This window comes from Saccoglossus kowalevskii, chromosome 22, assembly GCF_978046115.1.
Source record: "Saccoglossus kowalevskii chromosome 22, keSacKowa6.1, whole genome shotgun sequence".
NCBI classification, from domain to species: Eukaryota; Metazoa; Hemichordata; class Enteropneusta; family Harrimaniidae; genus Saccoglossus; species Saccoglossus kowalevskii.
The window spans coordinates 709,022-781,110 of NC_140662.1; the positions used below are offsets into that span (position 1 = coordinate 709,022).

Genomic DNA, 72,089 nt, shown 5'->3' on the forward strand with positions numbered 1-72,089 from the left:
TATTATAGCTACTAATTACAATGTATTCAGATGTGGATTCTGTGAACTGTGTGATCCAGTATTATAGCTACTAATTACAATGTATTCAGATGTGGATACTGTGAACTGTGTGATCCAGAATTATATCTACTAATTACAATGTATTCAGATGTGGATCCTGTGAACTGTGTGATCCAGTATTATAGCTACTAATTACAATGTATTCAGATGTGGATACTGTGAACTGTGTGATCCAGTATTATAGCTACTAATTACAATGTATTCAGATGTGGATACTGTGAACTGTGTGATCCAGTGTTATAGCTACTAATTACAATGTATTCAGATGTGGATACTGTGAACTGTGTGATCCAGTGTTATAGCTACTAATTACAATGTATTCAGATGTGGATACTGTGAACTGTGTGATCCAGTGTTATAGCTACTAATTACAATGTATTCAGATGTGGATACTGTGAACTGTGTGATCCAGAATCATAGCTACTAATTACAATGTATTCAGATGTGGATTCTGTGAACTGTGTGATCCAGTATTATAGCTACTAATTACAATGTATTCAGATGTGGATCCTGTGAACTGTGTGATCCAGTATTATAGCTACTAATTACAATGTATTCAGATGTGGATACTGTGAACTGTGTGATCCAGTATTATAGCTACTAATTACAATGTATTCAGATGTGGATACTGTGAACTGTGTGATCCAGTATTATAGCTACTAATTACAATGTATTCAGATGTGGATACTGTGAACTGTGTGATCCAGTGTTATAGCTACCAATTACAATGTATTCAGATGTGGATACTGTGAACTGTGTGATCCAGAATTATAGCTACTAATTACAATGTATTCAGATGTGGATACTGTGAACTGTGTGATCCAGTATTATAGCTACTAATTACAATGTATTCAGATGTGGATACTGTGAACTGTGTGATCCAGTATTATAGCTACTAATTACAATGTATTCAGATGCGGATACTGTGAACTGTGTGATCTAGTATTATAGCTACTAATTACAATGTATTCAGATGTGGATATTGTGAATTGTGTGATCCAGTATTATAGCTACTAATTACAATGTATTCAGATGTGGATACTGTGAGCTGTGTGATCCAGAATTATAGCTACTAATTACAATGTATTCAGATGTGGATACTGTGAACTGTGTGATCCAGTGTTATAGCTACTAATTACAATGTATTCAGATGTGGATACTGTGAACTGTGTGATCCAGTGTTATAGCTACTAATTACAATGTATTCAGATGTGGATACTGTGAACTGTGTGATCCAGTGTTATAGCTACTAATTACAATGTATTCAGATGTGGATACTGTGAACTGTGTGATCCAGAATCATAGCTACTAATTACAATGTATTCAGATGTGGATACTGTGAACTGTGTGATCCAGTATTATAGCTACTAATTACAATGAATTCAGATGTGGATACTGTGAACTCTGTGATCCAGTATTATAGCTACTAATTACAATGTATTCAGATGTGGATACTATGAACTGTGTGATCCAGTGTTATAGCTACTAATTACAATGTATTCAGATGTGGATACTGTGAACTGTGTGATCCAGAATTATAGCTACTAATTACAATGGATTCAGATGTGGATTCTGTGAACTGTGTGATCCAGTATTATAGCTACTAATTACAATGTATTCAGATGTGGATACTGTGAACTGTGTGATCCAGAATTATATCTACTAATTACAATATATTCAGCTGTGGATACTGTGAACTGTGTGATCCAGTATTATAGCTACTAATTACAATGTATTCAGATGTGGATACTGTGAACTGTGTGATCCAGTATTATAGCTACTAATTACAATGTATTCAGATGTGGATACTGTGAACTGTGTGATCCAGTATTATAGCTACTAATTACAATGTATTCAGATGTGGATACTGCGAACTGTGTGATCCAGTATTATAGCTACTAATTACAATGTATTCAGATGTGGATACTGTGAACTGTGTGATCCAGTATTATAGCTACTAATTACAATATATTCAGATGTGGATACTGTGAACTGTGTGATCCAGTATTATAGCTACTAATTACAATGTATTCAGATGTGGATTCTGTGAACTGTGTGATCCAGTATTATAGCTACTAATTACAATGTATTCAGATGTGGATACTGTGAACTGTGTGATCCAGAATTATATCTACTAATTACAATGTATTCAGATGTGGATCCTGTGAACTGTGTGATCCAGTATTATAGCTACTAATTACAATGTATTCAGATGTGGATACTGTGAACTGTGTGATCCAGTATTATAGCTACTAATTACAATGTATTCAGATGTGGATACTGTGAACTGTGTGATCCAGAATTATATCTACTAATTACAATGTATTCAGATGTGGATCCTGTGAACTGTGTGATCCAGTATTATAGCTACTAATTACAATGTATTCAGATGTGGATACTGTGAACTGTGTGATCCAGTATTATAGCTACTAATTACAATGTATTCAGATGTGGATACTGTGAACTGTGTGATCCAGTGTTATAGCTACTAATTACAATGTATTCAGATGTGGATACTGTGAACTGTGTGATCCAGTGTTATAGCTACTAATTACAATGTATTCAGATGTGGATACTGTGAACTGTGTGATCCAGTGTTATAGCTACTAATTACAATGTATTCAGATGTGGATACTGTGAACTGTGTGATCCAGAATCATAGCTACTAATTACAATGTATTCAGATGTGGATTCTGTGAACTGTGTGATCCAGTATTATAGCTACTAATTACAATGTATTCAGATGTGGATCCTGTGAACTGTGTGATCCAGTATTATAGCTACTAATTACAATGTATTCAGATGTGGATACTGTGAACTGTGTGATCCAGTATTATAGCTACTAATTACAATGTATTCAGATGTGGATACTGTGAACTGTGTGATCCAGTATTATAGCTACTAATTACAATGTATTCAGATGTGGATACTGTGAACTGTGTGATCCAGTGTTATAGCTACCAATTACAATGTATTCAGATGTGGATACTGTGAACTGTGTGATCCAGAATTATAGCTACTAATTACAATGTATTCAGATGTGGATACTGTGAACTGTGTGATCCAGTATTATAGCTACTAATTACAATGTATTCAGATGTGGATACTGTGAACTGTGTGATCCAGTATTATAGCTACTAATTACAATGTATTCAGATGCGGATACTGTGAACTGTGTGATCTAGTATTATAGCTACTAATTACAATGTATTCAGATGTGGATATTGTGAATTGTGTGATCCAGTATTATAGCTACTAATTACAATGTATTCAGATGTGGATACTGTGAGCTGTGTGATCCAGAATTATAGCTACTAATTACAATGTATTCAGATGTGGATACTGTGAACTGTGTGATCCAGTGTTATAGCTACTAATTACAATGTATTCAGATGTGGATACTGTGAACTGTGTGATCCAGTGTTATAGCTACTAATTACAATGTATTCAGATGTGGATACTGTGAACTGTGTGATCCAGTGTTATAGCTACTAATTACAATGTATTCAGATGTGGATACTGTGAACTGTGTGATCCAGAATCATAGCTACTAATTACAATGTATTCAGATGTGGATACTGTGAACTGTGTGATCCAGTATTATAGCTACTAATTACAATGAATTCAGATGTGGATACTGTGAACTCTGTGATCCAGTATTATAGCTACTAATTACAATGTATTCAGATGTGGATACTATGAACTGTGTGATCCAGTGTTATAGCTACTAATTACAATGTATTCAGATGTGGATACTGTGAACTGTGTGATCCAGAATTATAGCTACTAATTACAATGGATTCAGATGTGGATTCTGTGAACTGTGTGATCCAGTATTATAGCTACTAATTACAATGTATTCAGATGTGGATACTGTGAACTGTGTGATCCAGAATTATATCTACTAATTACAATATATTCAGCTGTGGATACTGTGAACTGTGTGATCCAGTATTATAGCTACTAATTACAATGTATTCAGATGTGGATACTGTGAACTGTGTGATCCAGTATTATAGCTACTAATTACAATGTATTCAGATGTGGATACTGTGAACTGTGTGATCCAGTATTATAGCTACTAATTACAATGTATTCAGATGTGGATACTGCGAACTGTGTGATCCAGTATTATAGCTACTAATTACAATGTATTCAGATGTGGATACTGTGAACTGTGTGATCCAGTATTATAGCTACTAATTACAATATATTCAGATGTGGATACTGTGAACTGTGTGATCCAGTATTATAGCTACTAATTACAATGTATTCAGATGTGGATTCTGTGAACTGTGTGATCCAGTATTATAGCTACTAATTACAATGTATTCAGATGTGGATACTGTGAACTGTGTGATCCAGAATTATATCTACTAATTACAATGTATTCAGATGTGGATCCTGTGAACTGTGTGATCCAGTATTATAGCTACTAATTACAATGTATTCAGATGTGGATACTGTGAACTGTGTGATCCAGTATTATAGCTACTAATTACAATGTATTCAGATGTGGATACTGTGATCTGTGTGATCCAGTATTATAGCTACTAATTACAATGTATTCATATGTGGATACTGTGAACTGTGTGATCCAGTGTTATAGCTACTAATTACAATGTATTCAGATGTGGATACTGTGAACTGTGTGATCCAGAATTATAGCTACTAATTACAATGTATTCAGATGTGGATACTGTGAACTGTGTGATCCAGTATTATAGCTACTAATTACAATGTATTCAGATGTGGATACTGTGAACTGTGTGATCCAGTATTATAGCTACTAATTACAATGTATTCAGATGCGGATACTGTGAACTGTGTGATCTAGTATTATAGCTACTAATTACAATGTATTCAGATGTGGATATTGTGAATTGTGTGATCCAGTATTATAGCTACTAATTACAATGTATTCAGATGTGGATACTGTGAGCTGTGTGATCCAGAATTATAGCTACTAATTACAATGTATTCAGATGTGGATACTGTGAACTGTGTGATCCAGTGTTATAGCTACTAATTACAATGTATTCAGATGTGGATACTGTGAACTGTGTGATCCAGTGTTATAGCTACTAATTACAATGTATTCAGATGTGGATACTGTGAACTGTGTGATCCAGTGTTATAGCTACTAATTACAATGTATTCAGATGTGGATACTGTGAACTGTGTGATCCAGAATTATAGCTACTAATTACAATGTATTCAGATGTGGATTCTGTGAACTGTGTGATCCAGTATTATAGCTACTAATTACAATGTATTCAGATGTGGATACTGTGAACTGTGTGATCCAGAATTATATCTACTAATTACAATGTATTCAGATGTGGATTCTGTGAACTGTGTGATCCAGTATTATAGCTACGAATTACAATGTATTCAGATGTGGATACTGTGAACTGTGTGATCCTGTATTATAGCTACTAATTACAATGTATTCAGATGTGGATACTGTGAACTGTGTGATCCAGTATTATAGCTACTAATTACAATGTATTCAGATGTGGATACTGTGAACTGTGTGATCCAGTATTATAGCTACTAATTACAATGTATTCAGATGTGGATACTGTGAACTGTGTGATCCAGTATTATAGCTACTAATTACAATGTATTCAGATGTGGATACTGCGAACTGTGTGATCCAGTATTATAGCTACTAATTACAATGTATTCAGGTGTGGATACTGTGAACTGTGTGATCCAGTATTATAGCTACTAATTACAATGTATTCAGATGTGGATACTGTGAACTGTGTGATCCAGTATTATAGCTACTAATTACAATGTATTCAGATGTGGATACTGTGAACTGTGTGATCCAGTATTATAGCTACTAATTACAATGTATTCAGATGTGGATACTGTGAACTGTGTGATCCAGTATTATAGCTACTAATTACAATATATTCAGATGTGGATACTGTGAACTGTGTGATCCAGTATTATAGCTACTAATTACTATGTATTCAGATGTGGATTCTGTGAACTGTGTGATCCAGTATTATAGCTACTAATTACAATGTATTCAGATGTGGATACTGTGAACTGTGTGATCCAGAATTATATCTACTAATTACAATGTATTCAGATGTGGATCCTGTGAACTGTGTGATCCAGTATTATAGCTACTAATTACAATGTATTCAGATGTGGATACTGTGAACTGTGTGATCCAGTATTATAGCTACTAATTACAATGTATTCAGATGTGGATACTGTGAACTGTGTGATCCAGTATTATAGCTACTAATTACAATGTATTCAGATGTGGATACTGTGAACTGTGTGATCCAGTGTTATAGCTACTAATTACAATGTATTCAGATGTGGATACTGTGAACTGTGTGATCCAGAATTATAGCTACTAATTACAATGTATTCAGATGTGGATACTGTGAACTGTGTGATCCAGTATTATAGCTACTAATTACAATGAATTCAGATGTGGATACTGTGAACTCTGTGATCCAGTATTATAGCTACTAATTACAATGTATTCAGATGTGGATACTATGAACTGTGTGATCCAGTGTTATAGCTACTAATTACAATGTATTCAGATGTGGATACTGTGAACTGTGTGATCCAGAATTATAGCTACTAATTACAATGGATTCAGATGTGGATTCTGTGAACTGTGTGATCCAGTATTATAGCTACTAATTACAATGTATTCAGATGTGGATACTGTGAACTGTGCGATCCAGAATTATATCTACTAATTACAATGTATTCAGATGTGGATACTGTGAACTGTGTGATCCAGTATTATAGCTACTAATTACAATATATTCAGATGCGGATACTGTGAACTGTGTGATCCGGTATTATAGCTACTTATTACAATGTATTCAGATGTGGATACTGTGAACTGTGTGATCCAGTATTATAGCTACTAATTACAATATATTCAGATGTGGATACTGTGAACTGTGTGATCCAGTATCATAGCTACTAATTACAATGTATTCAGATGTGGATACTGTGAGCTTTGTGATCTAGTATTATAGCTACTAATTACAATGTATTCAGATGTGGATACTGTGATCTGTGTGATCCAGTATTATAGCTACTAATTCAAATGTATTCAGATGCGAATACTGTGAACTGTGTGATCCAGTATTATAGCTACCAATTACAATGTATTTAGATGTGGATACTGTGAACTGTGTGTTCCAGTATTATAGCTACTAATTACAATGTATTCAGATGTGGATACTGTGAACTGTGTGATCCAGTATTATAGCTACTAATTACAATGTATTCAGATGTGGATACTGTGAACTCTGTGATCCAGTATTATAGCTACTAATTACAATGTATTCAGATGTGGATACTATGAACTGTGTGATCCAGTATTATAGCTACTAATTACAATGTATTCAGATGTGGATACTGTGAACTGTGTGATCCAGTATTATAGCTACTAATTACAATGGATTCAGATGTGGATTCTGTGAACTGTGTGATCCAGTATTATAGCTACTAATTACAATGTATTCAGATGTGGATACTGTGAACTGTGTGATCCAGAATTATATCTACTAATTACAATGTATTCAGATGTGGATACTGTGAACTGTGTGATCCAGTATTATAGCTACTAATTACAATGTATTCAGATGTGGATACTGTGAACTGTGTGATCCAGTATTATAGCTACTAATTACAATGTATTCAGATGTGGATACTGTGAACTGTGTGATCCAGTATTATAGCTACTAATTACAATGTATTCAGATGTGGATACTGCGAACTGTGTGATCCAGTATTATAGCTACTAATTACAATGTATTCAGATGTGGATAGTGTGAACTGTGTGATCCTGTATTATAGCTACTAATTACAATGTATTCAGATGTGGATACTGTGAACTGTGTGATCCAGTATTATAGCTACTAATTACAATATATTCAGATGTGGATACTGTGAACTGTGTGATCCAGTATTATAGCTACTAATTACAATGTATTCAGATGTGGATTCTGTGAACTGTGTGATCCAGTATTATAGCTACTAATTACAATGTATTCAGATGTGGATACTGTGAACTGTGTGATCCAGAATTATATCTACTAATTACAATGTATTCAGATGTGGATCCTGTGAACTGTGTGATCCAGTATTATAGCTACTAATTACAATGTATTCAGATGTGGATACTGTGAACTGTGTGATCCAGTATTATAGCTACTAATTACAATGTATTCAGATGTGGATACTGTGAACTGTGTGATCCAGTATTATAGCTACTAATTACAATGTATTCAGATGTGGATACTGTGAACTGTGTGATCCAGTGTTATAGCTACTAATTACAATGTATTCAGATGTGGATACTGTGAACTGTGTGATCCAGAATTATAGCTACTAATTACAATGTATTCAGATGTGGATACTGTGAACTGTGTGATCCAGTATTATAGCTACTAATTACAATGTATTCAGATGTGGATACTGTGAACTGTGTGATCCAGTATTATAGCTACTAATTACAATGTATTCAGATGCGGATACTGTGAACTGTGTGATCTAGTATTATAGCTACTAATTACAATGTATTCAGATGTGGATATTGTGCATTGTGTGATCCAGTATTATAGCTACTAATTACAATGTATTCAGATGTGGATACTGTGAGCTGTGTGATCCAGAATTATAGCTACTAATTACAATGTATTCAGATGTGGATACTGTGAACTGTGTGATCCAGTGTTATAGCTACTAATTACAATGTATTCAGATGTGGATACTGTGAACTGTGTGATCCAGTGTTATAGCTACTAATTACAATGTATTCAGATGTGGATACTGTGAACTGTGTGATCCAGTGTTATAGCTACTAATTACAATGTATTCAGATGTGGATACTGTGAACTGTGTGATCCAGAATTATAGCTACTAATTACAATGTATTCAGATGTGGATTCTGTGAACTGTGTGATCCAGTATTATAGCTACTAATTACAATGTATTCAGATGTGGATACTGTGAACTGTGTGATCCAGAATTATATCTACTAATTACAATGTATTCAGATGTGGATTCTGTGAACTGTGTGATCCAGTATTATAGCTACTAATTACAATGTATTCAGATGTGGATACTGTGAACTGTGTGATCCTGTATTATAGCTACTAATTACAATGTATTCAGATGTGGATACTGTGAACTGTGTGATCCAGTATTATAGCTACTAATTACAATGTATTCAGATGTGGATACTGTGAACTGTGTGATCCAGTATTATAGCTACTAATTACAATGTATTCAGATGTGGATACTGTGAACTGTGTGATCCATTATTATAGCTACTAATTACAATGTATTCAGATGTGGATACTGCGAACTGTGTGATCCAGTATTATAGCTACTAATTACAATGTATTCAGGTGTGGATACTGTGAACTGTGTGATCCAGTATTATAGCTACTAATTACAATGTATTCAGATGTGGATACTGTGAACTGTGTGATCCAGTATTATAGCTACTAATTACAATGTATTCAGATGTGGATACAGTGAACTGTGTGATCCAGTATTATAGCTACTAATTACAATGTATTCAGATGTGGATACTGTGAACTGTGTGATCCAGTATTATAGCTACTAATTACAATATATTCAGATGTGGATACTGTGAACTGTGTGATCCAGTATTATAGCTACTAATTACAATGTATTCAGATGTGGATTCTGTGAACTGTGTGATCCAGTATTATAGCTACTAATTACAATGTATTCAGATGTGGATACTGTGAACTGTGTGATCCAGAATTATATCTACTAATTACAATGTATTCAGATGTGGATCCTGTGAACTGTGTGATCCAGTATTATAGCTACTAATTACAATGTATTCAGATGTGGATACTGTGAACTGTGTGATCCAGTGTTATAGCTACTAATTACAATGTATTCAGATGTGGATACTGTGAACTGTGTGATCCAGTATTATAGCTACTAATTACAATGTATTCAGATGTGGATACTGTGAACTGTGTGATCCAGTGTTATAGCTACTAATTACAATGTATTCAGATGTGGATACTGTGAACTGTGTGATCCAGAATTATAGCTACTAATTACAATGTATTCAGATGTGGATACTGTGAACTGTGTGATCCAGTATTATAGCTACTAATTACAATGAATTCAGATGTGGATACTGTGAACTCTGTGATCCAGTATTATAGCTACTAATTACAATGTATTCAGATGTGGATACTGTGAACTGTGTGATCCAGTGTTATAGCTACTAATTACAATGTATTCAGATGTGGATACTGTGAACTGTGTGATCCAGAATTATAGCTACTAATTACAATGGATTCAGATGTGGATTCTGTGAACTGTGTGATCCAGTATTATAGCTACTAATTACAATGTATTCAGATGTGGATACTGTGAACTGTGCGATCCAGAATTATATCTACTAATTACAATGTATTCAGATGTGGATACTGTGAACTGTGTGATCCAGTATTATAGCTACTAATTACAATGTATTCAGATGTGGATACTGTGAACTGTGTGATCCAGTATTATAGCTACTAATTACTATGTATTCAGATGTGGATACTGTGAACTGTGTGATCCAGTATTATAGCTACTAATTACAATGTATTCAGATGTGGATACTGTGAACTGTGTGATCCAGTATTATAGCTACTAATTACAATGTATTCAGATGTGGATACTGCGAACTGTGTGATCCAGTATTATAGCTACTAATTACAATGTATTCAGATGTGGATAGTGTGAACTGTGTGATCCAGTATTATAGCTACTAATTACAATGTATTCAGATGTGGATACTGTGAACTGTGTGATCCACTATTATAGCTACTAATTACAATATATTCAGATGTGGATACTGTGAACTGTGTGATCCAGTATTATAGCTACTAATTACAATGTATTCAGATGTGGATTCTGTGAACTGTGTGATCCAGTATTATAGCTACTAATTACAATGTATTCAGATGTGGATACTGTGAACTGTGTGATCCAGAATTATATCTACTAATCACAATGTATTCAGATGTGGATCCTGTGAACTGTGTGATCCAGTATTATAGCTACTAATTACAATGTATTCAGATGTGGATACTGTGAACTGTGTGATCCAGTATTATAGCTACTAATTACAATGTATTCAGATGTGGATACTGTGAACTGTGTGATCCAGTATTATAGCTACTAATTACAATGTATTCAGATGTGGATACTGTGAACTGTGTGATCCAGTGTTATAGCTACTAATTACAATGTATTCAGATGTGGATACTGTGAACTGTGTGATCCAGAATTATAGCTACTAATTACAATGTATTCAGATGTGGATACTGTGAACTGTGTGATCCAGTATTATAGCTACTAATTACAATGTATTCAGATGTGGATACTGTGAACTCTGTGATCCAGTATTATAGCTACTAATTACAATGTATTCAGATGTGGATACTATGAACTGTGTGATCCAGTGTTATAGCTACTAATTTCAATGTATTCAGATGTGGATACTGTGAACTGTGTGATCCAGAATTATAGCTACTAATTACAATGGATTCAGATGTGGATTCTGTGAACTGTGTGATCCAGTATTATAGTTACTAATTACAATGTATTCAGATGTGGATACTGTGAACTGTGTGATCCAGAATTATATCTACTAATTACAATGTATTCAGATGTGGATACTGTGAACTGTGTGATCCAGTATTATAGCTACTAATTACAATGCATTCAGATGTGGATACTGTGAACTGTGTGATCCAGTATTATAGCTACTAATTACAATGTATTCAGATGTGGATACTGTGAACTGTGTGATCCAGTATTATAGCTACTAATTACAATGTATTCAGATGTGGATAGTGTGAACTGTGTGATCCAGTATTATAGCTACTAATTACAATGTACTCAGATGTGGATACTGTGAACTGTGTGATCCAGTATTATAGCTACTAATTACAATGTATTCAGGTGTGGATACTGTGAACTGTGTGATCCAGTATTATAGCTACTAATTACAATGTATTCAGATGTGGATACTGTGAACTGTGTGATCCAGTATTATAGCTACTAATTACAATGTATTGAGATGTGGATACTGTGAACTGCGTGATCCAGTATTATAGCTACTAATTACAATGTATTCAGATGTGGATACTGTGAACTGTGTGATCCAGTATTATAGCTACTAATTACAATGTATTCAGATGTGGATACTGTGAACTGTGTGATCCAGTATTATAGCTACTAATTACAATATATTCAGATGTGGATACTGTGAACTGTGTGATCCAGTATTATAGCTACTAATTACAATGTATTCAGATGTGGATTCTGTGAACTGTGTGATCCAGTATTATAGCTACTAATTACAATGTATTCAGATGTGGATACTCTGAACTGTGTGATCCAGAATTATATCTACTAATTACAATGTATTCAGATGTGGATCCTGTGAACTGTGTGATCCAGTATTATAGCTACTAATTACAATGTATTCAGATGTGGATACTGTGAACTGTGTGATCCAGTATTATAGCTACTAATTACAATGTATTCAGATGTGGATACTGTGAACTGTGTGATCCAGTATTATAGCTACTAATTACAATGTATTCAGATGTGGATACTGTGAACTGTGTGATCCAGTGTTATAGCTACTAATTACAATGTATTCAGATGTGGATACTGTGAACTGTGTGATCCAGAATTATAGCTACTAATTACAATGTATTCAGATGTGGATACTGTGAACTGTGTGATCCAGTATTATAGCTACTAATTACAATGTATTCAGATGTGGATACGGTGAACTCTGTGATCCAGTATTATAGCTACTAATTACAATGTATTCAGATGTGGATACTATGAACTGTGTGATCCAGTGTTATAGCTACTAATTACAATGTATTCAGATGTGGATACTGTGAACTGTGTGATCCAGAATTATAGCTACTAATTACAATGGATTCAGATGTGGATTCTGTGAACTGTGTGATCCAGTATTATAGCTACTAATTACAATGTATTCAGATGTGGATACTGTGAACTGTGTGATCCAGAATTATATCTACTAATTACAATGTATTCAGATGTGGATACTGTGAACTGTGTGATCCAGTATTATAGCTACTAATTACAATGTATTCAGATGTGGATACTGTGAACTGTGTGATCCAGTATTATAGCTACTAATTACAATGTATTCAGATGTGGATACTGTGAACTGTGTGATCCAGTATTATAGCTACTAATTACAATGTATTCAGATGTGGATACTGTGAACTGTGTGATCCAGTATTATAGCTACTAATTACAATGTATTCAGATGTGGATACTGCGAACTGTGTGATCCAGTATTATAGCTACTAATTACAATGTATTCAGATGTGGATAGTGTGAACTGTGTGATCCAGTATTATAGCTACTAATTACAATGTACTCAGATGTTGATACTGTGAACTGTGTGATCCAGTATTATAGCTACTAATTACAATGTATTCAGGTGTGGATACTGTGAACTGTGTGATCCAGTATTATAGCTACTAATAACAATGTATTCAGATGTGGATACTGTGAACTGTGTGATCCAGTATTATAGCTACTAATTACAATGTATTCAGATGTGGATACTGTGAACTGTGTGATCCAGTATTATAGCTACTAATTACAATGTATTCAGATGTGGATACTGTGAACTGTGTGATCCAGTATTATAGCTACTAATTACAATATATTCAGATGTGGATACTGTGAACTGTGTGATCCAGTATTATAGCTACTAATTACAATGTATTCAGATGTGGATTCTGTGAACTGTGTGATCCAGTATTATAGCTACTAATTACAATGTATTCAGATGTGGATACTGTGAACTGTGTGATCCAGAATTATATCTACTAATTACAATGTATTCAGATGTGGATCCTGTGAACTGTGTGATCCAGTATTATAGCTACTAATTACAATGTATTCAGATGTGGATACTGTGAACTGTGTGATCCAGTATTATAGCTATTAATTACAATGTATTCAGATGTGGATTCTGTGAACTGTGTGATCCAGTATTATAGCTACTAATTACAATGTATTCAGATGTGGATACTGTGAACTGTGTGATCCAGAATTATATCTACTAATTACAATGTATTCAGATGTGGATCCTGTGAACTGTGTGATCCAGTATTATAGCTACTAATTACAATGTATTCAGATGTGGATACTGTGAACTGTGTGATCCAGTGTTATAGCTACTAATTACAATGTATTCAGATGTGGATACTGTGAACTGTGTGATCCAGTATTATAGCTACTAATTACAATGTATTCAGATGTGGATACTGTGAACTGTGTGATCCAGTGTTATAGCTACTAATTACAATGTATTCAGATGTGGATACTGTGAACTGTGTGATCCAGAATTATAGCTACTAATTACAATGTATTCAGATGTGGATACTGTGAACTGTGTGATCCAGTATTATAGCTACTAATTACAATGAATTCAGATGTGGATACTGTGAACTCTGTGATCCAGTATTATAGCTACTAATTACAATGTATTCAGATGTGCATACTATGAACTGTGTGATCCAGTGTTATAGCTACTAATTACAATGTATTCAGATGTGGATACTGTGAACTGTGTGATCCAGAATTATAGCTACTAATTACAATGGATTCAGATGTGGATTCTGTGAACTGTGTGATCCAGTATTATAGCTACTAATTACAATGTATTCAGATGTGGATACTGTGAACTGTGCGATCCAGAATTATATCTACTAATTACAATGTATTCAGATGTGGATACTGTGAACTGTGTGATCCAGTATTATAGCTACTAATTACAATGTATTCAGATGTGGATACTGTGAACTGTGTGATCCAGTATTATAGCTACTAATTACAATGTATTCAGATGTGGATACTGTGAACTGTGTGATCCAGTATTATAGCTACTAATTACAATGTATTCAGATGTGGATACTGTGAACTGTGTGATCCAGTATTATAGCTACTAATTACAATGTATTCAGATGTGGATACTGCGAACTGTGTGATCCAGTATTATAGCTACTAATTACAATGTATTCAGATGTGGATAGTGTGAACTGTGTGATCCAGTATTATAGCTACTAATTACAATGTATTCAGATGTGGATACTGTGAACTGTGTGATCCACTATTATAGCTACTAATTACAATATATTCAGATGTGGATACTGTGAACTGTGTGATCCAGTATTATAGCTACTAATTACAATGTATTCAGATGTGGATTCTGTGAACTGTGTGATCCAGTATTATAGCTACTAATTACAATGTATTCAGATGTGGATACTGTGAACTGTGTGATCCAGAATTATATCTACTAATCACAATGTATTCAGATGTGGATCCTGTGAACTGTGTGATCCAGTATTATAGCTACTAATTACAATGTATTCAGATGTGGATACTGTGAACTGTGTGATCCAGTATTATAGCTACTAATTACAATGTATTCAGATGTGGATACTGTGAACTGTGTGATCCAGTATTATAGCTACTAATTACAATGTATTCAGATGTGGATACTGTGAACTGTGTGATCCAGTGTTATAGCTACTAATTACAATGTATTCAGATGTGGATACTGTGAACTGTGTGATCCAGAATTATAGCTACTAATTACAATGTATTCAGATGTGGATACTGTGAACTGTGTGATCCAGTATTATAGCTACTAATTACAATGTATTCAGATGTGGATACTGTGAACTCTGTGATCCAGTATTATAGCTACTAATTACAATGTATTCAGATGTGGATACTATGAACTGTGTGATCCAGTGTTATAGCTACTAATTACAATGTATTCAGATGTGGATACTGTGAACTGTGTGATCCAGAATTATAGCTACTAATTACAATGGATTCAGATGTGGATTCTGTGAACTGTGTGATCCAGTATTATAGTTACTAATTACAATGTATTCAGATGTGGATACTGTGAACTGTGTGATCCAGAATTATATCTACTAATTACAATGTATTCAGATGTGGATACTGTGAACTGTGTGATCCAGTATTATAGCTACTAATTACAATGCATTCAGATGTGGATACTGTGAACTGTGTGATCCAGTATTATAGCTACTAATTACAATGTATTCAGATGTGGATACTGTGAACTGTGTGATCCAGTATTATAGCTACTAATTACAATGTATTCAGATGTGGATAGTGTGAACTGTGTGATCCAGTATTATAGCTACTAATTACAATGTACTCAGATGTGGATACTGTGAACTGTGTGATCCAGTATTATAGCTACTAATTACAATGTATTCAGGTGTGGATACTGTGAACTGTGTGATCCAGTATTATAGCTACTAATTACAATGTATTCAGATGTGGATACTGTGAACTGTGTGATCCAGTATTATAGCTACTAATTACAATGTATTGAGATGTGGATACTGTGAACTGCGTGATCCAGTATTATAGCTACTAATTACAATGTATTCAGATGTGGATACTGTGAACTGTGTGATCCAGTATTATAGCTACTAATTACAATGTATTCAGATGTGGATACTGTGAACTCTGTGATCCAGTATTATAGCTACTAATTACAATATATTCAGATGTGGATACTGTGAACTGTGTGATCCAGTATTATAGCTACTAATTACAATGTATTCAGATGTGGATTCTGTGAACTGTGTGATCCAGTATTATAGCTACTAATTACAATGTATTCAGATGTGGATACTGTGAACTGTGTGATCCAGAATTATATCTACTAATTACAATGTATTCAGATGTGGATCCTGTGAACTGTGTGATCCAGTATTATAGCTACTAATTACAATGTATTCAGATGTGGATACTGTGAACTGTGTGATCCAGTATTATAGCTACTAATTACAATGTATTCAGATGTGGATACTGTGAACTGTGTGATCCAGTATTATAGCTACTAATTACAATGTATTCAGATGTGGATACTGTGAACTGTGTGATCCAGTGTTATAGCTACTAATTACAATGTATTCAGATGTGGATACTGTGAACTGTGTGATCCAGAATTATAGCTACTAATTACAATGTATTCAGATGTGGATACTGTGAACTGTGTGATCCAGTATTATAGCTACTAATTACAATGTATTCAGATGTGGATACGGTGAACTCTGTGATCCAGTATTATAGCTACTAATTACAATGTATTCAGATGTGGATACTATGAACTGTGTGATCCAGTGTTATAGCTACTAATTACAATGTATTCAGATGTGGATACTGTGAACTGTGTGATCCAGAATTATAGCTACTAATTACAATGGATTCAGATGTGGATTCTGTGAACTGTGTGATCCAGTATTATAGCTACTAATTACAATGTATTCAGATGTGGATACTGTGAACTGTGTGATCCAGAATTATATCTACTAATTACAATGTATTCAGATGTGGATACTGTGAACTGTGTGATCCAGTATTATAGCTACTAATTACAATGTATTCAGATGTGGATACTGTGAACTGTGTGATCCAGTATTATAGCTACTAATTACAATGTATTCAGATGTGGATACTGTGAACTGTGTGATCCAGTATTATAGCTACTAATTACAATGTATTCAGATGTGGATACTGTGAACTGTGTGATCCAGTATTATAGCTACTAATTACAATGTATTCAGATGTGGATACTGCGAACTGTGTGATCCAGTATTATAGCTACTAATTACAATGTATTCAGATGTGGATAGTGTGAACTGTGTGATCCAGTATTATAGCTACTAATTACAATGTACTCAGATGTGGATACTGTGAACTGTGTGATCCAGTATTATAGCTACTAATTACAATGTATTCAGGTGTGGATACTGTGAACTGTGTGATCCAGTATTATAGCTACTAATAACAATGTATTCAGATGTGGATACTGTGAACTGTGTGATCCAGTATTATAGCTACTAATTACAATGTATTGAGATGTGGATACTGTGAACTGCGTGATCCAGTATTATAGCTACTAATTACAATGTATTCAGATGTGGATACTGTGAACTGTGTGATCCAGTATTATAGCTACTAATTACAATGTATTCAGATGTGGATACTGTGAACTGTGTGATCCAGTATTATAGCTACTAATTACAATGTATTCAGATGTGGATACTGTGAACTGTGTGATCCAGTATTATAGCTACTAATTACAATGTATTCAGATGCGGATACTGTGAACTGTGTGATCTAGTATTATAGCTACTAATTACAATGTATTCAGATGTGGATATTGTGAACTGTGTGATCCAGTATTATAGCTACTAATTACAATATATTCAGATGCGGATACTGTGAACTGTGTGATCCGGTATTATAGCTACTAATTACAATGTATTCAGATGTGGATACTGTGAACTGTGTGATCCAGTATTATAGCTACTAATTACAATATATTCAGATGTGGATACTGTGAACTGTGTGATCCAGTATCATAGCTACTAATTACAATGTATTCAGATGTGGATACTGTGAGCTTTGTGATCTAGTATTATAGCTACTAATTACAATGTATTCAGATGTGGATACTGTGAGCTGTGTGATCCAGTATTATAGCTACTAATTCAAATGTATTCAGAAGCGAATACTGTGAACTGTGTGATCCAGTATTATAGCTACTAATTACAATGTATTAAGATGTGGATACTGTGAACTGTGTGATCCAGTATTATAGCTACTAATTACAATGTATTCAGATGTGGATACTGTGAACTATGTGATCCAGTATTATAGCTACTAATTACAATATATTCAGATGTGGATACTGTGAACTGTGTGATCCAGTATCATAGCTACTAATTACAATGTATTCAGATGTGGATACTGTGAGCTTTGTGATCTAGTATTATAGCTACTAATTACAATGTATTCAGATGTGGATACTGTGAACTGTGTGATCCAGTATTATAGCTACCAATTACAATGTATTTAGATGTGGATACTGTGAACTGTGTGTTCCAGTATTATAGCTACTAATTACAATGTATTAAGATGTGGATACTGTGAACTGTGTGATCCAGTATTATAGCTACTAATTACAATGTATTCAGATGTGGATACTGTGAACTATGTGATCCAGTATTATAGCTACTAATTACAATGTATTCAGATGTGGATACTGTAAACTGTGTGATCCAGTATTATAGCTACTAATCACAATGTATTCAGATGTGGATACTGTGAACTGTGTGATCCAGTATTATAGCTACTAATTACAATGTATTCAGATGTGGATACTGTGAACTGTGTGATCCAGTATTATAGCTACTAATTACAATGTATTCAGATGTGGATACTGTGAACTGTGTGATCCAGTGTTATAGCTACTAATTACAATGTATTCAGATGTGGATACTGTGAACTGTGTGATCCAGAATTATAGCTACTAATTACAATGTATTCAGATGTGGATACTGTGAACTGTGTGATCCAGTATTATAGCTACTAATTACAATGTATTCAGATGTGGATACTGTGAACTCTGTGATCCAGTATTATAGCTACTAATTACAATGTATTCAGATGTGGATACTATGAACTGTGTGATCCAGTGTTATAGCTACTAATTACAATGTATTCCGATGTGGATACTGTGAACTGTGTGATCCAGTATTATAGCTACTAATTACAATGTATTCCGATGTGGATACTGTGAACTGTGTGATCCAGTATTATAGCTACTAATTACAATGTATTCAGATGTGGATACTGTGAACTGTGTGATCCAGTATTATAGCTACTAATTACAATGTATTCAGATGTGGATACTGTGAACTGTGTGATCCAGTATTATAGCTTCTAATTACAATGTATTCAGATGTGGATACTGTGAACTGTGTGATCCAGTATTATAGCTACTAATTACAGTGTATTCAGTTGTGGATACTGTGAACTGTGTGATGCAGTATTATAGCTACTAATTACAATGTATTCAGATGTGGATACTGTGATCTGTGTGATCCAGAATTGTAGCTACTAATTACAATGTATTCAGATGTGGATACTGTGAACTGTGTGATCCAGTATTATAGCTACTAATTACAATGTATTCAGATGTGGATACTGTGAACTGTGTGATCCAGAATTATAGCTACTAATTACAATGTATTCCGATGTGGATACTGTGAACTGTGTGATCCAGTATTATAGCTACTAATTACAATGTATTCCGATGTGGATACTGTGAACTGTGTGATCCAGTATTATAGCTACTAATTACAATGTATTCAGATGTGGATACTGTGAACTGTGTGATCCAGTATTATAGCTACTAATTACAATGTATTCAGATGTGGATACTGTGAACTGTGTGATCCAGTATTATAGCTTCTAATTACAATGTATTCAGATGTGGATACTGTGAACTGTGTGATCCAGTATTATAGCTACTAATTACAATGTATTCAGATGTGGATACTGTGAACTGTGTGATGCAGTATTATAGCTACTAATTACAATGTATTCAGATGTGGATACTGTGATCTGTGTGATCCAGAATTATAGCTACTAATTACAATGTATTCAGATGTGGATATTGTGAACTGTGTGATCTAGTATTATAGCTACTAATTACAATGTATTCAGATGTGGATACTGTGAACTGTGTGATCCAGTATTATAGCTACTAATTACAATGTATTCAGATGTGGATACTGTGAACTGTGTGATCTAGTATTATAACTACTAATTACAATGTATTCAGATGTGGATACTGTGAGCTGTGTGATCCAGTATTATAGCTACTAATTACAATGTATTCAGATGTGGATATTGTGAACTGTGTGATCTAGTATTATAGCTACTAATTACAATGTATTCAGATGTGGATACTGTGAACTGTGTGATCCAGTATTATAGCTACTAATTACAATGTATTCAGATGTGGATACTGTGAACTGTGTGATCTAGTATTATAACTACTAATTACAATGTATTCAGATGTGGATACTGTGAACTGTGTGATCCAGTGTTATAGCTACTAATTACAATGTATTCAGATGTGTATACTGTGAACTGTGTGATCCAGTATTATAGCTACTAATTACAATGTATTCAGATGTGGATACTGTGAACTGTGTGATCTAGTATTATAGCTACTAATTACAATGTATTCAGATGCGGATACTGTGAACTGTGTGATCCAGTATTATAGCTACTAATTACAATGTATTCAGATGTGGATACTGTGAACTGTGTGATCCAGTATTATAGCTACTAATTACAATGTATTCCGATGTGGATACAGTGATCTGTGTGATCCAGAATTATAGCTACTAATTACAATGTATTCAGATGTGGATACTGTGAACTGTGTGATCCAGTATTATAGCTACTAATTACAATGTATTCAGATGCGAATACTGTGAACTGTGTGATCCAGTATTATAGCTACCAATTATAATGTATTCAGATGTGGATACTGTGAACTGTGTGTTCCAGTATTATAGCTACTAATTACAATGTATTCAGATATGGATACTGTGAACTGTGTGATCCAGTATTATAGCTACTAATTACAATGTATTCAGATGTGGATACTGTGAACTGTGTGATCCAGTATTATAGCTACTAATTACAATGTATTCAGATGTGGATACTGTAAACTGTGTGATCCAGTATTATAGCTACTAATCACAATGTGTTCAGATGTGGATACTGTGAACTGTGTGATCCAGTATTATAGCTACTAATTACAATGTATTCAGATGTGGATACTGTGAACTGTGTGATCCAGTATTATAGCTACTAATTACAATGTATTCCGATGTGGATACTGTGAACTGTGTGATCCAGTATTATAGCTACTAATTACAATGTATTCCGATGTGGATACTGTGAACTGTGTGATCCAGTATTATAGCTACTAGTTACAATGTATTCAGATGTGGATACTGTGAACTGTGTGATCCAGTATTATAGCTACTAATTACAATGTATTCAGATGTGGATACTGTGAACTGTGTGATCCAGTATTATAGCTTCTAATTACAATGTATTCAGATGTGGATACTGTGAACTGTGTGATCCAGTATTATAGCTACTAATTACAATGTATTCAGATGTGGATACTGTGAACTGTGTGATGCAGTATTATAGCTACTAATTACAATGTATTCAGATGTGGATACTGTGAACTGTGTGATCCAGAATTATAGCTACTAATTACAATGTATTCAGATGTGGATACTGTGATCTGTGTGATCCAGAATTATAGCTACTAATTACAATGTATTCAGATGTGGATACTGTGAACTGTGTGATCCAGTATTATAGCTACTAATTACAATGTATTCAGATGTGGATACTGTGAACTGTGTGATCCAGAATTATAGCTACCAATTACAATGTATTCCGATGTGGATACTGTGAACTGTGTGATCCAGTATTATAGCTACTAATTACAATGTATTCCGATGTGGATACTGTGAACTGTGTGATCCAGTATTATAGCTACTAATTACAATGTATTCAGATGTGGATACTGTGAACAGTGTGATCCAGTATTATAGCTACTAATTACAATGTATTCAGATGTGGATACTGTGAACTGTGTGATCCAGTATTATAGCTTCTAATTACAATGTATTCAGATGTGGATACTGTGAACTGTGTGATCCAGTATTATAGCTACTAATTACAATGTATTCAGATGTGGATACTGTGAACTGTGTGATGCAGTATTATAGCTACTAATTACAATGTATTCAGATGTGGATACTGTGAACTGTGTGATCCAGTATTATAGCTACTAATTACAATGTATTCAGATGTGACTACTGTGATCTGTGTGATCCAGAATTATAGCTACTAATTACAATGTATTCAGATGTGGATACTGTGAACTGTGTGATCCAGTATTATAGCTACTAATTACAATGTATTCAGATGTGGATACTGTGAACTGTGTGATCCAGAATTATAGCTACTAATTACAATGTATTCAGATGTGGATACTGTGAACTGTGTGATCTAGTATTATAGCTACTAATTACAATGTATTCAGATGTGGATACTGTGAACTGTGTGATCCAGTTCGTGTGTTTAAAGGCTGAATAATTCTACTGCTTCGATGATGGCCATATCGTGCGTTTGTCATATAGTTAGGGGCATCCAGGACGATGGAAAAAAAATGGACGGGAAAAATCATGAAACACGATTTTGCAGAGATCAATAATAAAAAAAATCTGTACGCCTAAACTGTGGACAAAATATTTCACAAACAAATAACCGTAAATTCACCATGGAAATACAAATTGGAACAATACTGAGGTAAGGAGAAATATTTTGCCATCGCCGAAAATTTATAGCGATTGGACGTTAATTAAAGCCGAGAAATCTAGAAGAGTTCGCGACTAGGTACTTATTTTGTTCTGAAATCACGCATGAGATTGTTGGAAACTCACCGTGAACTTGACCGTAATGAGTAAAACTACTAGTGATCGTGACTGAGATTACGTTTCTATCGTGCTGAACAATTTAACTGCCGAGTTGATAAAGACGAGCGACTGCTGAACCTGAATCTGAATGAATTCGTCTGAACAGTTACGTGACTGTTAGTAATTGGCTGCAAATCAAAATCTGTCTACTTATTGTACAAATAAGAGTAAGTGTATAAGAACGTACTGTGCTCCAAGTTAGGTGGATGATTCGATAATTAGTATGCGATATCTGTACTTGATCATAAACAACTCGGACATTTGTGTTGCCTTTGTTTTGCGTGAAAACATGTTAGACGACGAGGTACCTAATATGTAAATATTTGGTACCAATATTACACGAAATAATTGGAGGCATTTAAAACTTCACCGACTAGTGTAGTATCGACAAAATCAAGGTTGAATAGTCACAGTTATATGTGCTGTGATAATTTTACCATTACAGCACAGTTTAAACTACAATATATTGAAAGCAATATAGATTGATATTTGTGAGTTTAAAACGTGTTAAAAGATTGTGAACAATAGTTTATTTGTGAAGTTTGCAGTCACTACGCCTCTTCCCCATCGACGGAGTGAATTCAATCGAACCCCAGCCAATCACTATTTTAAGGATCCGTCATCGATGACTTTGAGAAAAGTAGCGAAAAATGAACAACTTGGATGTATTTAGTTAGATCGCGAAAATTTGATTACCTCATCTACTGCCAAGTGAGTGCAACGTGAGTGTAACGTGGTTTCATGACATGTACTGTATCATAAGTATAACAGTATAGAAAATAACACATTTCAAGTTGGATTCCAAATGTTGTCTCAAGCTCGAATCTAGTTTCCAACAATGGTGTAAATGGTCAATGTATGTAAACCTTGGCTTGGGTTTTATTTATAACTGAGCTATATTGATATGTTTGTAATGCAAATTGAAAACACAATTTATCCACACTGGTTAAAGTAAAATTAGCTAAGATTTTGAACTTACTATTGAAATGTCACACACGGTCGCTAAATAGCACAGCCGACTGAGACGTTGAAAGAGTTTGATTTAAGTATTTCATTTAGTCACGGTCAAACACGAAACTATAAACGTAATGCCTGGTAAAATCATCAATACACACTATTACCTAGAACACACAGGCGTTATCTCCCTGTACTGGCTACATGAAAACTATAGACGTATGAATTACATAGTTAAGACCAGGATGTCACCGTAGTAGGTAAGGGGTCTAACATTTGAAATAATGGTGGGTGCTGGGTTATTTTATCGCTGCGTCATGCCTGAACATTCTTAATTTTCTTGAATGTGCCAAAATGTTTACCCTTCAGCATAATGCGATTTCCATTTCTCTTTGATTTTAAATGGTCCACCTCTAACACATAAGTATATATCATTGTATATATCTGTTACATTTCAAAACAATTGGAATTCACACTGACGCTCCGCCAATAGAATAATAGCTATAATGGAATTAATGTCTGTCTAGCGCTGGGTCATTCAGTTTACTAACTCGAGCATTGATAGCAACACTGTGTATTCCAACTTGTGAAAGGTAAATGGTATGCACACCCATAACATATATGAATATGTAAAGCTGTAGCTGTTTATTATTGAATTTATCGCAACATGCACAGTATGTTTGCAGACAATGATGACGCGTGTGAACACTTTTTACAATAAATATGCTGCATACAGTCAATAATAAGTGTTGTGTTTATTATAGATGCACACCGTAGACGGCATACAGATGGGTCATTATGAGCACTTATATAATCGGGTGTTTTAGGTTGTGTTTGTTTTAAAAGTGCTTCAAAATAAAACAGTTTGAAAGAAAAGTGTTTTAGCCACCCTTATGAACTTGTGTGCATGTCGAATACATAAACCTTATGAAACATGAGTGTTTTACTACTTGCATAAAGTTGGGTGCTTTAGTCCATAAATGTTCTACCAATGAACACTTTAATGGCACATTTATGTCTCCGTAAAACACTCAGTAGTAGTATTGTGTGTTTATATTGAATTTTCATCAAAAAGTTTGTTTAATAACTCACCAAAACACTTTACCAACAATTTAAAAACACTACTGTTTTGATAGAAAATGCACGTGTTTCAGTATATTATACACATGTTTTAATTACAACAGTGTGCTTTTATTTATTTATTTTAGTGAAAAACATGAGAGTGCTTCGAAGATGTACAGTGTACATGCTTCGGAAGAGAGTACAATAATACATATACACGAGGTATTTATTCAATTTTACTAACTTTGACTGTAGGTCCACTCAATACAACATCACAGGTCACCTTTCTAAGTAAATCTGACAACTTTGCAATCGCTTTTCACAACTTTGCAAGCAGTTTGTTCATAATTTTATGGTTGGCATATTCTGCTAATATGAAGGGCTTCCTTCTAGACTTTTAGTTATTTTTCTAAATTTAACTGCGGGGTTCGATATGACAACGACTTTGGTCAAATATATAAGGGAATCCACCAAATTTGGAATCTTGCACAACTTTAAACGCTGTTTTTTTTGTATCATTTTACAGCCGGCTGATATGTCAATCTGCTAATATGGTGGAATTTAACTTTGGTTTTATTCATATTATCATTTTTAAACAGCGGGATACGATATGACAACAACCTATGTCAAATTTACAAGAAATTCCGCCAATTTTGCAATCGCTTTGCACAATTTTGTACGTTGCTTAAACGGGTTAGATCACAGACTACTATGTACTGACAGCAAAGACATTTTTTTAAAGTAAAAGGAAATAAAAAACTTTATAGGAACTTAAAAATTTAAAATAATTTGTACGTCTTTCTACTATGAATGTTTGACATCACAATAAGAAACATTTCCCAACAACAAGGTTGTCTCCAATGCAAGTACAACCCATGACCGATTGAGCTTAACATTTAAGGTCGTGTGATAACCTAACCAGCCTACTATGAGATTCATTTGAATTCACCAGAATTGTCAGCCAATTAATGTTTGGAAATGTTTCAAAATTGATATCGTTTGCAATTGTATCTTTCGTGAGTTGACCTATGACCTCTACATTTTTCCAACTACACAACGACGGGGTTAGATATGACAACGACTTAGGTCAAATAGACATGCAAATCCACCAACTTTGCAATCCCTTTTCACTTCTTCGCACTTCGTTTGACATCACAGTAAGAATAAAACGCAAAATATGTCCTTATGTCTTTTTCATGTGTGTGACGTTACATAAAAATAGTTTTACCAGCTGGTATGCTCAGGTTGTCTCCCATGCAAGTACTACCCTGGCCGATAACCTAACCACACTGCTAATAATTTGATTTTACCAGAATTGGCGCCAATTAATGTGTGGAAATGTTTCAAAATTAACATCGTTTGCAATTGTATTCTTTGTGAGCTGACCTACGACTTTTACCTTAAATTGTCGGCAATTTGAATGAATGATTCTCATAGCTGAGTGATCAAGTGATCAAACGATCACATAAGTTAAGAACAATCGACCGTGGTTAGTAGTTGCATGGGGCACAACCTAAGAAGCTCAGCTCGCGATTATTTTCTGTTTTGTAACACACATTGAAAAGACAATTAAGCAATGTTTGTGTAATAATTTTTACTATGATATCGAATATTTATTGTAGAATGTGGTGGAAATTATTTGAAAGTTTTCAAGTTCATAGGAAGTTTCACAATATGCTCGTATTTTCAATGAACAAACAGTTTTTTTTTATTCTGCGCCTAATTGCTCCAAGCTGTTAAAACGACGTACAAATTTGTGCAAAGCGATTGCAAAGTCGGTAGATTTGCGTGTTTATTTGACCTAAGTTGTTGTTATACCTAACCCTACATTTATAAAGTATAAAAATGAATAAAATCCATTTGAAGCATCCTATGTTAACAGACGTCATTTGTGATTTAAAAGTTTGTGGATTTGCGTGTATATTCCCTCTAAGTCATTTCATATCGAGACCGGCAATTGAATTGAATGTAATATCACCTGATCTAATATTTCATCTATATACGACTAAGTTTTCAGTACATATATCGCTGATAATAGATTATTTATCACTAGATTTAAAAACACAATTCAATTTATCTATGTATGGGTGAATTGACGACCACCGAATACATCAATATATTTCATTCTTCGATTAGAGTGATATTTTTAAACTTTCGATCTAATGAAGTTTTGAAGAACCATCCTACATCGCTTCACCTGAAAGCCTCTCATCCAATGTGACTGTTGGTCGCCAAGTGTGAAGTGTGTGAGAAGTTCAGGTAACATTCTGTCCAGGGCTAACCGTTAAAGGGTGGTGTGCCAATTTCATGTAAACAAACAATGTATTTTACACCCATTCATTAAGGGATTCTCGATACATTGTAAGGTAAAGGGTATGGTCGGATAAGTGGTGAGCAAATTTTGAGAGCAAATCTTAGAAACATCAACAAAAAGTTCCAGGAATTACATAGCGAGGTTTCATAACGTGAGATATGTGATCATCACGTGACACACATGTGTATACAATTGCCACATTTTCGTTATGGTTAAGAATTATTTTGATTAGTCTGTTCGTTTGATTTTTTTTATAATTAATAATGTTTTATTTGTAACTTCAGCAACAATAAACTGTTTTGAGTCTATTGATTGATAAATTCCTGCAATCAAATTCATTTCTTGACAGTGTTTCTCAAGTTTATCATTTTCTCCAAATGATAATTTGATTTTACGAAATGTTTGAAAAGAGGTTTGTTTGTTTGTTTTTGTATATGTATTTCTTAGCTATAAGATAGATAAGGTTGGTGTAAATCATAAAAAGCAGTTACCAAAGACAATCATATTCAGGTTTGTCCACTAACATTAAGAATTTTTTGAAACATTAGAGAAAGTCTTACCACAATTCCTGAGTAAATGTACACGAATGAAAAAAGATGCTTTAAAGTTTCCTTTTCTTCTTCACGGGAGTTGCAAAATGCAGTCTGTATTATGATTATTTTAAAATGATTCCCAATAATACGTTATTAGTTTATAAACCAACTTGATCCTGGACAATGATATTGCTGCAGAATAATTATGCAAATATGTGCTTTCTGAAATCGTGCAATGAGAGCACTAGGGCGAATGTGTTATAAAAACGTTGTCTTCATGTGAGAAGAAAGCTAAACTATCGGCTATTGAGAGATCGGATGTTCTGTCTGATGCTATTATGGCTAGAAGGGTACAGCTCTACTGCTTCTAAAAATGCCATTCCATGGTCTAGCACGTGAAATTATATTGCAGTTCACCAATGATATCATGTATCAGTCTGCTGTTTTCGGCACTTTACATGAAGCGGCTGAAGCTTATTTGATCGGTTAATTCGAAGACACCAATCTGTGTGCGATCAATGCGTTACCATCGTGCCAACGAATATTCACCTTGCTCGTCAAGAAGATGCACCCCCCCCCCAAAAAAAAAGCCTCTAGATAGAGGGGCTGTTCTTGTAGCATGGCTGTGCCTACACTAGTAGCCATGGCTACATAGACAGCAGGTAGCAAACAATGCTTTGGTGAACATACATTCACAGTCACAGTGACAGAAGAACTGGGAAGTACCGCATTTTTGGCTTGTTTGTGGGAGATGGAAGTATACCTGCAAAATATCTCTATCTGCTTACAAAACAATATCTCGATCGGTATATACTTTCGTTCGATGGTTAGTCCTATTTGCAAGCTGCATATTATTAAAACTGAACGTATCAAAATTAAAAGTATCCCGGGAAGAGCATCCGTATTCATATTCAGAATGTCGCAGTTTCCTTTTTCGTCAGAATTTAGACTGTATCACAAACGTGAAGGCGACACAAACTGACCAGATTGTTTTATCTATCTGATATACAAAATTATAGTATACGAACGCAACTCAATTAATGAATAACTGAATCCTGGGACTGATGCTTTTGTTTTTGCTTCGTATGGTATGAATCATTTTCCCCATCACTTAGTAATATATTTATGCTTCAATGACACTTTTTGTTGATTATCAAAAATGGATATATTTGTAAATATATCTGCACATATGAATGAATTTTCAAAAATTACTTCAAATGAAGACTGTAGATATTCTCCTTTAAAACGCCACCTCGTACTCCGTCATTTGATAAACATACGAGTTCTAAGCCACGACAAGAGCCAATATGCTGAATATATTGGTGTATAATTTCCGAATAAGCACTTAACAGGCAAGGAGTCACACTGCGAATTCATGGCCAGCGCCCTCTAAGTACATTGTAAGTATGATACTGGCTGGGAAAAAAATCGCATAGAAAGATGGCACAATGCATTTATCATACCATGAACTACTTCGTGATCTGATGAGGAAATATTGATGGTTACAAACATATTGTGTATGTATTCAATTCAAAGTTCGAAATTGCATTCCCATTAAAATTGTAATATATTTCCTTTACAGAATACAAGATTAAACTCAGTCACATGTAATTCTTGCTCTCTGAATGTATGATACATATGCGGTTAAAAATACGCTATACAATGATGAATAAATTGATAATATTTATTGTGAAATTATTTGAAATTAAAACAGAAAATGTCAATAGTATCAGTCGTCGTGATATTAAAAGTTTTTATATCTGTAGCAATTCACTGTAGATCACTTAATTTTATGCTCCATAAATGTTTGTTAAATTCTATAAATTCACGTTAATACCACGTCAAATGTTAATATAAATGGCTCTGATAAGCGAAGGGTATGATTGATCTATTATTGACCCGTTTTGATAGCAAACGCCGGTGAGAAATGAACCAACGTTTTCACCTCTGATGACGTGAAATTTACAGCATTCATATGAAAATAGCAGATACAGTGTTACATTTACCTACAATGTAATCATGATAGTTACATTCATATTTTAAAGATTTACAATTAGAAGCACAATACAGTTCTAAAATGTAACGAACACGTCTTTACTCAGAATTAATTGCCTTATATTAGTAGTCATTACCCCATGTATTGAGCGTGCACTATGGGAGGGATTGTTACGCATTGTGTTCACATAATGAGCTCTATCACACTCATGGCTACTGAGACACATTTGAGACAGATTTCATTATTCGCACCAGGAGGCATTGCTAAATTTATCCTGATTTACTACTTTTATTCGTCTCAAAATCTTTCTCGAAATATTCCTACATTGTTCACCATAATCGTAATACAACGCCATTTCAAACGAGAACTTCTGTACAAAACTATATATCATTCACCTACCATTGTCAATTTTATAACCTTAAAAAATTAACGTGGCTTCATAAAACTTCTTGAAACAAACTACTTAATCAAAAAATGTAAAGAATCATCACATTGTTTTTAATGAGCTTAAAATTAGTTGACAATAAATTATTAAAGGGGTGGCTGTCGCGCCAAGCATGCGAGGGTCTCATAAGATTGTGACTTTGACTAACGAGTACAAACTGAGAGGTTATCAGGTTTCAGTCTGGTGATTGAAAGGTAACGAAGAGTCACTAGCGGTATTGCCCAGGTCAAACTCGGGCTCGTGATTTAATTAGAAGAACGCACAGGATTGTGGGAAAATCAATGTTTATCAACACAAACGTCGCACATGCGCAGCGCGACGACAACCGACCTTTAAAAGAAAAAGCCTTACATTCAGACACTTCAATGCTGGTGTTTGCGTGCCATCAATCATCCGAGTCGAGTCCAGCCCACGCAACGGTAATGACATATCTTCACACAAATTTAGCAGCACATTGCAGAAGCAGAAGGTGTGGCATACAGCGGCAAAGTGGAAACCTGTAATTGTAAGTATCATGTACTCATGCACGTGTTTTGATTTAATGTGATTATTGTCATTTGTACGAATATATTATATATATATTACACGTGACAGTAAAACAATGGATAACATTAGCAAAATACATTAATAAGATTAGATAATATTGATACTCACTTGTGATATAACAGGGTGTTAGTTACAGCTTCTAAAAATATTTGGTTCAGTTATTTAGGTTAGTATTTTACCATAGTCTTCTGATCAGCCCAATTAAACACTCGTGAACTCTTATAACCTCTTTTTTCAAAAAATAAAATGAATGACTCTGGTGGGTAAAGTTGACTACCGGCGTAATCTTATATGAGGCAAAAGTTTTAATTGGTCAGAGAAGGCAGCGCGGGAAATATACTAGAAGTTCACACAGTTCCAAGTTGGCACTAAGTAAAACTCTTAAAGTAAGTTCAGACAGTTATAATTTCTCAGCTGGTGATTTTTAGAAAATACCTCTACAAATTTTCGACACTTTAAAATTAGCTATTTAAAATATTTTTTGTAAAAAATGTAATTGATGTCATATTTTTTTTATTTTTTTTTTATAGTTTTATATTCAATCTGTTGTATATGATTTGATATTGTAAATCAATAATTATGAGGGTCTCAAATGATCTTAGATTAGTTATTTGAAGTATATATCCCTTATTGCAAAACAAAATAAAACACGTCTTACCAATTTGTCTTTTGATATCCGTGATTAAAAGACGCAATGACAATCTTGAATGTGAGCTGTGTAAATATTGCAATATTTACCTAAGTGATGCATGGTTAATGTCATATAATTGTGCAGGCATACGTCATAAGACTGCAAAGTTGTAAATGCTGTGACATATTAATGACTAATAAATTATGATAAACTATCTATGTTTTTGTGTACGATGGATAACCGATGTCGAACGACGAAGCCTGCGGGGGTTTATAATTTATAATGGCGCCGCGGATGTTAGCAACGTCAGACTACGCGGACAACTATTTGCACGACGGCATTGGTTTCTCATCACCATGAATAGATACCAATGAGATGTAATAAAAGGTTATTACGAGTTAATACCTCAAAGTATGCACGAAGACAGTACAGCTGGAGTATCGACCGACGCGCAGCGGATATCGATGCGCGGCGTACTGTTCGAGTGCATACTTTGAGGTATTCTCGTAATAACCTTATTATTATACATCATTTCCTTCAAAGAATACATCATGGGAATGCCGAAATCCAAAATTTTTAGAACAGAATCAGCGAACTTCTTTGTGTGGAGTCCGGTCAAACCTTACGCTTACGTGCATAGTCATTCCATATTTAGAATTCGCATTTCTAAATATGGTAGGATAATTATATCCCGTAAAATACCGCAAAATTACGACACGCTGTAACTTATGGCGTTACGGTGACAGATTTTAAAATGTTCGGTACACCAATGCAATGCGAGTATCTATTAGATTTTTTACCATAGCTACAGATGGTCATTGCAAACTAATTTGCATCTTTGGCGGAGGTTGTAGTTTGCGTATTCGTTCATCTATCAAAATGGCGACAGCCATTACGGTTGTCGGTGTTTTATATTGCCTTGTAGCCACAATGTTTATAATATTCTCCTAAAGTAAAAATTTTACTCATTCTTGATATTGTGTACTGTACAAGGCTGGGAAATGATAGATTTTAGCACATAATAAACTGCAAAACATAATTCATTGCTACAGCTATGGGCAAGATACATCAACTAAAGTCATTTGACTAGGAGTGGTTCAGTTGTAGACACCTTACAAATCAATCAATCCTAATAAATGCAGTAATTATCATTGATTATTTGTTTCATTTTAATTGAGACAGGTCAGTAAGTCGTCAAGCATAAATGTATGTAGTACATAATGTTACCACTGTATAACTAATAAAACTAAAAAAAATTCTCCAGTATCACATATTCATCCTTACCAAATGACTTCTTTTTATTTGCAAGACACACTTTGAAATTACCCTTTGTTTTTTTCCAATGATTGCAAAGAAATACAATCTTGACTACACATAGGCGATGTGAGCATTCGAAGAGCTAGACTATGATTAAATATAGGCAGATTTGGCCAGCAATTGACAATTGACTGGCCAGCAACCTCCTGTAGACAATTGACTGGCCGGCTTGTACATCGACGAGAACAGTGTTCCATGATTGGTCAGAATACACTAAGAATAAGTCTACTTTTATTCAGCATATGGGAAAGGAGACTAGTTCATTGTTGTTGTTTGAGGAGGCGGTCTTTCTGTGCGGTATTTTCAATCACCGTGACGTGATACAACGTTGACCCTACTTCTTCGGACGACATGCTGTGGAGTAATAACAGGTTAACTAAAGACGAATTTCACAATAGCTGCTGTGCAGATAAAATTCTGATCAAGTTGTATTTATTTCAAAAGAGGATTAGAAAAGTGCTCACAATTCACATTACAAAAAGTGTGAAATACATTCGAACAGCGTGTTACATCCGCACTAGCAACAATAGTAACGGAAATTCTAAACACAGATAAAAAATTGGTTTCAGTTCCACGTGCGTTTTTTTTTTTTTTTTTTTTTTTTTATCGAAAATTGTTTAGTATAATTGTATTTATCAGCGACCGCGTTGCAGCTGGTGAATTTATGAATTTCCTCACTGCGAAGTTTAAAATTACATGACTTTGAAAGTTTTAGTGCGTTGTTGAAAGGGTGCAGTTATTTTAAGCACTAATTTTGTGAAGTAAATGTGGACCTCGCTTCCCAGTGGCCATTGTCAACATATGGTGGAAGTTAGTGAATTACTTGTTGATGGGGAATAATGTTATTCGGGACCCACATGAGGACCCTCTCGGCCCATTCCAAAATCGCGCTCTCATTCGTGAATCTGTTTTCGCAGGCACATGCAACCAAACTAACGTCGCTAAATATAATTTTAATTAGGTAATAATTTAAGTACAATACCAACCGTTACTTTGATCTAAATATTGTATTTATCATCTGATCATCATTTGTCAAATGTCCGCCTTTAAATTGGAGAGAAGGCATACGCTTAGTACGACTTCGATTTCAAATTCAGATGGATGCAATTGGATATCCGGTGGCGTGATGAATAGTGTCAGGTGATGACGCAGATATCAACGGACACAGCTCCTTGAGGCATCGGATACTCAAATCCTGTCTCGCCACTTGAGTGCTTCAAGTCAATGCCAGGTATTTCACGCTACCGTCTCCAAACAAGTTTAAATATTGTATTATTCTAATTTCTACTTATTGTTATTAACGTAAATACATATTACATTATTGGTTTATCACTAAATCGAAATGTGTCGTATATGAGTGTGTAACACTGGATTGATGATGCCGAGCGGGTGATTGCAATTCTCTAACTCCAAAATGAAGACGTTGTACACTGTAACCTCAATATAATGAACACCGTTATAATGAATTTCCTGATATAATGAACACATAGTGTGTCTCCCGCTCACAACAAACCCAATGTAATATGTGCTTCATTATAGTGAACATTTCACTATAACAAACTAATTGTATGTCCCCCAAAGAGTTCGTTATAACGAGGCTACAGTGTATTCGTATATTCCTGGACTAAAACTACAACCACACCAAATCACCTTAAACCCGACTCTAAACCACATTCCTCGACAGTACAGTGGTGTAACTTCGTTTTTTAATGCGCAATAAAAATAATGGTGATCATAACTATGTCCAATTTGAAAGGTAAAATAAATATTTTGTCTAATACGTCCAACATTTATTCTGTTCTCCTATGTGTAACCATAGTAATCATGTCATGTGATCGCGTCACAAATTACAACTGACGATAAACGCAAGCAATTTATTCTATATAGTTCGTTATATTACGAATACCAGTGCCAGTCTAGACGTGTTAACCTCCAGTACTGTATACTCGCTCCCCGGTAAAAGTTGCTCAAAGCAAACATTTGTTTCCATGGCAACCGGATTAATGCGATATCATTTCACTTCAAGTACTTTATTCTCCCTGAAACGTACTTAACTAATTTCAATCGCTTTAGGGGAGTCAGTGAATCTAGCGGGAAATACGATGTGCGCTCAATAGACTGGCATATATCATAGACTGCGCACCTCAAAGCAAACCGGCTTCGAATCGAAGAATTAATTGGAAATAAGTGATCGTCGAGATAACTTCCACAATATGTAATTTTGGTTCAAATAAGATGAAAAACCGTGTTGTTATTTGGATTATCTTTTAATATCGACAGAAACTATATTAGCACGCACCAAAGCAGTGTGTCCATATGGTACTTGTTATATTTGTATAGTCGCATTGTGGGTGGCCAGTAGATTCTGGCTTGTTCATCATTTGAACCATCATTGTTCTCAGTCACTGAACTGATAAGACTGTCATATTAATCCAACAGAGATCATTCAATCTGTCAGAGTTGAGTTACTTCATCAACACCGGGACTTGACTAATCTGTTAGTTATTCTTGTGACAACTAAGAGACCCACTCCTGTGAGGCGTTGCTTATAAGGTTGGTATTTCTACTCGTTATACGTCATTCTAATTACATAAAACTCTAATATCTATTTATTAGTACAAATGATAAATCTGATTAAAGACTCGGGTTCGACGTCACTTACTTTCAATCTTTTTATATATTACATATTTCGTTAGCGTGAATGTTAATTGTATCAATGCCTCAAAGCATAATATTAATGCATTATTTTTATTTTATCACTCAAAATTAACATATTCAAACATATTTTTGGTATCAACCATAAACCGAAGCTCTTCTTCTCATTTGTAATTTTTTGTGACATTTAATAATATGCTGTGAGAAGTAGAAAGCTGTCCGTGTAGTGATTTAACTAATTCATCAGAGGTACAAAAGGCGGCATTTAACCTGTCATAATTATTAATACACGATTATACTTTCAAAGAGTCGTACAAAAAAAATCAAGTTTTACGATGAGTTCTATGTTGACAATGAGGTTCAGCATTCATGGATAAACCATAGATATGCACTGGGTTTTAATTTGCTACAAGCATCCAAGCCAAATAATAGCAATAATTCATCAGTTAGCATTTCAACTTGGAATGGAAGAACATTTTTCACAAAACATGTAGTAATCTCTTCCAATATGAAATAATTCAATTTGTATGTGTCTCAAACAAAGTTTAAGTTTAAATTGAACGCTGCATAGCGGCGTGTAAGCAGTGCAAGGAACATATGATGAGCTTTTAATGACGTCATTTATAAAGAATTAGTAGTTTCGCTTTGTTTTATTGAAGAATTGAGCATTTTGTAACGTCATAATCTCGTCGTTTTCATAAATTACATTTCATCAAATTACGTTACATTTGAATTCACAGTGTTTATTTATTGGTGGTATTGACGGAAAGTCACTAATTCTACGTAACATCGTTGTGTACAGAACATCTGTACACCAAATTACACTAATTCACGGACAGAAGGCGTATGTAAATGTAGACACTGGAAAGACCATTAATAGATCACTAATTGAAATAGATGTGAATGCTCTTATACATTCACAAAACGTCAATAATATTTATTACGTAATGTACATACAATACTACGATATTGTACACATAGTATTTAAGACACAACTCTCAATATTAATTCTATGCTAATATCTCCAATCATTTTATTGAGACATGTAACCAAGTAACGTCTATACACAAGTATCTCAATATATCTACACTCATATTTATTTCTCCTGTTTGTCGTTATCTGCAAGTGACACGTTCATTTACCTCGTGTTTTTTTTTTACTAACTCATTTTTTACTTTTAAATTAAATGATGAAAATAAAATAGGAATACAATAGGTGTTTTATAAGATTAAACAAAGACCACATTCGTATTGTCAATCCAATTTATTTGAAATACTTTTCCGTCCAAGCCAAGATTTGTATTTTATATTGCATAATCAGTCCCCTCATTAATGTTGTTATATGTAACCGGAAAACCTGATACGTCTGTTAAGCCTAATTATTCATTGCGGCTGTAATTAAGATAGTATGATGTAGTTACAAACAGTAATTTACGTCCTGCCATATGGAACAGTTCAGCATATTTCACAAAACATACAAGGTGAATCCCCTAGATTGGCATATTTCAATATGTATTGTAATAATTCAATGAACCGCATGTTGACAGTAAACCAATACGTTCACTAATGAGATTCAGTCATCTGTCATTAATATTTTTCACTATAATTAATGATTCGAGTTCGGTTATGTATTGAAAAGAGCAATGTAGATTTAATGAGACTGCAAATGTTGTAGGGATGTTACAGGAAGATTGTAGGTGACTACATTGGGGAGGATTTCCACTATGGCAAGATACCGACCTATTTGTTAGATCACATTTACCTTATTTCCAATCACATGTCGACAAACATTAAGATTGTGTTTAGCAGCTTGACTGTTAATTTAAATGCTTAGTGTTGAAAAAGTATTTGATATTGTTTGCGCACATAATAATCATGGACACCTCGTGGCTTTCTAGTGCAATCTCCGTTTTGACAGCTTCCCCTTTACGTTTCAATATTGCTGTTAAGTGGACATAATACCTGTATTCGCGCTAACACCTCTATTTCGCGAAATTTTGTATTTTATTTAAACTACAAAAACAAATTATCGCTCAACTGCGCCAGTCTAGCTGAACCTTTTTTCTCACACTTTTTCCCGAAAGGTTTTCATAAAAACCATTTGTTTTCTATTTTTAGGCACATATATCATCCAACAAAAACTGCAAACTGGGAAATTTGATTAAAAAAACTCATTACCGGCAGACATATTTAACAAAACAATAATTCTAGCAAAGTTGCAAATAGCTTACACTTTCAATCGTTGTACACTGACTGTATTTTGAAGGGACTGCAGACAGGAGCTGATGTTTACGGACGTACTTCGGGAGCCCTCGGGAATGTTCGAAACCCGTCTGTCCTAAGGTCATTGTTTAAAATCGCGTCACTGGAACTTAAAGTTGTATAAGTGTTCGCGAAGTCGATGATTGTTCAGCGGAAGTAAATGAAATTGAAAAATTCGTGATTGAAGAGAATATATTTTGTCTCAAACCCGCGACGCCTGGATATTGGCGAAAGATGTACAATACCGTTAACGACAACAAAAAACTCGAAAACAGTTCAAGTTTCCGTCGTCTACTGCATGCGCGGAGTACTCTTGAGAGACATAGTTTTAACACCATTGCAAAGATCGTAAAGTAGACTTCAATTTAAACTAACATACGAGTGGGCCAATTTGGTGCAACCCTGCGAGACAGCAGTTGAAATAACCTATTAAAATTCCTAGAAAAAAACACAGAAAAACAACATAACTTACTCGGTCGATTTTAAAAAATCAAACATGAATAAACTTGTCATAACAATGGCATTCCTTCGAGACGCATCGCGCAAGTAAATTTACTCTCATTCTCGTGAAAGACTGCATATCTACCGAGAAATAAAAGGGCCCGCTCAAGGACAGTGAACGCCAGCGTCGGAAATGATCATGGGATTCAAAGGACAAGATAGGAGGATCAACTCGACTAGAAACAAAGGAAATTTATAGGCTAAAACCAGTTGTAACTCCTTCTGTCTTTTACCTCCATGCTTGGATGGGTGTTGCTCACATGCGTATTACTTACATGTTTGTTACATAGAAGCGTGTTGTTCTTAATTTAAGAAGGCAGATTTATTTTAACTACATATAATTTTGACAAAATTATTGCACTTTTATATATTTATCTTCCAATGCATCTTATTCATTTTCACACCGAACTACCTTTATGTTGATTAAAAATAATATATATTTACGCTTATTTTACTTTTAATTTACCTATAGTTTTATGTGTTTACCACATAACTTTGTAAACCAACACATACAACATATGTGTTTGATGCGCTATAGACTCCATATACCAGCATTTCAATTGATTGTATACGTCATTCTGATTGGACGAGAGCGTTTTTTTATTCGGCAAACTACATTGTCATTAAAACGTTGTTCTTCTGATCAATGGTGCATGTCAGAAAACCTCGGATGCATTCCAATTCTGAAAAGCAATCATATATTGCCTATCTTCAACGGTAAAACGGAACGTAAAGACATACGTGTAGATAGAATTTTATATTACATGAGTCATTCTTAATAACTAGATGTTTCTGACAAATTAATATAGATTATTTCAGTCGTGACCTATTATTTGTTTTTCTAATTAACAGTTGTGCTTTTGCACACTTCATCACATTCTGTAGTTGAAATTAAGTTCGATTTCAAAATGATGTCATCATAATATACCGACTAACAATTCTATGTTATTTAATTACAGATTTCTAGGATTGACAAAAAATTATGTTTGACTTCAAGAGTTTTATAGTTGTGTGTATGTGTTTGGTACTGTGGAGAGGTGCAGCAACAGAGGAATTCGAGGTGAGAGTTATGTCATGGTACACAAGTATAGTTAGAGCAATTATGCCAGGGTGTACGAGAATAATTAGGCCAGGATGCACTGGAACAATTGGGCCAGTGAACACTATAATACTTATACCAAAGTACAATTGAACAATTAGGCCAGATTACACTAGAACACTTATACACGGTACACGGATATACTAGAATAATTAAGCCAGGGTACACTGAAAACAATGTAGCCAGGGTATACTATTGTCATGAATTTGTTTTCGCGTATCTGTTGACCGACTTAATTAGCTGATTATTAGCGAATTGCTGTGTTATGTCTGTCACCATTTAGGCCATGTGAAGTTTTGGACGGAACTCGACTCAGTGATTTAGAACTAATTACGAGATAACCGTAGCTATTCGGACTATTAATTCTGACAGTTGGTATTTGTAGTTATTAATGTAGTGAACGATTAATCAAAAGATATGACGTATTCAGTACTTAGTGTGATTGGCTTTATGATTGAAGGTTACGCCCTAGAGTCTTTTTTCTGCTTTGTGATTGGTTAGAGTTTTGAAAATGAATAAAGAGAGTTTTAGTTGGTCTTGGCGAGTAGCCCAGGACAAGTCCAGCCCTGGAGAGTCCTGGGGCGAGCCTTGAGGCAGTCCAGTCTTGGACAGAGTCTTGGGTCAGCCTTGCGATAGTCTTGGGGACTTTTCCCCAGGGCGCTGTGTCTTATAGAGTGCTCAAAAGATCGACTAAGACGAGAGTTGAAACGTATTTCGTTGTGTGTGTCTTATTTGACTGTAAGGCTTATGTAACTTCCCCGATCCCGTACCTCAAGGGGACGAGATATAGAGACGAGACGAGATTCCCCCTGACAAGTGTGGAGACCCCAGGGCAGAAGAAATTCCCCCTGATACTATAATACTTAGAGCAGAGTACACTAGATGAATTAGGCCAGGGTACACCAGGATAATTAGGCCATGGTACAATAGACTAATTAGGCTAAGGTACACTGGAACAGAATCCTGACTTGATTTAGGTCATATTGAACGAGTAGGTGCGTGTTACATTCCACATGAGAATGTTTTATAGTGATGTTCTTCAGGGCCACTCTAATTTAGCTTGTATACTATTCCACTTAATAGTATTATAGAACACCATGAATTATCATATTATCTGTATGACATGTCATATGAACCATACGTTAAATTGATGATCAGGACTTGGATCTGACTACTCGTAAAGATTATGTCAACATATGACCACAATATACTTAATTTACACTAGATTCCCGTAACGAATTACATATAACATTTTGCTGTTGGTAAAAGTTTACACGACGAGTTCCCAAAGTATATTACCGAAATGTTGTCCTAACACCTGTCACTTCTGTGCACTATAATTTCAACTCTATTTGTGGTCTCATGTCACGTTTATGGATAGCATTGGCAGTATGTGCACCACACATGTGGAGGTAAGAAGGAAATATACATCAATTCTTTCAGATGTTGCGACATATGTACAGATCTCTGTATGCAACAAAAACATTGGTTGACCTATGAACTCACTTTACAGCAACTACTGGTTAATTACAATTATATACTATTTGTATATTTCAGGACGAGTACGTGGTTATTGGTGGCAACAACATGTTGGTAAACAAGCGTTCTGTTTCAGGTAAAGTATTAAACTAAGGAATATCCTAATATGTCACGTGCAACTGTAAATGTCACGTGCTAAATCGAAATCCCTCTTGACAGCCACTAAGCAGTTCGACATGTTGGTTATACTTAATATATTGTGCATCATTTGATTCGTTCTTCAAACAATTAACTATTTAACCGATTCAATCATTCATCTTTCCATTTATTCATCCATCCATCCAAACATTCATTTATTCGTCTGTACATCCAATTATATATTCATTTCCAGAATCAGAACAAAAGGAAATTGTCAATTTGGAAGATAAGCAGCTTGATTTTGCAGAGAATCCGTCATCTGCAGTTGAAATATCGAGTGTAATATCCGAAGATTTGTATAGTATCGCCGTGTGTCTTTGGTTTAGAATTGATCAACCACAATTTGGCCCAATATGGACGTACAAACGACCCGAAGACGAGTTCATTCAATTCGGTCTCATATCTTTGACCTCTGGTCCGCCAAAACCACTCAATTTCAATTCCCTTCTGTCATATGATCAACCAAGTTCGATGGACGCTTATGACCAGCAATGGCACCACATGTGTGTTAACTGGGACTACACTGCAGGCCTATTACAGATCTACATAGACGGTAATAAATTGGAAGACAAGACGTTTGGTGGTCAAAATGGTCCTATATCTCCTGGCGGAACAATTCGTCTGGGTGGAACAGATTTGACGTTTCAACTATCTGGTTTCAATATTTATAAAGAGTTTGTAAATGAACGTACTGTGGCTACCTTGATGACGTGTTATGGTATTGGTGATGGTGACGTATTCTCGTGGGTTACCGATGTCGCAGTGTTCCCTGATCTAGTTAAACCTGTTGAGCTATTCTTAGGTGAGTGTGAACCACTTGTGAATCTCACTGTTAATGAAAATATTATGCAAATTAGTCATCATTTCTTGAACTTGTGTTTTCAGTTTGACGGGAAGGTTCGAATTTAAATAGCTAATAGTTTTTTTCTGTGAAACTTTCACACTATGTCGATGTCTTGTGTCTAGGATTGTTCTCTTCATGTACTCACATAAGTGTGTTAGACAAATGGACACAGATAACCTAGATTTTGAAAAAAACGCATTGAAAGTTCTATTTTTAAAAATGAGAGAAATGAGGCTCATTTATTATCCACCGACTCAAAAATAATGGTAAATATTAGAAACGTTACAGTTCAATTTAAAAGAGAATTAATTAGCCGTTTAAAAAACGTTGGAACGATGCAGAGCCATATTTTTATTAAGAATACAATATACGACATAGTGAGTTTTTTACCAGGCACAATTGCTTCTTTTACAAATCACAACAAATGCATTTGAGGATAATAAATTATTTAATTTAAGTCTTGCAACTTTATTTAGTGCAACATTCAGACTACAGGTGTAAATTGGTAAGTAATTGGTAAGTAATTGGTAAGTAATTGGTAAGTAATTGGTAAGTAATTGGCTTCATATTTTTGTCCTGGAGCTAATACAAATGTATTTAAATAAGAAATATTTTAGGAGATACGTAATTTACGGCAATACTGATGTTGGTATTTTGATATTGACGATAAAATGAAATCAATTTACTCAAGCCAAATTAGATGAGTAAAATAAAGCTTTGTAAACAGTTTTTCATTATTCGATATTTTTAATGATTTATGATTGTCAAAATTAGCCCACCAAAATTAGCCCACCAACTTTAAAATACACAACGATGAATTATAAATATATTGGTAAAACAATTGACGATGAATTTCACTTGTGTCTAAATCAAATTAAAATTTGAATTCACTCAAATAATAAAAGAAATATTAAGCTTACAAAATAATAATTTTGAAAAGAACGTCGAATGTAGAACGTTATTTCGTGTAATTGAAAATAGTATTACTTTGCAATAGATAGCGCGAGGCACCTGTGGCGATGGGCAACTCGTTGTCGGAAAAACAGACATGACGGTTTTGTAGGTGTCGTTGCCTGATGTAATTGGCGACTCAATTACATCATACACACGAGACAGCTCGTGAAAAAAATGCGTCGCCTCTTATCGATTTATGTAACACGGCTCTTAGAGCAGATTTAATCAATGCGGGGAAGGGCAATTTGTGTATTAAACGAGGACCAATTGTAGGAAAGTGAATCACACGATTAAGACTAAAACATCACAGTTTTTCTTGATCGGTACAATTATGTATCTTGTAATATATTATTTGACAGAAAACGAAATTGGAGCGGTATGCAGTGAATGTATGAAGTATGAGATATTCCCAACTGCTGTCGACTACGACACAGCGCGGGAAATGTGTGGGAACAGAGGAGTTCAGTTCAACAAAACATCCACACTGGCCGTGCTTGATACTATATCTGCATATCGAACAGTTAGACGCGCAATACTTGCTGATGAAGAATTGGGTAGAGGTGTCAAAACGGGGTATTGGATTGGATTGGCAGTACACAACAACAGCTTTGTTTGGGAGGATGGTACTTTGCTGGATGCTGACCTTTGTCGGAAACAATGGGCGTCAGGTCAACCTAATAATAAAACAAAACTAAAGAATGGTGTGGTATATTCGCAAGATTGTGTACAGTTATGGTGAGTATTAAACTATACCCACATCACGTGACTGATTGAATATTCTTGAATGTAGCTAAATGTGATGATGTCTCAAAAGCAGTTAGCTAAATGTGATGACGTCTCAAAAGTAGTTAGCTAAATGTGATGATGTCTCAAAAGCAGTTAGCTAAATGTGATGACGTCTCAAAAGTAGTTAGCTAAATGTGGTGACGTCTCAAAAGTAGTTAGCTAGATGTGGCGACGTCTCAAAAGTAGTTAGCTAGATGTGGCGACGTTCAAACATTAGTTAGGTAAATGTGACGACGTCTCAATAATAGTTAGTAATTTGATGACATGCCGATTAAAACTGGTGTCTTGACATTTAGTATGTCTTTTGAAACATGGTTGCGCTTATTCAAACAGTGGTATATTCAATTGCTTAGAGCTATCTGTATCGTGTTAAGCCATATTCCACACAGTGCGCTTTCAGTGAGAACTCATTATGGCACGGTGTTTGTTTGTCAGTGAACGACATCCTCAATCTTTTTTTTTAATATTACCGAGTTCGTTTGATCTTGACAAAAACAAACTATTAACAACCGAGAAGTAGAGTAAGCTTTGTTGGAGGAAAGTAACTTGACAAAAACAAACTATTAACAACCGAGAAGTAGAGTGAGCTTTGTTGGAGGAAAGTAACTTGACAAAAACAAACTATTAACAACCGAGAAGTAGAGTAAGCTTTGTTGGAGGAAAGTAACTTGACAAAAACAAACTATTAACAACCGAGAAGTAGAGTGAGCTTTGTTGGAGGAAAGTAACTTGACAAAAACAAACTATTAACAACCGAGAAGTAGAGTGAGCTTTGTTGGAGGAAAGTAACTTGACAAAAACAAACTATTAACAACCGAGAAGTAGAGTGAGCTTTGTTGGAGGAAAGTAACTTGACAAAAACAAACTATTAACAACCGAGAAGTAGAGTAAGCTTTGTTGGAGGAAAGTAACTTGACAAAAACAAACTATTAACAACCGAGAAGTAGAGTGAGCTTTGTTGGAGGAAAGTAACTTGACAAAAACAAACTATTAACAACCGAGAAGTAGAGTAAGCTTTGTTGGAGGAAAGTAACTTGACAAAAACAAACTATTAACAACCGAGAAGTAGAGTGAGCTTTGTTGGAGGAAAGTAACTTGACAAAAACAAACTATTAACAACCGAGAAGTAGAGTAAGCTTTGTTGGAGGAAAGTAACTTGACAAAAACAAACTATTAACAACCGAGAAGTAGAGTGAGCTTTGTTGGAGGAAAGTAACTTGACAAAAACAAACTATTAACAACCGAGAAGTAGAGTAAGCTTTGTTGGAGGAAAGTAACTTGACAAAAACAAACTATTAACAACCGAGAAGTAGAGTGAGCTTTGTTGGAGGAAAGTAACTTGACAAAAACAAACTATTAACAACCGAGAAGTAGAGTGAGCTTTGTTGGAGGAAAGTAACTTGACAAAAACAAACTATTAACAACCGAGAAGTAGAGTGAGCTTTGTTGGAGGAAAGTAACTTGACAAAAACAAACTATTAACAACCGAGAAGTAGAGTAAGCTTTGTTGGAGGAAAGTAACTTGACAAAAACAAACTATTAACAACCGAGAAGTAGAGTAAGCTTTGTTGAAGTAAAGTAACTTGACAAAAACAAACTATTAACAACCGAGAAGTAGAGTAAGCTTTGTTGAAGGAAAGTAACTTGACAAAAACAAACTATTAACAACCGAGAAGTAGAGTAAGCTTTGTTGGAGGAAAGTAACTTGACAAAAACAAACTATTAACAACCGAGAAGTAGAGTAAGCTTTGTTGGAGGAAAGTAACTTGACAAAAACAAACTATTAACAACCGAGAAGTAGAGTAAGCTTTGTTGGAGGAAAGTAACTTGACAAAAACAAACTATTAACAACCGAGAAGTAGAGTGAGCTTTGTTGGAGGAAAGTAACTTGACAAAAACAAACTATTAACAACCGAGAAGTAGAGTAAGCTTTGTTGGAGGAAAGTAACTTGACAAAAACAAACTATTAACAACCGAGAAGTAGAGTGAGCTTTGTTGAAGGAAAGTAACTTGACAAAAACAAACTATTAACAACCGAGAAGTAGAGTAAGCTTTGTTGGAGGAAAGTAACTTGACAAAAACAAACTATTAACAACCGAGAAGTAGAGTGAGCTTTGTTGAAGGAAAGTAACTTGACAAAAACAAACTATTAACAACCGAGAAGTAGAGTAAGCTTTGTTGGAGGAAAGTAACTTGACAAAAACAAACTATTAACAACCGAGAAGTAGAGTAAGCTTTGTTGGAGGAAAGTAACCTGACAAAAACAAACTATTAACAACCGAGAAGTAGAGTAAGCTTTGTTGAAGGAAAGTAACTTGACAAAAACAAACTATTAACAACAACAAAAAGAGGAGAGTAAGCTTTGTCGAGTACATCAATATATTTAATTTTCTTACCGAACGTTCAACAAAATTATTAAATGCAGTCTTCAATGAAGTCATGTACAAGTTTGCAAATAAACTCCCTCGAGTAAAATGTCATCATTCCCATAAATATACAAGAATATAAGCGTTGTTTTCATTAGCTGTAATCATGTCGAATTTATTTTTAAAAAGCTGAAATCCTAATTAAAGATGACAAATTAAAAAGGCCTCATATCACTATCCAGTGTATGTATGCTTTTCGTAATAAGTTGAATGCACACAGTTTTGACCGAGCTCTACTCACAACTTTCACTGCCAGCCGTAACATAGTTGGATGCCTAACTACAATGAAAATGTGTTTGAACACTAGATTATATAATGGAAATTGCGTTCGGACGACAACATACATGACGTAAGCCTACGTCGCAATTGTGCTGCTAGTCTACCTCGTGACGATGTCATAGTTGTCAATTGCGCGTTATACAACCATGTTTTCTATACATCTATCTTGTCACTTGGTGTTACAGGAAAAAAAAGTCGTACAAGTTGGATGACACTTGGTGTTACCAAACGAAAGGATTCATCTGCCAGTATCCAAGTATGTATCTCACTAATATCATGTATTACCGTTACATTTTAAATAACTTTAATTTACCACTCGTGGTAGAACTAAAAGCCATATTACACTAATTTTGGTTTCCGTATTATACACTTACATTGGCATATCGTAGTATAAGTACACTCCACGTTGTTATATATTTGGCGTCTCGAATTATACCACGTGCATAATGCTACGGATAAATATCGATAAATTTATCTTACGTTTTTACACTGTTTACTTTCAGTTAATTGTTGAGAAGGTATGGACTTTCAAACTTCCAAGGATCCACACAACGACAGTTACAAAACCAGTTTAGATTGTTTCGATATTGTGCCCGGATTGTTTTTAAATAACAACCAGTATTGTACCCTAGTGATTCCCATTTCACAGAAACACTGATATTTACTTCGCAGCTGTAATTAGCGTTGATATGTGTAATAAGTTTTGTTTCAATTTTAATTGTCACTATTTCTTTTATTAGATCTAGATTTACGAATATTAGATCGTAGGTAATGTCTACACCGTGATGGTTTAATCATGCATGGAATACACACAAATACTTGACTGTATTTATACACCATGTTGTAGGCTTATTTGAAAGCTTATACACGTATGTCCCCAAAATGGGTATATAAAATCACTTTCTAGTGATAAATCAACAGAAATCGCTATTTCAGCCTGAGTCAAACCATGCCATCATGTAAAACAAATGTCACACAAAGAAATCTATTCATAGTCTCCATAAAGGTATATATTTTCTCAAAAATATTATGAAATGAGAATGTCCAGTCTCATAACTATAATTGCCGTATTGGAGGGGATGGAGTTTTGGGGGTACTAGTGGCACACAGATTGCCCGAGTAGTATGCTTTCCCATTCTTGTACAGTAATCTGTATACCTTCAAATGTATTCTATTTTGTATAGGCCAGAAATAATAATGTTTATTGTTAGAGAATAATAAAGAAATGTGTAATTGCATGAACATAGTTGTCTGATCTTGAACTCAATATATGTTATATAGTAAGCTTGGGCTGAAACCAGACACTTCAGTGGGGGCGCTAACTAACTCTGTTTATTACACAATGGGACACACGGATAACATGGCAGAGATACAAGAAAGTGAACTGAGCATGCGTAGAATAGCGTAAAACGAACACACACAAGATGGCGTACACACAATTGATGAGATAAATGCTGATCACACAGAATGGCGCAGTGGTGATGGTAATAGTCTCACGGTACAAAATGTCGTTCTCCATGACAAACGCTTTTGATGTACTTTATCCGAAGAATTTGAGCTTTTATCCAATGCGTTTGAATAAACACCCTTTTAACTGAGATAAATAGTCCAACACAAAGTTCATACACTTAACATAGCGTAGAGGGCAGTATTAAACTATATAGTCTTAAATATACAGTGACTTGTGACCATCCATAACCCATCGTTGAGTGTATACCACTTTACTAAAATAAAGAAAAATAAATATATCACGACGACAAACCCATTATGTCCATTCCAGTGATTTTTTTTTTTCTATAAATTTCACAATTCAAACTGAAAAGAGATATCTTTATTGGAAGATGAAAACACATTGAAGCATTTTTAAATGACGTCACTGGACTAGTTGATTGGCTTAAGGTAGCGGGCCTATTATTTGCATACTTGGGTTCATCTTCTAATTGTGACTAAATGACTACAAATAGACCCAGGAAAGTATATATTTTTAGAATCGCCAGACTTCAAGATTTTCACAAGTGTATTTTGCATGCCCGTATCTGCATTCTACGACGCGTTACTCAATCAAAGGTGAAAAATGACTTTTTCTGTAAAAAAAATAATTACGCATTTATGCTGACGATAAGAAGTATTTTTTTCACTTTTCCTAGTTGTTCAATAGTCTGGTAAATTGAATGTGTCTGGTCAGTTTTATTCAAGCAACGCATTTTAAAAAATAGTGTGCTGAATTTCAATTACTGTTTTAGTCGCATTGCCCCCAACTCAAACCACAACTCGTTGGTAAATAATCGATGAAATAGTTTGTCTGGACACATTCAAGTTCCTCTCACTGTCACCTTAAAGCTGTGAAAATTTGGTGTTAATCCGACGACAATAAGTATACGTTATTTTTTGTTAAAGACCTTGTATTTTGAAAAACATAAACTCCTAGAAAACGTCCATGAAGTAACAGCAAAGATTTTCAAGCTTGTTTATCGCCACAATCAATTTGTTGTCCCATCAAGGTATGTTTTAACATGTGTAGGGACACCCAAATGTGTAAGGCTATTGGAAACCAAAAAAAATAAAGGAATGGGATAGTTATAATTGGATAAATTCGGCATATGAAAACACCAAAATAAAAGATTTTTTTCAGTGGCTGTGTGACCTTGTGTCTGACACATTCATATGCAAATGACTAATCTGTGAAACAAACAGGGGCAGAGACAAACCACTCAAATGTTTGGAAACACTCATTGTGTGTCAGATAGCTACTGATAACAAATCCTAACATTGCTTTGTCTTGAGTTTATCTTTGAAACTTATAGGCACACAGATTAAATCTGTGTTGTTGATTCTGGAAAACACTACTGAGGCTGCCTTGCTTCCCTTCAGAAAATCTACATTTTAACCAACTTACATGACATTCTATGTTATGTTGACTTTATCACGTGAAAGTTTATAGTGCATTTCATCAATTAATAAATAAATGTGAAAATCGTAATTTTCAACAAAAATAATAGTCTCGCTACCTTAATCTGCTATTGATAGTGATAGTGATGACAACTACCTGATCTATAAAACTAACACAGGACGTGCAAAGACAACAGATTCAATACCTGTCTCTATTCATAGAAACGGAATACCACAACGGAACTTATACAAAATACAAGGGTTGAGGGCGCGACAATTCATTCCGATCTCCCGTTATTTGATACATGAGCGTGGGCGCGTAATGTTGAATTTTCAACCGAATCTCTTTTCTTCTCACACTTATATAACAGTGACGGTGAGAGAACATCTTACTGTTTTTTTTTTCACTATCTAATTTTACGTTGTCCATAAGAAATATTTTCTTTGTTAAACGGAGACGGTTCCATTGTAATTGGACGATTCCATAACCATAGCAACCTTATATCATTCCTACATTGACACTCATAGTCTCCACATAAATATATGGTCGTTTTAATTATATCAAATAAATAAAATATGGAAAATGGAAAAAATAGAGTCTATACCCTCATCAGAGTAAATGGTATGCAAATGCCATAGTACATCATGGGTTTAGATGTTTATTACTATTATTATTATCCATGTCTGCTAATGCCATGTGAGCGGCGGCTATTTCTTCGTACTGTCCCTGGGATATTCCCATAGTTTATATGCGTATGCACCACTGTTTTGACTCCCGTGGCCACAATCAAGCCAAAATTGTTGACCCAAAATTATAACATTGTCGGGCATTTTAGTAAATTAAGTTAATTTTTTTTTGTCGCAAAAACGTCAATTTTTGAGTCAAAAGGTCAAGGTCGCTTTTTGGTTTCAACAAGCCGTGGAGCACTTCCACACACATCCAGGTGAGTATCTGACATTTGATCAGATAGAAAGTCAATCTGCAGGACAGAAGTGTTGATTAGTGGGTGAGGTACAGGTAGTGGTGTTACATTGCTATAAATATTGGGTTACTGTATTGCCGTACCCACAATGTATCGTTACTATCCATTGTCCAATTAGCGAGCACACACATTCCTGTGCATCAAGTAGTCTTGTATCATAGTAAACTAAAAATGCTAGAAAATGCTCCCGTGTGAAGTACATTTAATATTATTCGATGTTTACTGAACAACTAACATACAACCTGAGGCGTTTCTGTTCTTAGATTGATTCCAAACTGTTTTACTTGTAGTCTATAATATGCAAATTAGCTAAGTAACGTGTGAAGTTAAATCCATAGTGTCAGACATTCAACGAATGACAGTCCAATTTTTAACAGGTTTTACTTCTGTCGTTACCCTAATTAGTATTCAAATTGAATATGCACGGTTTTGTACCACATTCAATCAGATCTAGAGTTCATCACAAAGTATCTGTACATCCCGTTCCTTCTGCACACGGAGAAAATATCCTATTCATCATTTCGACTTAAGACACATGTATAATTATACATGTTTGGTAAAGTGTTTATGTACCGAACACTTTTGTACGCAGTCTGCGGTACGCATCTATAATAGCATCTTCGCCAGCCAAGGGCCATTTATTCGACCGAAGCCTCAACATTAACCCTTGGCAGATTTCCCTGCAATTTACTGTATGTTGCACGCCCTCAAACGATTATAAGATTCACATGGGCTCATTTGATTTAACTTCATGAAAAGCAATTTACCAGCTGCCTCAAAATAACACCAACAAATGTTTATATAATAATATTTTCACAGTATTAATATTTATTTATTTCCTTTTTTATTATTATTATTCCTTATGTATTTTATTGTTCCTTATATCCTTATTGTATTCTAATCTAATCTAGATCCCAGAGGGGATACGATATCAATAAAGGTTGTTATACTACCCAATCATAACTCACGAAAGAAACGGCATATTAGTTGGTAAAATCGTCACAGTGGCGCAAGCTCGGTTGAATATAGAAATCAACGTGTTGCTAGCTTTTTCTCTATGAACGAGCTTACTGACCATCAAAAGATAAAAGATAGTGCTGTTTCTAAGGGAAATGATGTGCTAGTTGCAAGATGAACGGATCGGATAAGTCGACATGTTATCTGTTTCGACAGTTTTTGTCAGTTTACTAAAACACAGTTTGCACAAATATTTAAACATTCCATAGTCTTCATTCACTTGTCCACAACAATTTCCAACGTTGGAATAAAAACATTTGGAAACGTGTCAACGAACATAGACCTTCTGTTCTTGACTCCCGGTGAATCAGCGCAGGGCCAACGCACCGCATTGTTTGAATCTGTGACGACCCCCGGATTTTCAAATTTATGATACAGCAACACTGATTGGTGGCGCCAGCACCTTGACGCGCCCAATCAAATGACTCAATTAGCTGCAGTGAAATACAGCTTTTCCTAACACGATCACGCACGGGTTCGTGGGTCGGTTATGAATGGCCGGCTTCAGCGAAACTGTGCGATTCGGACGATGCTATAATAGCCACAATGTTTATATCGACTATATACAGCATTTTTATAAGAAAAATAGAAGCAAAAAATTCCATAAACGTCGTCATTGTAGTAGAAAAACACTGTACACGTAGCGATAAATTCATCGATTTTAGTATTTTCAGTAACAACAAACTTTATATATTCCTGTAATTGCACGATGGTGTTGACAGTGTTCAGGTTATTCGACTTTATTTGATGTGACACACTCAATAAATTTATTTCCTACATAGCTATTATTATATTTGCGGGTCTTGAATGTTGAATGCCATCTTGTACGGTGATTACCACACACCTGTGCGAATTTGCATAAATCCTAGATATAAGGTTATTAAAAAAAACGGAATTTACGTCCGAGTGCATCGTACAGCGAAGGTATTGTCCGAGACGCGAAACAATATCGTAGCGTACGAGGCATGGACACCTAACTTCCGGTATGTTGTGTATAACATTATTATATACGCATTTTGTGGACTAAAACGATAAACAAATCAAAGCAGAGTGGTTTGTTAAGGTTGCGTCTGTATAGTGTTGGGTTTGTGCTAGCCTGACGTCGGCTGAACGGCGTCACACGCCACAAACAAAAAATCGTCGGAGAAGTGAAAAACTACATCGTTCTATCCGGCGTGTGTTGGGTTTGGAGCACCGCGGAGGGCACAACTCACGCGACCTTGTCAGGCTAGGTGCCTAATAAAATCATTTGCATAACGTCAATGTATGATGGCTATGATTATTGACACTCAGAACTTTATCGTGTTTTAGAAGATTTCACATATCAGCTAGAAAGTTAATACAATGAACCATATTAACATTGAGATCAACGATAACACCAAACTATCATACTCCCAAACCACAATATGTCAATGGAGAATAAACTGACATCACAAATTGTCATGCCTTGTAGTCAAGTACTCTGTGTGCATGCCCCAGACTCTGCAAAGCGTATTTGAACTTGTTCACAATGTAAATGTCAGTGCCTCTATCATCATCGATTTTTTTCAACATTTACAGTCAAAACGTAAATAATTCAGTAGCGCTATTATCATCATCTGTTGAGTTAAATAACGTAGTGTTGCCATCGTATAACAACAATTTACTTTACTTGACTTACAGGTGATAGCAAATTTACATAAACTAAAAATAATTCAATGACACTAATGTATCATTGTTTAAATTCTGTCTATTGTGAAATCAACTAATCGAAGCTCCATATTTTTATTTAAATGATATAGCTTTGTGATTTTTTTAAAGACTTGTTCTCCAGAATGATTTGTTGATATAGCTGTAGGGTTCGTAATGTCACAGATATATACGATGTACTTGCGATTCTCTTCTATTCAAAAGTTTAAACATGTCTGTATTCAATGTTCATTGAAGACAATTCATATAATACATATGGCTTTCTGTAAGGCAGTTTTGAGCCACAAATACATGGCACGTACAATCAGTTTTAATTAGAAAAATAACGTTTCATACTTTCGCCAAAAATGTACGCTGACATTTGTCAAATGTTTTTGTCTGATTGTTTGTTTGGCTGAGCACACACTACTGTCACTCCAGGTGAAAACAATACATACAATAAAACAATAGCGATTTAATCGAGTTTGGGCTATCACAAACTAAATTATTATTTATTGCACTGTGAAGACTGGCACCGAAATTGTATGCTGATTTATTAATTTCCAGATGGGTTAATAAAATTTTATATCTGTGACACATATCATAAATCTGTTGTTGTGTCTCTATAAATCACATCGTGACGTATGCTTGCGTCATTGCTCGTGGTATCTGAGTCCTAACATATTAAGAAATGCGATTTCAAATATAACGCGAAAGTTCTAAGACAGCGGACACATGTTTTATTACAAGGAAGTACAATTCGTTGTCACCACATGGTCCATAGACTTTACATACCAAGCGACTGTTCATAAATGTGTATGATAATAGGGTATGATGCACGAAGACAGTACAGCGAGAATTAATATATAACCCACGCGTGTTTACTAATCAAACACGTGTACTTACAGCCATTGAAATATAACTATTGCACGGTATTTGTAAAGGGGTGAGTGCAGTAATTTGAAAGCTATTTTGAACATGTTATTATCACACAGAACAAACCTTCAGCAATGGAATGAAGATTACTTGTAGCTGTGTGATGTGCAGCGATGTTTTGGATATAATAGAGTAATGTTAGAAGTAATTTTCATTTTGGAATTCATGTCATGTATCTGTTTGGCGAGTGGGTATTTTGCAGTATATTTACGGTTAAATTATACATTGAGATTGGGTTTACTGATTCGAGGAAATATAATCATTGACATTTCCTGGAAAATCACTAAGCAAATGCGAGAAAAACAGACGTAATTGGACTGGCAAGTTAAGACTAATTGGAAGTATTAGAAATGACTGACCCTGGGTGATAAAGTACCACATACTGGGTTGCGAGAATGTTTAACGTAGTAAATCATTTCACTGATAACATTTTAGTATGTGCAGATTTACCACTCAATGGTTAAATGAGCCAGCTCAGGCGTGATTAAGTTTTTTTTATCGCAAAGCTACACGTAAGCATGTCAACAAGTAACCACGTAACATCTTTAATGTCAACATGTAACCACGTAACATCTTTAATGTCAACATGTAACCACGTAACATATTTAATGTCAACATGTAACCACGTAATATCTTTAATGTCAACATGTAACCACGTAACATCTTTAATGTCAACATGTAACCACGTGACATCTTTAATGTCAACATGTAACCACGTGACATCTTTAATGTCAACATGTAACCACGTGACATCTTTAATGTCAACATGTAACCACGTGACATCTGTACTGTCAACATGTAACCACGTGACATCTTTAATGTCACCATGTAACCACGTAACATCTTTAATGTCAACATGTAACCACGTAACATCTTTAATGTCAACATGTAACCACGTAACATCTTTAATGTCAACATGTAACCACATAACATCTTTAATGTCAACATGCAACCACGTAACATCTTTAATGTCAACATGTAACCACGTAACATCTTTAATGTCAACATGTAACCACGTAACATCTTTAATGTCAACATGTAACCACGTAACATCTTTAATGTCAACTTGTAACCATATTTGTATATTGTCACCGTGTAACATCTTTAATGTCAACATGTAACCACATAACATCTTTAATGTCAACATGTAACCACGTAACATCTTTAATGTCAACATGTAACCACGTAACATATTTAATGTCAACATGTAACCATATTTGTATATTGTCACCGCGTAACATCTTTAATGTCAACATTTAACCATATTTGTGTATTGTCACCGCGTAACATCTTTAGTATCAACATGTAACCATATTTGTATATTGTCACCACGTAACATCTTTAATGTCAACATTTAACCATATTTGTATATTGTCACCGCGTAACATCTTTAATGTCAACATTTAACCATATTTGTATATTGTCACCACGTAACATCTTTAATGTCAACATTTAACCATATTTGTATATTGTGTCACCACGTAACATCTTTAATGTCAACATGTAACCAGATTTGTATATTGTTACCACGTAATATCTTTAATGTCAACATGTAACTATATTTGTATATTGTCACCACGTAACATCTTTGATGTCAACATGTAGCTATATTTGTATATTGTAACCACGTAACATCTTTAATGTCAACATGTAACTATATTTGTATATTGTCACCACGTAACATCTTTAATGTCAACATGTAACCATGTTTGTATATTGTAACCACGTAACATCTTTAATGTCAACATGTAACTATATTTGTATATTGTAACCACGTAACATCTTTAATGTCAACATGTAACTATATTTGTATATTGTCACCACGTAACATCTTTAACGTCAACATGTAACCATATTTGTATATTGTAACCACGTAACATCTTTAATGTCAACATGTAACTATATTTGTATATTGTCACCACGTAACATCTTTAATGTCAACATGTAACTATATTTGTATATTGTCACCACGTAACATCTTTAATGTCAACATGTAACTATATTTGTATATTGTCACTACGTAACATCTTTAATGTCAACATGTAACTATATTTGTATATTGTCACCACGTAACATCTTTAATGTCAACATGTAACTATATTTGTATATTGTAACCACGTAACATCTTTAATGTCAACATGTAACTATATTTGTATATTGTCACCACGTAACATCTTTAATGTCAACATGTAACTATATTGGTATATTGTCACCACGTAACATCTTTAATGTCAACATGTGACTATATTTGTATATTGTCACCACGTAACATCTTTAATGTCAACATGTAACTATATTTGTATATTGTAACCACGTAACATCTTTAATGTCAACATGTAACTATATTTGTATATTGTCACCACGTAACATCTTTAATGTCAACATGCAACTATATTTGTATATTGTCACCACGTAACATCTTTAATGTCAACATGTAACTATATTTGTATATTGTCACTACGTAACATCTTTAATGTCAACATGTAACTATATTTGTATATTGTCACCACGTAACATCTTTAATGTCAACATGTAACTATATTTGTATATTGTCACCACGTAACATCTTTAATGTCAACATGTAACTATATTTGTATATTGTCACCGCGTAACATCTTTAATGTCAACATGTAACTATATTTGTATATTGTCACCACGTAACATCTTTAATGTCAACATGTAACTATATTTGTATATTGTCACTATGTAACATCTTTAATATCAACATGTAACTATATTTGTATATTGTCACCACGTAACATCTTTAATGTCAACATGTAACTATATTGATATATTGTCACCACGTAATATCTTTAATGTCAACATGTGACTATATTTGTATATTGTCACCACGTAACATCTTTAATGTCAACATGTAACTATATTTGTATATTGTCACCACGTAACATCTTTAATGTCAACATGTAACTATATTTGTATATTGTCACCACGTAACATCTTTAATGTCAACATGCAACTATATTTGTATATTGTCACCACGTAACATCTTTAATGTCAACATGTAACTATATTTGTATATTGTCACTACGTAACATCTTTAATGTCAACATGTAACTATATTTGTATATTGTCACCACGTAACATCTTTAATGTCAACATGTAACTATATTTGTATATTGTCACCACGTAACATCTTTAATGTCAACATGTAACTATATTTGTATATTGTCACCGCGTAACATCTTTAATGTCAACATGTAACTATATTTGTATATTGTCACCACGTAACATCTTTAATGTCAACATGTAACTATATTTGTATATTGTCACTATGTAACATCTTTAATGTCAACATGTAACTATATTTGTATATTGTCACCACGTAACATCTTTAATGTCAACATGTAACTATATTGATATATTGTCACCACGTAATATCTTTAATGTCAACATGTGACTATATTTGTATATTGTCACCACGTAACATCTTTAATGTCAACATGTAACTATATTTGTATATTGTCACCACGTAACATCTTTAATGTCAACATGTAACTATATTTGTATATTGTAACCACGTAACATCTTTAATGTCAACATGTAACCATGTTTGTATATTGTCACCACGTAACATCTTTAATGTCAACATGTAACCATGTTTGTATATTGTCACCACGTAACATCTTTAATGTCAACATGTAACTATATTTGTATATTGTCACCACATAACATCTTTAATGTCAAAATGTAACCATGTCGCATACGACTTATTTACCACTTTCTTGTCACTGAGAATGTTCTATAACCGTACTGTGTCTGGGTGTAATATTCTAGATTATTTTTAGAAACTGGTTGAATAGGTAATAGAACACTGTAGGAGGCAATAGAAGGTAATGGAACATTCTAGAAATTTGTAATAAGTTCCAGACTCATTATGTACGTCTATTTATAGACAGTGCGGGTATACATAGGGGAGTTGTTCAGCACTGAGTTCAAATCGGAGATCTCGTTGAATGGTATTGGAGTTTAAGAATCTAGTCATTGGAGTAGTGGAGTTTTACCGCGTTATTGTACTTGATGTTTGCAGAGTATAATAATACCAGTACCAGTTAAAACCTCATCTGTTGGCTCCGTGTTCGTATTTTATCATCGCCGCCAGGGAAGTCTTTCTGTTACTGTTGCCATTTTGGTATTTGAAGCATCACACCTGTACTATACCAATTACGGTAATATTACGTTGCGTGTGACAAACCATATTTGTATATTGTCACCACATAACATCTTTAATTTCAACATGTAACCAGATTTATATATTGTAACCACGTAACATCTTTAATGTCAACATGTAACAATATTTGTATATTGTCACCATGTAACATCTTTAATGTCAACATGTAACCAGATATATATACCACGGTATATATAGAAGTATTGTCACCACGTAACATCTTTACTGTCAACATGTAACCAGATTTATATATTGTCACCAAGTAACATCTTTACTGTCAACATGTAACCAGATTTATATATTGTCACCACGTAACATCTTTACTGTCAACATGTAACCAGATTTATATATTGTCACCAAGTAACATCTTTAATGTCAACATGTAACTATATTTGTATATTGTCACCACGTAACATCTTTAATGTCAACATGTAACCATATTTGTATATTGTCACCGCGTAACATCTGTAATGTCAACATGTAACCAGATTTGAATATTGTCACCAAGTAACATATTTAATGTCAACATGTAACCAGATTTGAATATTGTCACCACGTAACATCTTTAATGTCAACATGTAACCAGATTTGAATATTGTCACCACGTAACATATGTAATGTAAACATGTAACCATATTTGAATATTGTCATCACGTAACATCTGTAATGTCAGCATGTAACCAGATTTGAATATTGTCACCACGTAACATATGTTATGTCAACATGTAACCAGATTTGAATATTGTCACCACGTAACATCTGTAATGTCAACATGTAACCAGATTTGAATATTGTCACCACGTAACATATGTTATGTCAACATGTAACCAGATTTGTATATTGTCACCACGTAACATATGTTATGTCAACATGTAACCAGATTTGAATATTGTCATCACGTAACATCTGTAATGCCAACATGTAACCAGATTTGAATATTGTCACCACGTAACATATGTTATGTCAACATGTAACCAGATTTGTATATTGTCACCACGTAACATATGTTATGTCAACATGTAACCAGATTTGAATATTGTCATCACGTAACATCTGTAATGTCAACATGTAACCAGATTTGAATATTGTCATCACGTAACATCTGTAATGTCAACATGTAACCAGATTTGAATATTGTCACCACGTAACATATGTTATGTCAACATGTAACCAGAAATGTATATTGTCACCGCGTAACATCTGTAATGTCAACATGTAACCAGATTTGAATATTATCACCACGTAACATCTGTAATGTCAACATGTAACCAGATTTGAATATTGTCACCACGTAACATATGTTATGTCAACATGTAACCAGATTTGTATATTGTCACGTAGTTTTCGTCATTGCCAGATAACTCACATTGCTGAGAACATAACATAATTATGAGCAATAAATCGAGTAAATTTCGGAAAGATCTGAATATGGTTGCCAAGGAGACAGATAGTGTTTGAAGAATTATTTAACATTGCCGGATAACCACAAAAAGATGTAGACAAACTGTCGTGACATTATTAGGTGATGTTCTGGAGGCAAGGACCAATCTAGGTGCCAAGACGACTGGAATTTTGTAAGGATTCTTCACCATTGACAGTTATAATTAGGATTTCCAGACGTGGTAGACGTTGTGTGCTCTCAGTGCGTCTTCTAGTTCAAATTACATTACGTAAAATAGTGTACCCCTAGAGTTCATGTCGGTGATTGATCAGTAACTATGTGTTATCATTGTTAACACTGTGGTCGATTGGCATTATGTTTGACCTATATGTTAATGGTCAAATGCAGTCGATGGATAAAACAAGAATTCAGCTTCAGCTACTACGCATTCCGCAAAATAGCTGGCAATGCTGCAAACTAACCAGACAATTAGCCGACTGAATGACGGACTAGGGGGTTCAGCTCATAGTAAACCTGCTTGGAAATAATATCAAATAATGTTGGAACAAAACATGATGTGTGTTTGGTACAGGAATGAAAGTTAGATGCCTGCCCTTTCATCTTATCATTTAATTGCAACCTGATTAAAATCTGATGTATTGTACGGCGTGTGACTCACCTGGAGACGACAGTTGTTTTGTTGACGGTCAGATCAAAATCGTCTACGGTATTGAAGCCGTAGCTGTAAATATTCATCAAAATGAATCAACACATCGCCGGGAATATTTTTGTTGCTCCAATATTCAGCGTGGACGCCGTGTGCCGGCGACCGTTATACAATTTAAAATCAGTTTGGTATTTAATTGTCGCGTTGTTTACTATAGCTGTTTACAGTGTTCTAATCATTATAATTTACTTATTTTTTTTCGTTTTCTAGTCAATTATGCTCAGTGTTTGGTGTAACGTGATTACTGAATAAACGAACCTTGGCTGGCGGAGATGCAGCAGGAAGTGTACACATTTGTTGGAAATGAGAAAATTATTCAATTTAACAAATTTTACAAAAATTGTAAAATGCCGTGGAATCTATTTTGTAAATAAGAATATACTAGCAATTTTCCATTATTTTATTGTTGTACATAAATTGGTTGACGGAATATAATTTAAGAGATTGCTCGTAGAGTATTACTACATTATGAATTGCAAACAGAATGATACTAGAGCGAGCAACACTTGTTCGCAGCTCATATACACTTGATATCATCCTCGCGCAATTTTGAAATAAAACAGTTTTTGAAGAGAATCCAAATTACCACTGATAAGAGGCGATACTCGTCATAGGTCAACAACAATTTGAGAGAAAATGTATCTACATAGAGAAAGAAATTATCACCAATACCGATGGCAACATGAAGTCTTGCCAAACAGTCTGAGCGAACAGAGTGCGAGTGACAGTAATAATACTGAAGTCAATCTAAATGTTACTGCAAATCAAGTACGCAATAGTTTGCATTCAAATACATTTCTTATGCCACAGAAATTTAATATTTGCAGTTATATTTTTTTAATTGACAAACACTGCGTCAATCGTAGCACCCCCCCCCCCATTTCCCTCCAAATAATTCCTCTGGGAAGGGCTTCGGCAATCATCCACACATTTAGATAGCCAGAGCAATAACGATCTAGATGGTACATGTCTGGACATGTTTTGTGCAACTTAGAAAATAAGGTCAAAAACACGTAAGTAAAATAAAAAATTAAAATAATTGTTCATTGCAGTACACGACAGGACATGGTTATTTAGCTTTCAAAAGCAATTGAAAAATTTACCCAAGTATCTAACTATCATGGGGAATATTCTTTCTCTCGGGGTTCTCCACACGTGTCAGGGGGGAATCTCGTCTCGTCTCTCTATCGCGTCCCCCTGAGGTACGGGATCGGGAAAGTCACTTATACTTTACAGTCAAATAAGACACACACAACGAAATACCTTTCAACTCTCGTCTTAGTCGGTCAATCGAGCACTCTATCAGACACAGCGCCCTGGGGGAAAATCACCAAGACTATCGCAAGGCTGAACCAAGACTCGCCCAAGACTGGACTCTCAGACTGCGTCAACACTCGCCCCAAGGCTCTCCAGGACTGCACTCTACTGTGTCTCTCGTGGTGTACTCGTCAAGACCAACTCAAAACTCTTTTTATTCATTTTCAAAACTCTAACCAATTACAAAACAGTAAAAAGACTCTAGGGCGTAACCTTCAATCATAAAGCCATCAATCATAAAGTACTGAATACGTCATATCTTTTGATTAATCGTTCTCTACATTAATAACTATGGAATACCAACTGTCAGAATCTTAGTCAGAATAGCGGCGGTTATCTGGTAATTAGTTCCAAATCACTGAGCCAAGTTCCGTCCAAAACTTCAAATAGGCCTAAACGATGACAGACATAACACAGCAATTCAGCTAATAATCAACTAATTAAGTCGGTCAACAGATACGCAAAAACAAATTCATGACACATCCCTTCACCCAAACTGAGATTGTGCCTCCTGGCATAACACGTTCATAAATCAAAGATACCGTCAGCCACTCATCGTCATAGGGTTAAATACAATACTAATAAAAGGTATAAATCAAAAAGAGTAAAACACACTAATTAATAAACTGATTATAAGTCTAAATACAATGGTTATAAAGTCTCAAATATCAACGGTTATAAATCAAAAAACAAGGGAAAGGCTACCAATCGACTCACTTTTCTCAAAGAGTTCGCTGAGGTAACCCTTCGCTGCACTGTCTCCGTTACTAAGGTTACAAACTCTATATCAAAAGGTCAAAAAAACTAAGGCGTGGCGGTGTAACCAAGCGATCGGCCAATCGCTGCAGTCGACAGCATGATCACGTGATTACCAGGGATGCGTCTCTCGGTTAAAGCATTGCAAAGCGGTAACTAATAAACAATGGATAAACAAGCTATCAATCAAACTCCTGTCATCTACGCTTATAAACTTCAACTGAACTCACAAGTCGTTAATCTAAACAAAAGTCATACGGCGTGGAAACAGAATGCAAAGACAATGTCGCTTTCATAACACATTACTCCTCTGGCAAAAAGACGGGCAAAAGCAAAACGATAGAAACTACTGAGTTACATATAATCCTGTCAATAATGAACAAAAGCTTGCGTTATCAAACAATACGTATATAAGCGCACCAAACTCTCACCTCAAAAAGACATTAAAAACGTTACAAAGGTGCTCTCAACTCAAAATGCGTCAGAAGTATTCCGGAAAATAACACATAAACAAAAACAACTCTTAAAACGTCGGTATCTCTGTACATTGACAAATCTCAAAACTCTTAAAAACTCATTTGGGGCATTACTTTCCCCACCATAATCCGTACTCATGAACTCATTAAAACTCCATAAAACTTCACAAAACTCAAAACACTGTGTTGCAAATACTTGTCCACTGAAATGCGCTTAAATCGTTATAAAGGACCTCGCACGTCACTAAATATCAGTTCAAAACAAAGATCTGGGCGCTTACATACATACAATTCAACATCACAAAAAAACGGTAAGAAAAAAGATAGAAAAAGCAGCAATACATTACATTACTGAGCAATATGGTTAGGGTTGTAGAAAAGAGTTCAACGTCTTAAGTTACACAGTGTTAGTTACAGTGTCCAGCGAGCAATACTCTAAGCAAATAGCTAAAGTTCTAATCAAAGTCTATAAGCGTCATCTCTCTTGTCGTCGCGTTAGTCCGGGTCGTTCTTTTTCTTCATCTTCTTGTCTTTAATGTCGCTCAATTCTTAATTATTCAGTCCTATCCGGTACTCATCCTTCGTAAGGGGTTCAGAAGTCTTTATCTCTTCAGCGTCGTTCATCAGTGCCATACTGGTAAAGTCGTTAGTCGTCAAGCGCGGTTTTTTCTCTGCCATGGAACTGTTAGTTCGGTTCGCAAAAAAGACACATCTTCGCCATTTCACTTTTCTTCACAGGATGTCAATGTGTGTTAAACACCTGCCCGGGTTCATCCAAAACGTATCAGGGGGAAATTCTCTTCTCTCTGGGTTCTCTACACTTGTCAGGGGGGAAATCTCGTCTCGTCTCTATATCTCGTCCCCTTGAGGTACGGGATCGGGAAAGTCACTTATACTTTACAGTCAAATAAGACACACACAACGAAATACGTTTCAGCTCTCGTCTTAGTCGGTCAATCGAGCACTCTATCAGACACAGCGCCCTGGGGGAAAATCCCCAAGACTATCGCAAGGCTGAACCAAGACTCGCCCAAGACTGGACTCTCAGACTGCGTCAACACTCGCCCCAAGGCTCTCCAGGACTGCACTCTACTGTGTCTCTCGTGGTGTACTCGTCAAGACCAACTCAAAACTCTCTTTATTCATTTTCAAAACTCTAACCAATTACAAAACAGTAAAAAGACTCTAGGGCGTAACCTTCAATCATAAAGCCAATCACACTAATTACTGAATACGTCATATCTTTTGATTAATCGTTCACTACATTAATAACTATGGAATACCAACTGTCAGAATCTTAGTCAGAATAGCGGCGGTTATCTGGTAATTAGTTCCAAATCACTGAACCAAGTTCCGTCCAAAACTTCAAATAGGCCTAAACGATGACAGACATAACACAGCAATTCAGCTAATAATCAACTAATTAAGTCGGTCAACAGATACGCAAAAACAAATTCATGACATAACCACCTTTTCCGGGCATTTTCTCGGGCCAACCTTTCATAATAAAATCCTTCATAATAAAATCTTTTTTCATGCACATTGTAATTGTTTGTTATTTATTTTGAAAACGCCGCCCGCAAACTATAAAAGGCTAGCTGTGATTGGCTGTAGCTTATACGAGATTTGAACGGGATTTGTATGGGCATTAGGTCAGATTATTGTGCACCTTTCCGATTACCAAAACTGCCAGCAAATGACTAATAAAATAAAATAAAATAAAATAAAATAAAATAAAATAAAATAAAATAAAATAAAATAAAATAAAATAAAATAAAATAAAATAAAAGTAAATAAAATAAAAGTAAATTTATAATATAAAAATAACTAATTAAAAAAGTCTAAACTAGGATCTTATTTTAATCAGATTGTATTCAATTGCACACAACCGGAACTAATATCATTGGCAGGAGAATACAGGATTGATAACTGATTTTAAACTTACCAATAACAAGCAAACAATTATATACTAAGAGAGTGTAAAGGGGGCTCACATCAGACCTGAATACGATTAATGAAAAGACCCACAACAACGCCGTCACCAAAACACGTGTATATTTCAAATCTTAAAACATAATTACAATATTGACATCGTGGATGAATTAAAGTAATAAGCTCAAACAAAATGGTGTGTGGCATTACGAAAATCTATGAAAATAGCTAAGAACCAACAACTGTTAAAATAATAATCGTATATTGAATTGTTACAACTAAAGAATGAAATGTGCATAATTACGGAAATTGGACTAAGTGTATACAAATTGAATATTGAACAAAGAAGACATCAAATACCTTAACTTAGTGTCAGAGAAGTTATACGTTTTTATAAAAAATGAATAAAACAACGTTCAGTAAATCACTGTATATCATAAATATGATTATTGTATAAAGTAAATTTTATTACGTGTTCGGCTCAGATAAAAATGTCATTACTTTTCCATATGCTTGTAATAAAGTTCATCTTATTGTATCGTATCTTAAATACCGTTAGCAAGATTCTAACATTCTTTTCATGAGGTCAATCTACAGACATATACACACTGATAAAAAGGTTATGTGCATTTTATCGACAGCATGATATGATTTACATTGCCAAAGGACACACTGTGATTGGCACAGCAAAGGACATATATTCTAACAATGGCGTTATACCCATCCAACATACGATCACTTCGATTAGAGTAACAAACACTGTCATTTGTGCTACCAAAGAGTATGTGCGTGATAATTGAGGTTTGAGGTTATTGTTAAATCTGCACGAGCTGTTTAAACCAGTAATACACCCACAATGTGATAAACAAGAAAACTAATATTGTTAGTTATTCAATCACATGTACTAGCATTTTTTTTTAAATCCCGTTAATTGCAAAATATGATGTCCCTCAACCAGACCGAATAGTTTTGTCTTTTAGGCGAATATTTCCATAAAAATTATGTATCATAAAACACAGTTATCTATATCTACATTTTACGACTGTTAATAACTGATATTGCTCTCTACGTTACAGGGTATGTGCATCTGCAAACTATCCTGTCCACTGATTGATGATTTACTGATCAATATTCCAATATATGTAATGTCAACAGTGATTACATCAACACAATTTGTGGAACTAAATTTTGTTAGTGCCTCATTTCATTTACTCTCAATAAAGGTTTCAAGGACATCATGCGTGTGTTCATTATTCGCCTGACAAATCGAATTTTACAAATATCGAACACAATGTTCGTTAATTTTACAGAACAATTTCTATTTTCCTGTCATTTGAATGTTAGGCTAGATAAATACTGGGTTCAGTGGTGACAGTGTCAACCTAAAATTACAATCAATAAATGAATGCGTAACAAATCTACAGACGGGAATTGCAATTGTTATTACATTACTCTATCGCCTCTATCAAACTATCAAACTAATATCTTGACAAAAACTTCACGAATTTCTGAATTAAGTTGAGGAAAATACAAGCTTTCCCAGTGTAATACATGTACTTGAATTTAACAATGAAATTAGTGACTATGTCATCACATATAAGGTGTAGTACTATCGTCTGAAAATGTTTGTACATTATATAGCATTTGACCAAGGGGATGGGCGATACTACCCGGTTACTACGCGCCAATATGGGGGTGTTCGCATAGAAAATAAACTGCAGGAATGGGGAAATGTCTGAGAATATGTAAACTCGAATTCAAAGATTATTGTCTGTGTGATATTCAGAGAACATATATCACGGATAAATGTGTATGGTATGCGTACTTTTCAAGTGAAGTCCGAGAATTGTTTCCCTTCAAAACACCCCTACAAAACGTCTGTCCATTTGAACTTCCAACGCATGCTCCGAAGATATTCACGTGAATTTCTTGAGACTGTCTATTTTTAGATTCCAGACGAGCCCGAGCATATAATCAGTCGATGGTATAGGAAAATGGCCGTTGTAGCGTAACTGAACGCTACGATAAAGACTTTATGTTTCCGACATTGTGAAATTCTTTTGTTTTTATGCAGTTATACAGTATTTTTACCAAGTAAAATCTTATTTATTAAAGCTATCCTTCATACAAGATTTGTTGAACACACTACATATTTTTTTTCCTTTAAGTTTTTTTTTGCATCTCCCACAAAGAGTATAAGCTTAATACATAAGTAATGATAATAATAAAAAAAAATGTTGAAACTGCCCAAAAATATAGTAGTACACAACAATTCAATAAGTTACAATCTCCTTTATCAATTGCAAATGCCAGTGCCTGTACTATTACACTAGAAAATTATTTCATTTCTTCTAAAAAATTCTTGTTGTTCCCTTTCTGGTTGAAAGTAGTAATTCATACTTTTTACTGTATTGTATAGCTATGTTAAAATTTGGCATGTCTTTTTTTTAGCTTGCTGTTGTAAATGCATTTTTTATGATATAATGTGGTTGAGTAGAATAGACAAGCTTTTATCGCCCAAGATAATTTATTTGCTTGTTTATTTATTTTGAATTCTTAAGGCCTTACCCGATATATTGTACATAGATCTCCATAAAACCTGTACTGCTTCACACTCAACAAAAAGATGAATTAATGTTTCTGAAGCATTGTGACAAAAAGTGCATACATCCGAACTTACTAATGCTGAATTCATATGGAATAACATTTCATTTGTATAAAGAATACTGTGGCTTAATTTCCAATGAAATTCTCGGAGTTTGTTTCAGATTGTAATTTTAAAGGGCAGAGAATTAATAAATGTCCAGTCAAGGTAAGCTCCATTAAACAGATTATTAAAGAAGGTCTGACTTTTGGGAGTGACAAAAAATGATTTGTTATTAATTTACGAACACTTTTTTGTGTACACTTTCTAAAACTAATAACTTCTCCTGACAGAAAATGGTCAAAGTATTTGTTGGTGTTATATATATATATAGTACTACTCCATTTTTCCATTCGGCGGGAATTGCTGAGATAAGACTTCTCCAGAGAAGTAACTGTGAGTGATTTATCCCTAATATTGCAGATCTCCCCAAGTCTTAATTTCCCCTTGATTACTGAAAATATCTGCAATATGGACAAAGCCCAGGGCATAAAAACAAATGTGAAAAATACTTTTAGCATTATTAAGAAGATGCCTGTTATTCGATATGATTTCATTTGAAAACTACTCAAATCACTCCATACATTTAATAAACCTGCATAAAATTGGGGTATATTAATATTGAGCGACTCCACAGAAAAATTGCATTTAAAGATAAGTTATCCCCCATTGTTTTTAGATAATGGTCAAAAACAAGCTTCCAGGGTTGAAAAGTGTCAGAGCGATAAGGCTTGACCCATATTACTTTAAAGGCTTTTTGCATTGCACAAATATCCAATATACCGACTCCGCCTTGGCCTATGCCACCTATCATAGTGTTGCGTACAATTATGTCGTGTCCATTCCAAATAAAGGAGCATATTTTAGAATTTAGAATTTGAATATATTTGTTATGAACATTGATCGAGTTTGAAATATATAATATCTCTGGAATTACTAAAGTTTTTATAATCTGGATTTTACCAATAATGGAAAGATTACGACTTGTCCAGCAACGCAGCACACATTACAAGTCCTTTGAATAGTGCAGTCATGTTTTTTTTGCTGGGAAAGGATTGACCAGCTTTGTTATTAGTCCAAGAAAATTGTTCAGCTTGGAATGTGTTTGAATCCCTCATTAGTATGCAAGAATGTAGGAATGTACCAAGAAAATTGTTTTTCTGGAGTAAATGATATCGCGTGGTCACAGTTGCGCAATAAATGATGGACTATTTTGGGCGTAGCTATAAAATGTGTCACCGAAGTACTCACACGTGTGCATGATTCCAATAGTTTGTGCTGTGAAGAAACTCCATTAGAAAATAAGTATTGTGTAATTTGTAGTGAGAATGTATTCAAATAGATTTATGTTTATGAATCTTATTTCTTTTCAAAGTGTATTTATATAATAAAAATTGTTTATAACAATGTGTTTTATACTTTGTCGATGGATTGAATTTACAAATAATGAGTAATTTTGTTATTTCATCACTCGAATTATGTGTTACGAATTTCTGATAGTTTAGGCTTTGTGTTCTTGCGAACGGGGAGACATTAAACTGTTGTACAGCGGACGTCAATAGAAGCGAACGTATTTCGAAAGTTGTGAAATCATGGTACTGTTTTGGTATTATACGACTTGCAGTTCCCTTTTGATGGATTTTATGTAATTGGCCGTGTTATCGAACTGTATTATTATGTAAATCTGCCCGGGAAAATCTGCAAGCAAAGTTTAAATTGCCATTTTCACGCTGCGTATAGCGTGGAGTCGTCATCTAAGTATGCACAATTGTTCGTCTCGTGTTCCCCGGTGCATTTAAAATCCCTTTTGAATTTGAGGGACTTTGTGTGACTGACCGTGGTGTGTGTAAACTTTAGTCGAACTGTAGTAGTGTGTATTAAATTCCGTTTGTGTCTCAACGAGGACTGAAAAGTGATTTCCATTTACTTCGTCTGTTATAAATCAACTGTATTAGCTTCCTTCGAACTTCCTATTGCCATCGGGATTACGTCTACAATACTCGGCGGTGTAGTTCGTAACCTGGTTCGTATCGATCTTCTTGTATGAAACGCACCCGAACCCGGAAATCGACGGCAAATCGGGATGGTCTCGTCACGTAATGTCTTATCTTGTTCTTGACCGCAGTACGCTTGGCTATGAACTTCCACATACCCACACTTATGGGAATAGTGCATCGTGGGTATTACTGCATTGATCGAGGTGAAACAAACTTGGCTGCCGTAATGCCTGCTGTTCGAATACATCGCTCGTGTTTCTCTTCCTGTCTTAGAGTTCTCTGTTTTCTTTGATTATTTTATTTCAATTAAACAGCGATTTGGCTGTGACCATGCATTTAGTCATTGTCGACTGTTTTTCTCGAATTGGTTGATTGTCTAAGTCAATACGCTAATTACAATTAAACGTCCGGAGTTGGACAGTAGTCATTTCTAACATGATTATTTAATTTAGTTTAATTCCTTCAGTTAAAAATTGAGTTTCCAAAATAAATAAATAATAATACGTACCCTCATGTATACTTCAAGTTTTCATTAAAACAAAGTCAAAGTTTTTGAAATTGCTTTTCTGCCTGTTCGCCAATCCATTGCTCCAAAACATACTCTTATTTTCCCAGCATCGAGATGGCTCTGCCAACTCTTGTTTTCATTAGCTGCAGTTGCATCATATGAGAAAAATACACCAACAATCTTGATAGGGGACATAGGCCACTTCATCCCAAACATCCTTTTTTGACGGAATCTCCATTTTCCCAACCAGATTGCTTATGTTTTATCATTATCACAGTTAGCCCATACAGCAAGGCAAACTGACCCTGGAGAGAAAGAAGATATTCTACAGATTCAACATCTTGTACAAAACCTGTTTTAATCTCATGTCCCATAATCGTAATTCCGTGCACATTACTATTATGCTGCAAGGTGACTAGATACATTTCTAGTGAGAGAATAAACAATATAGGTGAAAGGGGGTCCCCTTGCCTTACCCCCCTAGAGAAACCAACATATCTGGTGGATTTACCTTTGTTCATAGCACAACTCAGGCCCGTAGTTTGGGGGGTTCGGGGGGGGGGGGTTCGGTCGAACCCCCTAAATTTTGGAAGTGAATAGATTTATGATCGTAGATTAGAACATAATAAAACAAACAGTATTAATTAAAATAATTATCATCAGTTGTGTTCACGTTACACGAAGTACGGGCTAAGATTTAAGCTGATTTAGGCTTATCTAGCATATTTGCATTTCGGCTAGACCCAATTGCGTCCACGCACCGGGAGGGTCAGTCGTTAGCACGGGCTAAGGGCTGCCATTAGTTGGTGACCTTTGGTAAGCCGCTATTTACGAACGAAACATGGATGACACGCGCGAGGTTCTATTTCTGCTGCTCGCATGTTTCGTTCTAATTTTGAAGCGACGTGCACAGGAACGCGAGAGAAGACGGACCACTTATTTGGATGCACATAAACAGTATACAACGGGCGTAACAGAATACAGCGTTTTATTAATGCATGTCGTAGACAGCGAACCAAATTTATTTTGTCTACGATTGGAGCTGCTGTACGCTCTACTACAGTGACCCGATTAGTGTGGAAGTGAGCGCGGAGTAATGACTGGTGGAATAGTGTCGTTATACGAACATGTGACAATTTTCACACCCAAAGGTCGCCGCAGAGGGCGCTTAGCCCTGTGCTAAGCGTTCGCGCATACTTCGTTAGCCCGTGCTAAGGTCTAGACCGCGTCTTAAATTCGGATCAGATTTAACCCGTACTTAGCATTCCTTGGCCCGTGCTAAGCGTTCACGCACGTTTTCTTAGCACGGGCTAAGGAATTTGACCTCTTAGCCCGTGCTAAGGAGCTGTGCGTGAACGCAACTATCGTTTAAATCACTTGACTCAGCGAGTTAACTATCAGACTCGGTCGAAATAGCATAGTAATGAGCATTTAGGTGGCAACGAGCTTTAAATGTCAATCGTGAAGTTACGCCGTCTCAGTTAAACAGCAGCCAATCAAAACAGGTTGTTATAAATGGGCAAGTTTTTATTCGGTGATTCCGCGATGGTGTAATGAAGATCGCGTTCAAGCAGCTGATGTTAAATATTAAAACAACATTGAAACAATAATGTAATGGTAGTCACTCTCTGAAGGATGTAGTGGTCCTGAATAGGTCCGTTTGTCTTGTGCTAGTGTTCGCTCAGTTAGTAAAGTGTGGGATTCGAACGGGATTGAGACGACACTGTACTTTCATATTGGTTCATTAGTTTTGTATTCTTCAAGTTAATGATGGCATATATACTGTTTTGTTCTAAGT

At 34.9% G+C, this 72,089-nt stretch overlaps 1 protein-coding gene across 1 annotated transcript; it reads left to right on the forward strand.

Annotated features, from left to right (window-relative positions):
• Positions 1-31,333: 31,333 nt before the first annotated feature.
• LOC100375278 (uncharacterized) lies at positions 31,334-47,908 on the forward strand. Its single transcript, XM_006818929.3, has 8 exons — positions 31,334-31,400; positions 35,829-35,942; positions 39,766-39,866; positions 41,463-41,520; positions 41,776-42,384; positions 43,740-44,115; positions 47,057-47,127; positions 47,375-47,908. The coding sequence occupies exons 3-8, from the start codon at positions 39,789-39,791 to the stop codon at positions 47,383-47,385; spliced, it is 1,203 nt and encodes a 400-aa protein (XP_006818992.2). The 5' UTR covers positions 31,334-31,400; positions 35,829-35,942; positions 39,766-39,788; the 3' UTR covers positions 47,386-47,908.
• Positions 47,909-72,089: the final 24,181 nt, after the last annotated feature.

What these genes read in the sequence shown, in the direction of transcription:
- LOC100375278 (XM_006818929.3), top strand. Translation starts at nt 39,789, where the DNA reads ATGTTTGACTTCAAGAGTTTTATAGTTGTGTGTATGTGTTTGGTACTG. An exon ending in ACCTGTTGAGCTATTCTTAG is followed by an intron (nt 42,385 to 43,739) that starts GTGAGTGTGAAC and finishes ATTATTTGACAG; the next exon opens with AAAACGAAATTGGAGCGGTA. An exon ending in CAAGATTGTGTACAGTTATG is followed by an intron (nt 44,116 to 47,056) that starts GTGAGTATTAAA and finishes TTGGTGTTACAG; the next exon opens with GAAAAAAAAGTCGTACAAGT.